This window comes from Lissotriton helveticus, chromosome 2_2, assembly GCF_964261635.1.
Source record: "Lissotriton helveticus chromosome 2_2, aLisHel1.1, whole genome shotgun sequence".
NCBI lineage: Eukaryota > Metazoa > Chordata > Amphibia > Caudata > Salamandridae > Lissotriton > Lissotriton helveticus.
In genome coordinates this window covers 38,567,255-38,639,343 of record NC_136060.1, presented here as the reverse complement: position 1 = coordinate 38,639,343, position 72,089 = coordinate 38,567,255, and positions in this window count along the sequence as shown.

Sequence of the window (72,089 nt, the reverse complement as noted above, 5' to 3'; positions counted from 1 at the left end):
ACGCATGCGAAAAAAGGCCTATATTCCTCCAGAACACTCCCAGATATTCAGTATGGGTTCATGAGGTGGTCCGGAATGGAGTACCAATGCCTTAACCTTTCTCTTCTGCTAGCCAAGTATACAATCTCTAAGCAGGGTACTTTATTCCTTGGTTTCATGGACCTGTCCAGCACCATTGATTGCGTTTTTCATAGAAAATTATGGAACATAATGGAAAATCTCGGCATGGACAGGTCCTTAATCAACCATATTAGTGAGATATACCAGGACTCCAGTGCTACAGTGAGGCTTGGTTTGAGAGCCCTTCTGTGTTCACAGGGGGGTAAGACAAGGTTGTGTCTTTGCACCTTTCCTCATCACATTATACATCACCCACCTGGAGAGGGAATTAGTTCAAAGTTGCAGGTACTTGCCCCAGATTGGACAGTGTCCTTTTCCAACTCTGCTTGTATGCTGATGACGCTGTCCTTATGGGGCGCACCCTCATAGCTCCGCGCCACCTTTTAGACTGTTTCTCAGCCTTCATGGAAGGGCTGGATATTAAAGTTAACATTTGTAAAACGTTTGTTATGTCTTGTAGTCCTAAACATTCAGTTGAATTTAACTCCAAATGTTTTCTGCATTCTAAACCCATCCAAACAGTGAACAATTTCAATTATCTGGGCCTGGTCTTTAGTAACTCTGGGTTCTTGGCAACAGCAGTTGGACACCAGAAACAGTGAGTTTGCAGCAGGTATTAGCACCCTCTTTTGATTTGCTGCCAAACTAGGAAGGAGACCAATTCATCACATGATAGCAATATACTTGGCATAATGCCTGAGCGTGGCTATCTATGGGGCCAGGGACTAGGATCTTAATAAAGTAGCCAGGTCACATCTAACCGAAAATAGGTTTGCCCGTCGTTTGCTCTCCCTCCCCCAATGCACTGCCAATTTTATTTGTCTTAATGAGTTCAGGTTAATCCACCTGGAGGACAAATAGGGATCTGCCCACTTATGTTATGTTGACACGTTTGGATAAATGAGACTCTGGTATTATTGAAAATTTCCTGACATTGGACCGGACCCTTGATATTTCTTGACGGAGGGAGATTAGGGACTAGGCTCCGGCCTTGTCTAGACCAGAGCTGTTTGAAAATCCCTCATACCTTCTCTCTCCCAGCAAATGGTCACTGAGGGATTTGTGTTACGCAAGATTTGGGATAGCAACGTGGAACAAAGTTAGAAATATGCGCTCTGTTCTATCTTTTATTGCGCTGGACCCTGCTCAAGGTGTGCAGCCATATTTGCTACTTAATGCTTAGCACTATCAGAATTTCCTCCTTTCGAGTTTTAGCCTTAATTTATTACATCGACTAGTGGCATTCCCTCTCTGTAATCATTGAGAGCGTAACCTTGGTCCTTGTCCCTGTGACTTGATCTCTCCACAATGCACTTCCATGTTATGTTTTTTTGTAGATTTTATTCTAAACGCAGACCTTGTTCTGTTAAAGTTCTTTTAAACACATTTTCCTTAAGACATTGCACACATGCACTTTATTTCCTGCAACGCTTAGCTTCTGATGAATTAATAACTACTGTTTCTACCTATCTGAGTCAGGTAACAAAGATTAGGGGGTCCCTGGGGATTAGTGAGGAAGTTATCCCCGGGCCCCTCAATGATCAAAGATTCATGATAATTTGATGTTGCAGTTCAGTGTTGGTGGATGTGGATGTGGATTTTTTCTTCTTCCCGTTATGTTTTATATTATCGTGCCTGTGGGTAGGGCTCACACTCAAGGGGCACTTGAATTCGCATCTGCACTTTATAACATTTTTTTTTTTTTTTTTAGTTTTGTGCTTTGCCAAGTGATTGTTTTTAGCATTATTAATTTTGTATTGCACCTTATTTAGTTGATCCCTCATTGCCCTTGGAGCCCTTCTTACATATTAGAGCTGCAGCTACTAGTTTTTTGTTTTCTTGTACCGTGGTGCAGGAATACGGTTCTGGACTCTGGAAATGTGGCTCCCATTTTAAGCCTGCTAATGCTGGTTGTAACTCGGACTAAGCCTGGTCTCCATTCTTCCCTGAAGCTAAGATCTGCGGCGAGTTGGTGTACAGGCACTCATGTTAGCGCATCTTAGATATATTTTTTTATTTTTAATTTTTAACGTAGTTTTATATAGAGCAAACTTGACCCGGTAACGGGTATCGGAGCGCTTTACATAGCACCAGTTGCGTTACATGAGACACATTCATTTTTGTTAGGCATGGGGAGATTAAGTGATTTGCCTAGAATCCCAGGATGTTCAGTGTCGTTGCCGAGACTCGAACCCGGTTCACAAGATTCGGGGTCGACCACCCCAGCCGTTAGGCTAACTTCTCTCCCCAAATATAACATATTCGTAAATGTGTTGATTATGTTGGTAGGACCGCTTAGTGGACCGTCATTTGAGGTTTTTGTACTCCACCCTTACCATCTGAATTGAATTTTTAATGTTGTTACTCAGATGTCAGGGATCGGGGAATGTCAAAGTATGATAGTGCCTTTTCATGAATTGTTTTTATTATGCACTGCTGTAAGACCTGTTTGAATATTAATTGTGTTTTAATGAAGTTATTACAGTTGTATGGTCTATTTAGTTAGATCGAGTACATTTTACTCTCATGCGTATTCCTGAGCATTGCCTTTGTAGCATACAAGAAACATTATCGCTTGCCTAATCTTCTAAAAAAAAACTTCTTTAAGAGTAGTTTCCTACCATTTGGGCCAATATTATGCAACCCATGGCCAATCTCTCATACCATGCTGATCTTCCTATTTAATAGTTTTGAAAAGCTGTCCTACAAAAATGTATTTTAATAAGGCTAAATAGGCAAGTTTCAAATAGTCAGAATGCCCTAAATTAGGAAGAAAAATTACTATATGGACGTGCTGCTAAACGTTGCTAAGAGCAAAGCCTGACCTCAGATCTGAAAGCCTTCATTGAGAGATTGAAAACATGTTTCATTAATACCTCTTCAACTAGAATATAAGTAGACTTTCCTATTTTCAGTGTTTACTTTTTGAGGATTTCAGTGGCGTTTTCTCAGTTTTTCCATTTTTTTAAAACTTGTGTTTATTGGTGTTTATTCAGTTACCTAACCCCTAAAACAGACAAATCTGTGTATTCCAGAGTTTGCAAAAATGTTTCTTTTTTTGCAGAGATTAATAGAATGCACATATTCAGTTTTAAGGAGAAGTATTGCAGGTGAGAAGTGTCTTCCACAGACCGTGTGTTCAATGGATTTATCGTAGACTCTTTTTTTATGCGCCTCTCTCTGATCTCATTACTTCTTAAACTCACTCTCTTTGGACTATAATTTACTGGGTGATTATTAGATTTAGAAAGTATGAAAGTGGTATGTTCAAATGCTTTATTAAACAAATTCCTGAACACAGTTAGGGGTTCATTCACTTACGCCTTAATAAATATAACAATATTGTAGTGGTGGTGAACACTGCGAACAGTATAGTATCTTTGAAGCCCTTTAAAATTTTGAATTACACCAGACTACTGTGCAGTCCTGAATTCTAAAAACCTGAAACCTGATCCTTTCAGCCTTCTCACCACTGTTTTTCTGCACTCTTTGTCTGACTGTGTGAGAGTGGTGGTGCTGTTGTTGCATGGAGATTAATAGCCACCATGTGTCCCTATGTCAAATGTCACACTTTAAGTCAATCCTTAAACTTTAACTGTCACCACATTTGATTCTGGGACTTGACATTTTGCTGCTAAACTTGTAAGTATGGGTTCAAAAACTTTAGCAATTACCTATAAAAGGCCAGTATTAGCTGAGCATGTCACACATGACAATGGGACACCTTGCAACTAGGAATTGTTTGTTGTTATGCTATTTTAATAAGTGGAAAGTCTTGTGTCATATCTTCACCACTGTCCCATGCACACGGTGACAACCTACTTTTCATAGGCACTTGTCACTACACTAGCCCTGAATGTTTAAAGCATGGGTCAATTGGCAGTTAACCTTTCAATATTCACTTGAGAGCAAAGGGGCCTGATATATCATGGGTATGACCCTTTCGTTGTCCATGAGAAAATGTGATAAGAGATACTGGTCAAGATACCTGAGTCAGCCATTTCATCAATTAGTGACAGATTTAAACACTGCCAAAAGATCTAATAATATTATAATTAGATCAAACCTGAAAACGTGCTTCCAAGCCTGGCACTTTTAGCTCAAGCACACACATCCGAAAGAAACTAATGGAAAAAGAAACAACATTTATATATGTCTCTAAACAACAAACTACAAGCAGACTAATCTTGGACCAGCCTTTGTTGCTGCTGCCTTGTGTAACATAATCACACTGTGTTGGCCCCTTCAGGAAGAAATAACACATTTCACTTCTCTTTCACTTTACTTTCTTTAAATTTAATTTTAGTTTGTGGATGCGCATGTACTTATTAATGTTTATGTTTACATAGATAATGGTTATTTCACTTTTGCTAGTTTTAGCAGGTATTATATGCGTTTGAATATGAATATAGAACAGGAAAGCCTAAGTAGAACGAATTAGATTATCTAAGAAAAAAAATCTAAGCTTCATATAACACAATAGGGATTGTTTTACAGATTATGATGACCCAAATTAGAGACTTGATTTAGCATATCAACATAGCAAGCATTGCTTTCATAAAGACCAGACAAAACTAACAGTGGTTTGATTTTTTTCATTTGCATTATGGCCATTCCACACTAATAATTTAGTAAATAGCATTGCCATGTAGACATCAATGTCATAGAGAAACTATTGAAGCTGCCAGTGTCTTTTTGGAAACACCAAGATCCTAGTTTTAGTTAAATGAATAATCAATTGAATGGCAGTACATTATTTCTGAAGGGCAAGAGAAGTAAAACTACTAAACCATCTATGAAGGGTGTGAAAACACCTATTTTAGGGAAAACACATTAGTATAATTAATTGTACCTCAGTGGCCTGAAATAAATTAATTGCATAATAAAGGTTGTGTGATCTAACAAGGATTCAAGGTCATTTTGGCAGCTAGTCAGCTTAGCGATACTATCAATGTGCCCAATTTTAAATTGGGGTCACATATCCCTGCTGGTCCTTGGGTAACTTACTATCAAGACATATATAGTCTATAAAGTAAGCATAATAACATCGATGGTAGCCTGAGACCCAGATTTAAACATGATGGAATTACCTTGTTTGACCATCAAAAGGTAGTATATGTCCTGACATTAAGTTCTTCTGGTAAGCCCCCGGGCCAGATGGAGTGCCAATCGTTCTTTATAAGGCTAACATGGACCTCGCACTCCTACTTACCAATGTGCTTTATAAGTGCTTGTAAAATAGGATTACCCAGCTCGTGAGCCAATTAGAATATTTGTACCAGTCCATAAGAAAGGCAATTGTTTCAACACCTGTTGTTACAGACATGTGGTCCATAGCTTTGAGCAGTTGTGGTCACAGAGGGGATTCATGACATCACCTGCATCACCTACAAAACGGAGAATATGAGATGAAACTATTGGAGGCTTTACAGTTGCCACAAGAAATTGCTGTAGTTAAATTTGCAGCCCAGAGAAGGGGCAATGACTACGTCATAGTTGGAAATAAATATTCCGATAAAGTTGCACGGTATTGTGAAATTGAGGCATACATATTTAATGGAGAATATGTAAATGAATATGATGAGGATACCACCTTATCTATGCTGTTGTCAGTAGTTGATACATGGGAAGAAATCAAAAGATTACAGGGAGAAGTTTTAGAGGTAGAACAAAAAGGATGGGTCAGATCAGGATGCATTAATAATGCAAATGATATTTGGGTTTCAACCAATAGATGACCAGTGTTGCCAGATTAAGTTAAAACTTCAACACCCCGGTATATGTCTATACTAGCAGTACTCCACCTTCAGTGTACACAACTGGAATGAAGATGGTGAAGAACATACAGCACAGAGGAACTGAAACTATTTCGATTAAGTAGAAAAAAATATCACTCACAAATCAAGATAGCAAAAATGGAGTATTTCTCTAATAAAATCTTAGAAGCTGTGGTTCTGAAATTCTGGACCCTGCTGTTGTCCCGGTATCGAGGTCCGATACCCGTGTCCCGAAACATCAACGTACCATGACGAATTTGGTGTAACAGACCGATAATGATTAGGACATCATCCCTATGCATTTGCGTCATGATTGGGGGAGGCCAACACCCTTAAATCATAGTTTCCGTTCCGAACCCTTAGACTCCATTTTGTGAACGGCATCCATCTTGTGTCTTGCCCTCATGATAAGTCAATTAAGTAAGGCCGAGTCTGATCTAAAAGGACACGTCCACCTTTCCTTGACTTCCCCCTGACCTGTCCCAAACTGACTCCATTGCCTCCAGCCAAACCTGTTTGGGCAGCTCCTCGCCCAGTGGCCGAATACGATAGCATCGATGCACAACATACCACAAACCATTCACTACATCCAGATCATGTTTTTACACACACACACACACCTGTCCACGCACCCTGTTTATGGCCAGTTTTATGACTAGGAGGTGCCTTTCTTTATTGGGGTTTCGTCGATATCTGATGGGAGTTCCGGGCCTGGCCGGGTAATCTATCACGAATTGGACGTCTAAAATAGGGGCTTGCCTACATGACTTCGCTCTTTTGTATTATTGTAGAAATATGTGTATAGCCATATCATAAACTCAGGAATTCTTGCTTGCAGCTATTATTTTTGTATATAAGGAGACGGCTAGTTCTGTAAAAACGAACAGTCTCCTGAGAACACATGACCCGTGCTGTCGTGTTTTTAGGACACCTGTTACTTGGTAGCTACCAATAAAACTTGATCTCTGACGGTAACTAGAAGACTCCGTGTTTCTGTGGTCCGGAACAAGGGAGAACTCAGAGGTCTTCGGGTGTTATCCCCTGGCACCAGCGGGTTCCTAAAAACCCGTTACCTCAGTTGGCGCCCAACTCGGGGCGGTATTAAGCGGCGACGTTCCAAGCCAGATGTTCGTGAGGAGCTTCGTGTGAAAATTCCAGAGGACGGCCAGCCACTTCAGCGACCCCTGTATGTCGACGTGGTTCCGAAGGTCTTTGCTGCGAGGTTCCCCGCGTCCCGACGGCTACGAAGGACTGCTGCCCTGACTATCGCCTTGTTTTGGACCCAGTGATCCTTGGTAGAGCGAAACGATAGACGAGTCTTCTAGCGACGTCACAGATCTTCAAATACTTCAGTTAAGTATAAGTGGAGCGTCTCCCAGTCCTTAGTTTGTCCTTAGTTTTTGGTATCCTTGAGATACGCTTTGATTTGGTACTTGCAAGCCCCAAAGCCGAAGGACTCGTGTATTCACGAGAAATATCGTAATAGATAATCCTTTGAAGTTTGAAGCTAGACTAGTGAGCAAAGATGCCTGGTTTTAGCAGACTTGGAAACTTGTTTTGTCTTGGTTGTAGTAAGGACTCCCGATTAGAGGATTCTTGTCCGGTTCCTCCAATTGGAACTCCAACATATGAGCTCTATGTAAAGCACGGCGCAGGTCCTATCACATATAATGAAGTATGGATAAAATACACCCGCAAAGATGGTGTTTTAAAATGGCCCCAATATGGTAGTTTTGATTCAGAAATATTAGATAACCTAGAGGTCAAATTGTTCAAGAAAAAAGCCCGGCCGGCGATGTTTGACTCTTTTCGCTTATGGCGCAAAGAAGCCAAACAGAAAGAAATAAAATTAGCAAAAAAGAATAAAAGAGGAATGTCAATGGTGCAAGCTGCCATTTCATACAGGGATAACGAGGACGAGCAAGAAAACGAACAAATGCTTAGAAGCAAGAAACTAGCAGTAGATAAATGCTACCCGATGTTACCACATAAGGGACAAGGTCAAGAGGAGAGATCCGAGAAAGATCCATTAATGTCCCACTTATTAAGCTCACCTCCACCGTATGCGTTAGACGCTACGGCACCCCCAAAGCATTTTACTATACCGCGCCCCGGCGCACGTAACACAGCTCTTGCACAAACGCCAGCTACTGTTCAGCTGGTTCCTACTTCGCCGGCGCAGCCTTCTCAAAGGCCGCCGTCTCTGCTACCTACTCCATCTACTTCTACGACTTTGCCTACAGCTCCAACTATTCTCTATGACACTACGTCTGCTACCGCTCCAACTTCCTCTGCTATTGACTCTACTTCTTCTTTGCCTCAGCATGTCTTTTCTGATGCACTTGCCCTTCCGCAAGGTTCTCCTTCTACTAGACAAAGAGTGACAGGTACCGTCACTAGTCTGTTTTCACCTTTCTTTGGGTCGCCTAAAACGACCCCTAAAACAGAACATAGACAGTCACGTAGTCAACTGCCTGATTACGAGGAAAGAAAAGTGCTGAATGAACTAGCCCGCCAATGGATTACGGATACTGTTAGATATGATGTTCAGCATGTTATGGAAGTTTTTCGTCAATGGAATGCACCCACTCAGAGACACGTATTCGAAGAAATGTGTGTATATCTGTGCGAAGATGTGAAGACAAATGATCCCAAATGCACAATGGACGAACTATGGCGTACACGCTTTAAGTTCCATGAAGGTATGATTGTAGGTGCAGATGTTGAGAAAGCGATAGAGTTATTGCTCTCTTATAGGAGTAAGGGAAACGTCTCTAGATCATTGTACCAAGACGACGTATCAGGTAGGAAAAGAGCGAGACAGTACCCCATGAGAGAGGTTCCTCCGGTTTGGAGGGAAGGTGATGCGAATGCAAATCCACCAATTCTGCCTCATTTCCAGCGTGTATGGGTACATGTCCCCTGGAAAAGATCCGAAGTTTTAGCACTCAAGCAGACACTGCCTGATCCTCGTAAAAACCCGAGTGGGTATTATAAGGAGTTATCGCAAACTGCAAGCTCATGTATAATGAATTTAGCGGATGTAGACATGTTGTTTGGGAACGTTGTTCCACATCCTTTATGGAGCAAAATCCGTCATACGGATCATGACCAGGAACTAGGTGACTCATGGGCAAACATTACCGCTACAGATGCTAGACAAATTGGTGGTTTTAAACCTGAGCCGTTAATAGCTGAACTTCCCGGTAGGATTATCGCGTACATGAAAACAATAATGCCTGAAGTACGCGTAAACTGGGACAAGCTCTCTGCGTGCAAGCAGAAGAAAGATGAGAATGTGTCTGACTTTTTCACGAGATTTGAGGAGACTTTCACCGATCATAGTGGTCAGGATATGGCTACCGAGGGTGGTCAAAGATTGTTTGTAGACAAATTCGTACATAATTTACTTCCTGAACTGTGTAATAAAGTGAAAGATTCAGAGAGTGCTTGGGCTGTCTCTACGTCAGCACAAATTTTAGCAACAGCCCAGTACTATGAAAATAGGCGCAAAGACGAGCTAGATAAGGCAGACAAAAAGACGAAAGATTTAAAAACTAAAGTTCTTCTCCAGCAGGCCTATCCGCCTCGTATGGCTAGTCAGCCCAATTATCAACAACAACAGCAGTATTCGAGAAACGCGCAAGGAAACGAGTTTTCCCATCAGCGTCTTCCGTATGGCCCGAATCAATGTGCGTATTGCAAGGAAGAGGGTCACTTCAAAAGTAATTGTCCGGCTCTTGCGCGATGCTTAAACGGCGTTTCAGGTGTAAGGGGAAGAGGTGTTCAACATGCCCCTAGAGGTAGGGGCCGTGGAAATTTCTCCCAGAACACAGCTTCTTTTCCGCCTCAGAATTCCATGAACAGCTTTGACCAACAGAATAATGCATCGTCTAGGTCAGCTCAGTACTATGCTGACGACTATTACACCGAACACGAAAATGAGGGTAACGATTGCTAGGACAGCCATGGACAAAGAGAGGGAGTCGTTTCAGTTCCAGTAGATCAGAATGGACCTTATGTCGAGGTAATTATCTCAGGAGTGTCAGAGCCATTTCTGCTGGATACTGGTGCTACAAAAAGTTCTATTATGCACTCGAAACTTCCTGGCGCACCTTTGTCTGGCGAAATGAATGTCTCAGTAGGTTTCTCTGGCGCCCCTGTTAGAAACCCGATCTCTAGTCCTATATCACTTTCTGTTGGCCCATGCGAGTTAGAAGCACCCCTCATTCTTACAACAGGTTGCGGTGAAAATTTGTTAGGTTTGGATTTGCTAAAAAGGTTATATGCGACTTTATACTGTTCCCCCTTGGGAGTACAACTTACTTTAGGTAAGAAAGTCATTTCTCCAATGTATTTGTCAAAGGAAAATATTCCAACTGAATTGTCATCACTTCCTGATATACTTTGGGCTAATGGTTCTAATGATGTCGGTCGTTTGGAGATAGCACCGTATGTCATAACTTTGAAAGCCAACGTTAGGTTGCCACGTATTCCCCAATACAAAATATCTAGCGAATGCGAAAAGGCGTTGTTGACGATCGTTTATGATCTGATCGATAAAAATGTAATCGAAGAGACAACAGGTAATGTTTGTAACAGTCCAGTTTTGCCCGTCTTAAAACGTACTGATCCTTCACAACCGCCTGTGTACAGGTTCGTGATTGATCTCAGAGAAGTGAATAAGGTAGTTATCCCGCAGTTTCCAGTTGTCCCCGACATTACTGCTGTTGTATAGCTCCTATATATCCTTATATCGTGTTAAGTTAGCATAGGTACATTTGAGATTTAAACGCCATTTTTTCCTTTCTTGCAACTTCTGCACACGACCCTTATTGTTGACTTAGCTTTCAACCTAGTGGTTTGCCGTGGTGTATGTGAGAATAATATGTTATTGCTCTGATATCAGTTTTGTTTAATAAACCATGTCTGCACGGAGAGTGCTGAAGTTTCAGGAGCAACACGATATGGAATTGTTATGAGGTCTGATCTCCACGCCTTCATAGTCATAACACAAGTGCAGCCTTTGCCAACTTGGGCTTGAGGCGGGATTGATATTGCTTTGCACGAGAATTGTTAACACACTTGATGCGGTGCACATGCAGAGAGAGCTGGTGTATGCTGATGTGATTCCTTCATGCTAGGACACTAAGGTATGGGCCCGCCCTAAAACAACCCAAAGAGACCTTCTTAGCTAATAATATAATATATGTGTTAGGGAGGGTGAGATATAAGTGTTGTTAACTCTTATTCATTACAGCATATTAACATGCTGTCACCATTCGCTTTTTATGTCTTAGTAACTATGCTGATAATTTTGCTACTGATAATAAGTATACTTGTATTATCTAAGATACTGCGCCTGAGAAGACGGCATTAGTAAATAAACATTTCAAATGCACATGTGTCTTCTTTACTCCATGTTCTGGTTTGTAATGATAATATAACGAAAGAGTGTTCATGAGTCCCACGTACCCTGAGGTACTGTAAGTTCATGTTCTGGTTTGTCTAAACATTGGGAGTTTGATATGTCCAATGAGACACTGTAGCTAGCTCGGTAAGGGGTGAGTTGGTTGCTAAGGTAAGTTTTGGGACATCCTAATTTGCCGAGGTTCCACTCCTCTGTGCACAGTTCTGTGTGAGTACAGAAACCCTGCAACATGGCGCCCAACGGTTTCGGTGGTCTTATATCATGACACTCGAGTAGTTTATCGTTCATGCCTTAACCCCTTCACGTCCGTTTCCGGAAAACGGGGTGTTGGTGAAACCTACCTATTTTTTAAAATAGGTCTTTATTCAAGCTTGATTCTCACTTAAACGGTTTCTTTGAATTACTACCCAGTTGTGCTACAAAGTATTCTTTGTGTTTTCTTGTTTCCAATTCTGTGATGGCGGCAGCGGTGGCTATTGCACAGCATAGTCGCGTAGCGGTACGCAACCATCTTCAGGCGTACCAGGTCCCAGTAGATGGGATGGCTGTGATTTTCGTGGTAAGTGCAGATCCGGCGTTTCCTTACGAGTTGTTTTACTCTTGGGTTACGTTTCCGGCTGTGGACGCTAATTCTGGTTTGTTCCACTCCTACACCGCCTCGGATGTCCCGGCTGAATATACGCCATACAGGGCATTGGAAATACCTATTGATCATTGGCAGCATCGAGTTTGGTTTGATGGCGCCCTCCCCCACTCTTTGTCCCGTGCGAGGTTAGGTCCACTCTCAATTCCAGGTACTAATTGGCCTGCGTTGGGTGGCTTTACCCCGCACCCGAATCACGGGGCTTGTACCCAGGCAGAAATTCGTAGGCTACATGTAGTCTCCATTTCCGTGATCCGTGCTTTAGTGCAATACATCGGTCGACATCTTCCTGGTGGTCCCCAGGGGGGCGCGGCCGCTCCCATGGAACGAGGCGGAATGCGTCTCAATCCAGTGATGGTAAATTCGGTTTTTGGTGCGCGTCCGGTTGACAACGATGACTTCCCATTCTGGCTAGCAGAGAAGTTTGATCAACTGGAGGCGGTTTTTCCGAATTCTACTCCTGCTGATAAACATAGAATGTTGACGATTACTCTACCGAAGGATATTACTCCTGAACTTGCTGACTGTGACAGCTGGGGAAAAACATTTGCGGCAGTTTATACAAGGTGCTTCGGCACCCCGTCTATGACTGCCCTGCCTGAAATCGTTAGACGTGTTCAGAATGATCACGGTCCAGAGGCAGCGGTTGAATTGGGCATGCGCCTGTGTGGTTCTTTTGAGATTGTAAGTGATCTCATTCTCTCCAATGTTAAAGGAGATGCAGTTAACTTTCAGGTGTCGAATGCTTTGGCTGCTCTGCCCGATGCCGACAAACCCCGCCAGTTAGCAAAGATTGTGGTGGCCGCTTATAAAACGATTGGCCGCACAAGTAGAGGTCTGAAATATTTTCCAGTGAAGGAGAAAAAACAACCACAGGGACAATCTGCAGTGACAGATGCCCAGCCCAAGTCCAAGAAACAAAATTGGCCTAAAAAACAGACACAGGGGAAGCAGACAACGCAGACTCAGGGGACTTTTCCTGCAATACAAGCTCCTGCGCCACCCGAAAAAGTTTATGATTTGCGCGACCGCGCGATGATTAAATCGCCTGATCGTTTTCAGGGTTCTGATCAACGCTCTCCTCGTTCCTTTCAGGACACATCGGCCCAGAAGACCGGTGGAGGAGGAGGGGGTGGACGTGGACGTGGTGGCCAACAAGGACGTGGCCAGTCCCGCCAGACGGACGGCGCAGTGAAGCAGGAGGATTCTACGCCTAGGCATCCGCAGTTTGCGAAAAAGAAAGTCGCAGCCTTAACAGCGCATCGATATGCCACAGATAGTGAGAACGCGGCTTCGGAATCTGACGTGGGCTCTGACCTTGCTGGACAGCGCGGCGGAGATAACCATAGTCAGAGAGGCGCTGCGTCCACTACTGAGGGTGACAGCGACTGATGTCTACGTTGTGATAGAAACAGCGGATACGAGACTTGCTCCCCCTGAAAGACTATATGAAATTGTCCTGTTAATTGAAGGTGACATACAGCGTACCGTTAAAGGTGTATTTTGGGAGAATCTGTCTTCTACATATGATATTTTACTTTCGGAGGCTGACTGGCCCCCACCTTTTGTGCTCGCGGCGCCGCGAGGGGAGGAGGTGATCCTGCCCAGTTTCGCGAACACTGTCTCGAAAGAGCATGCGCAGCATTTTGCAGAAGAGTGGGCTCGGGCTCTCGCGCCGGCTCTGTACCGTACCCAATGTGGTTGGGATAGATTGTCGCCTTGCCACGAAATTCCGTTGCGGTCTCAGCCGCAGCCTCAACCGCAATATCCCATTCGGCGTGAAGCAAAATCTTCCGTCGCGGAAATCCTTGAACAATTGGAATATCAGGGAGTTATTGAAACGTGTGTGTCACCGATGAATAATCCCCTTTTTACTGTGAACAAACCTGACGGATCATATCGTTTGGTTTTGGATTACCGGCATTTAAACTCGCATTGCCGTAACTGTGCTGTACAGAATACCCACGGCTCTGCCCTAGTGGATAGTCTCGTGCGTAAGCGTTTCAAGACAACGCTTGACATATCCAATGGTTTTTATGCCCACAGATTGGACAGCTTTAGCTCCCAATGGACCAGTTTTACGAGCGCTGGAGTCCAAAAGCAATTCCGGCGTCTTCTAATGGGCTACAAGAATAGTCCTGGTATATTTACCGCTCGCATTGTCTCTATTCTGGAGGCACTCGACCCTGATGCTTTTTCGTATGTGGATGACATATATCTCACAGACGATGATATTTGGGAGCATCTGTGTGGTGTAAATTCTGTTGTTTGCAACTTCGCAGACATGGGTTACAAATTTAACTTTGCAAAATCGCACATTGCTGAACACACAGTGTTGTTTTTGGGCTATGAGCTCAACAATGAAGGTAGAGGTTTGGCTCCTCACTTCTTAGAGAAGTGCGCACAATTGCGCGCACCAACGACACTGAAAAAATTACAGTCTTTACTGGGCTTTTTGAATTTCGGCAGGACTTACATTCCGGAATATGCCCAGCGTATCAAGCCTTTGTATGCTTTGATACAACCAACTTTCTCTAAATCATGCTGGCTGCCTGAGCATTCAGCCATTTTGCAATCCTTGCAGGCTGATCTGCTCGCTTCTAAATATTTACTGACTCGTGATAACCACACCAACCTGGTAATAAGAATAATTCCTGGGACGGTGGGTTTCACATACCTCACTTTTAATGAAGGTGACACAGTACCTATTGCTTACAAGTCACACTTGTACACCTCGGCTGAGATGCGGTTTCCCACCGTAGAAAAGGTTTTAACTGCTGTACAGATGGCTATTCTAAAGGAACGAGCCCTGTCACAGGGGAAACGCATGCTAGTGGTAACACCCTGTCCTCATTTGGAGGCAGTCACGAAAGCCAGTGTACCAAATTCAAAGGCTTTGCACCCTCGGTGGATTCAGTGGGCTGCGTCATTGTCATCCACGGATGTCATGTTTATTTTTGACGCTTCCTTACGGTCGCAGGAGTACTTGCAGTATGAATTCGTTCATCCTGCTCCTCTGGCGATGCGACCTTTGGAGGACTTCCATTGCATCATTTACACTGATGGGTCGGCGCAGGTTGCGCATGGCTCTAAACATGCCTACGTTTCCGCATGCGCCATTGTGGTCGGTGCTATGTTGAATGATGAGTTCGTTTCCAGGGAGGTACACACGTTGCCCCTGGGCGATTGCACCGCACAATTGGCAGAGCTTCGTGCTCTCTTACTAGCTTTGGAGTACGCAGATCCAAGTGTTACTACTCTAATTGTAAGTGATTCTTACTACTGTGTCCAGTCTTACAATGAAAACTTGTTCTTTTGGATTCAAAATGATTTTCATGATTCCAAGGGTAGCACAATAAAACATAAAATGATCTGGGTTCGAGTGGCAGAGCTTAAGGCTATGTTGCCACTCGTTTATGTGATTCATACTCTCGGTCATCAGCGCGTAGGAGTACACGCTGTTGGCAACTCGCTTGCTGATGAAGCGGCGAAATCAGCAGTATCTACATACTTAGTTGCAGCAGTTACTAGGTCTAAAACCAAGATTGATAGCGACATCTTGGCAGCTATTGCTGCCTCTGAGAAGGGAAGTAAACATCCTGCTGGATTCCCTTCGAAGTATAAATACCACTTAAGTCCCGAAAAGGTTCCTTTTGTGACAATTCCTGATGTTGGGGAACGGCTGATTCCCAACTCGGATCGCAGAGCAGACTTGATTACAGCGGCTCATGAAGGTGTGGCGTCTGCGCATGCGGGCGTCTCGGCCACTGTAACTCAATTACAATTACGTTTCTGGTGGCGGGGACTGTACAAACAGACGCGTGATTATGTCCTTCTTTGTGACATATGCCAGCAGATTAAACCTTCAACTGCTACGCGTCCGCCTCAGACTCAGTTGTACATTTCTAATAAACCGCTAGGCTGTGTTTATTTAGATCACTGCGGTCCATTTTCATCTGATACTGCGTATAAATACATCTTAGTAGCAGTTGACTCATGCACACGCTTTGTGTGGGTATGGCCACATCGCAGCGCTGATTCACGGACTGTCATTAGAGATTTGCGTATCTTTATAGGGATTTTTGCCTGTGGTACCTTCCATTCGGATCAGGGTCCGGCTTTCGCCTCTAAGGCGTATAAGGATGCCATGACTTCGATGGGGGTCCAAGTCAAGTTTTCGTCACCCTACAGACCTGAGGGTAATAGTGTAGTTGAACGAATGAACCGTGATTTAAAGCAATCTTTGACAGCCCGAGTTATAGGCACTGGCAGAAACTGGCTGGCTCACCTCTATGGCGTGCAGCGTGCTCTTAATAATCTCCCTAGAAGGTCTCTGGGTGGGCGGACCCCATACGAAATGCTCTTTGGCATCAAGATGTACGTCCCTGACCTTGACGGTCTAGACTCAGTGGTTCGCGCCACTTCCTTTGACGCAGATGAACATTGCAATGTTTTACAGAATCTACAAAAGACCAGAGACACTCTTGCAAAGGAACATTTGCCCTCCACATCGGATGATGCGTTGCAGATCCCGGTAGTTGGCTGGCTACCCCAAGTTGGAGAGCTGGTTCGGGAGAAGATCGACAACAAGAAAGAGTTTGGTCCCTCCTATCGAGCTCCAGTCCCAGTGCTTGGAGTGAAGGGCACAAGAACAGTCATTTTACCACCACTTCCAGGTCGTAAGGAAAACAGGTTTATTTCTATTGACAATGTCAAGATACACAGAGTGGCCGATTCTTCTTAGCATGACACCGGCTGTTTCCTGTCCTTCCATTGTGAGAAATTCAATTATGCCCACTGCTTCTAATAATGAACCTGAGGTGGCCATCGAATTACCTGCTGTTTCCAGTCCATTATTGAATAATTTACCAGGAACTAACCTTGATGAGACAGACTACACATACCCCACTGATTTGTCCATGCCTGACCTGCAAACTCGTTTAGCCACGGAATCCAGATTTTCATTTGACTCTGCTTCCCTTGCCTCGAAAAAACCCTCTAAAATTGCAGTATATGCTAGCCTGTTTAAAAAACATTTTTTGATACCTCCTTGGATATACATTTGGCTGGTCCTTTTTTCGGTTTACCTTTTTATGTCAATTGGTTTTGTGTTTTATTTTTTTCGGATTATGAATGGACACTATGTCGAGGAGAGAACTTGCATTACTCATTTAAACGGAACATTGGCCCCACTTTCCTCTTCACATTCTACACACAGATTAAAAAGAGACTTGACTTTGGTTAACATCACAGCATGGCCTGTTCTGGATGGAATCGCGTGGGATGCAGTTCGTTTTCAGATTCATGGTCCAACGGAAGTCGTTAATGTTCCTAATGTACTGAGAGTTAATATGGGGGATGTGGTGAAACAAAACATTCGTTCTGATGATTGGGATGTTAATGCTGTGGAAAGTTTGTTTTCTGATTTGAAATACTATGCTGCTTTTGATGCTGAGGATTTATATTTAGAATCTGCTAATTATGGTGAATTGTTCTGTTACCAACATTATGGCAATCACTTCTTACACAAAACATCTTCCCGAAGGGTGGCTGTTAATTTTACTCAGTGGGAACATTGCCCAGCTCCTACACAAGGGAGTTCTGAAACGTTTCTTAAAAAGTATACTTATTTCACTGACTTTAACCAGTCCAATCCCGAGTCCTTTTATTTTAAATTTCACAAACAGCAACTGTCCAAGGTTAGACTTACCGATACAAAATTGTTGTATTCGAGGGCCTTCCTAGATCAATTAGTTACTGGGGGCTATGAGTTATGGAAGGAAACAATAGACCTTAAATCAGTTTGGGGCTCAACGGCCTGGCAGGTACGAGGCACTGAGGCTTTGCACCGTGCATGTCTCATCCCAAATCATATGTTGTTTTTAAATGAAACCATTTCCCAGACCACATGCTTTGGATTGGCTACATCTAAAAGGTTAAACACCCCGTCTTTCCCGGAGTTGGAGGAATATGAGAATTGGAGTAATTTTACTAAATTGTCCATTAAAGATATACAGGCTCTGCTTCTGAATTCCTCCTTTAACATTTCCAGTATGAATCCCAAGGGTTGGCTGCTTTGGCACCGTAGTGCTGATTCTTGCCAAAAAAGATTTTTAAATATAACTGACGGTTTTAAGACTGTTAGATCTGATCCCCGTTTTGACTTGAGTCATACTGTCACCTCTTACTCTGTGGGCAAGTTGTGTCAAGCTTGGCTGAAACATTCAACTTTACCTGCGGTTAAGTATCACCTTTCCAAACTGAATGCAGACGTGGATTTGAATGATTTCATTAAAGGCCCGGCTAGTGGCAGGTCGAAAAGGTGGTTATATGGTGTTTACAATGAAATTTGGAAACTCTCACAGATTGAGGCTGCTTCACGCCTTAGGGCTATTGATCAGGCAAATCTTGAGAAAGTGCTTGCAGTGGTTGACAATAGCATTAACGTGCTTTCCTCTAGAATTTACACATTAGATAATATTGTGTCGTCTGTTGTTGATATTGTGCATGATGAAGTGTCTGTATTATACCATGGTCAAAATCAATTACGTTCAATCATGCAGTTTGCATGGACACTTCAGACTCTGAAAATGGGTAAAGTTCCCTGGGGATACATGAACGTTTCTTCTTTATTTGCACCGTTTAATTTGACAGACAAACAACGCTTGCTTTCAATGCGTGATGCTTCCTTTTCTATGCTTCATATTGAAAGGTTGGAATCTTTACCTTTTTCTGTGGCAGAAGCCACTGCTGCTACGTGGCTTATCCACGGTTTAATAACGCTGCCTTTTGCTTTATATAAGTTTTCAAATTGTATGAAATATGTGCCAATAGGTCGTTTTGAACCCTTAGGTAGCGGTTTTCTTCATGAGGTCTGGTCACTCCCATACACATACAGATGTTTCAAGGATGAACAAGAAGTTTATCTAACAGGGGATGAGTGTACTGAGACGCCAGATCATTCTTTAATGTGTAGACACATACAGTTACACGGTTCATGTAACAAGGACAGACCGAATATGGCTTGCGTTTTACAGGGCACGCCAGTTCCTGCTATCATCCCCACGTTTAAATTGTTAGAGAACGGTAGTTATTTAATGCTCAATAATGAAAACTGTTGTGGTTTAATTAAAGGTATAGCTTTCATAGTAACGGTTAGTGAGCGAGTTATTTGCTGCAGAAATGTTCTTTATCCTCCCACACGTGAACATAGGGAGTCTTCCATTTGGCCACAGATACCGACCTTGGGAGCAGAATTCAGCGGCATGGCTAGAATAAGAGCTCTATTGTCCCAGAAAGAGGTGGCCTTGAGCTCGGCCCGTGAAACTTTCGTGCTTCACATTGCTAACACCCGTACGGAGGTTCAGGCTCTTTTAAACACTGATTTGCCTTTGCATTTCGGAGCCATGGTCCGTTCTATCTTTAACGCATCCTCCACAACGGGCCTAGCACATTTTTTTAAAGTTGTTAGCGGTGGTCTCGTGACTTCCTTTGAGAAGATTTTTGGAGTCATCCCTGCCTTCTTCCATTCTATTTTTTCATCCTTGTTTGGAGGGTTCCCGTTTTTACTTGCATTAGCGGCTGGCGCATTGGTGGTTTTCTGCCTTTTTAAATATGGATGCCCTTCCTGTGCAAGACCACGCACAGCTGCTACTGACGCAGTTTCGCAACCGCATGCTTGATTATTATGGCACACTGCCGTTAGCGACTCTAAGCACGGCGTTTGGATTATCTTTTCGGTTCTCCTATTTCACCTGTGTCCAGCCTGTATTTCGCTGCCTGACCTGTGATTTCCTTTGGGCCATTGATTTGTGTCTCTGCGGACCAGTATCTTCTGACGTCGATTTTGATCAACTGATGAGTCCTATCATTGCTCACGAGTTGGTTTGTTCTGACGAAAGGATTATGGCCTTGGCGGTGGCACATGGACTAATGGGTCCCTGGGATGTGTTGTCGGCAGCGCAAAATTTCTTGGAACTAAGTTTTCTTGAAAACCCACCGAGCTGTCCTCTGATGGTTATAGAGGATCCGGTGCTGGAAGATCACGTATGTTCCTTTCATCTTTTAAATTGGATGGCTGAACTGTTTTCGGATGAGGACAGTGACTTCCTCCTGGAGGCTGTTGCAGCTTACTTTTCATATACAGTCTTATCATAGACACTGCCTCAGATTGACATGCTGATTGATAGCATTTCCTTGATTTTATTGACTTTTGGTCAAGACATTTTATTTTTGCTTGCCTATTGGCTTGAGCCACATTATATTTGTGGGCTATTTTTTAGCATTAGTTTTTATAATTGAATTTTTATTCATGCTCGTTTATAATTGGATTCTGCTCTCATGTGTTGGCACTTCTGTTATCTTATTTAGTCCGTTCTCGGATCATGGGGGGGTGTTGTATAGCTCCTATATATCCTTATATCGTGTTAAGTTAGCATAGGTACATTTGAGATTTAAACGCCATTTTTTCCTTTCTTGCAACTTCTGCACACGACCCTTATTGTTGACTTAGCTTTCAACCTAGTGGTTTGCCGTGGTGTATGTGAGAATAATATGTTATTGCTCTGATATCAGTTTTGTTTAATAAACCATGTCTGCACGGAGAGTGCTGAAGTTTCAGGAGCAACACGATATGGAATTGTTATGAGGTCGGATCTCCACGCCTTCATAGTCATAACACAAGTGCAGCCTTTGCCAACTTGGGCTTGAGGCGGGATTGATATTGCTTTGCACGAGAATTGTTAACACACTTGATGCGGTGCACATGCAGAGAGAGCTGGTGTATGCTGATGTGATTCCTTCATGCTAGGACACTAAGGTATGGGCCCGCCCTAAAACAACCCAAAGAGACCTTCTTAGCTAATAATATAATATATGTGTTAGGGAGGGTGAGATGTAAGTGTTGTTAACTCTTATTCATTACAGCATGTTAACATGCTGTCACCATTCGCTTTTTATGTCTTAGTAACTATGCTGATAATTTTGCTACTGATAATAAGTATACTTGTATTATCTAAGATACTGCGCCTGAGAAGACGGCATTAGTAAATAAACATTTCAAATGCACATGTGTCTTCTTTACTCCATGTTCTGGTTTGTAATGATAATATAACGAAAGAGTGTTCATGAGTCCCACGTACCCTGAGGTACTGTAAGTTCATGTTCTGGTTTGTCTAAACATTGGGAGTTTGATATGTCCAATGAGACACTGTAGCTAGCTCGGTAAGGGGTGAGTTGGTTGCTAAGGTAAGTTTTGGGACATCCTAATTTGCCGAGGTTCCACTCCTCTGTGCACAGTTCTGTGTGAGTACAGAAACCCTGCAACACTGCTTTATTGACAATGGTTCCAGCTTCAGCAGCTTGGTTCTCGGTGATTGACCTGAAGAACGCTTTCTTCAGCATCCCGATTGCTGAGGAGAGTAGAGACATTTTTGGCTTCAATTTAGGAGGACGAAGCTTCTGCTTCAAGTGCGCTCCTCAAGGCTACTGCGAAAGCCCATCAATATTCAGTCAGGCTCTGAAAACACAACTGGACACGATTATTCTACCAGATGGTTCAACTTTGATTCAGTATGTAGACGATCTGCTGATCGCTGCAGACACTGAAGAAATTTGCAAGAAAGCTACGGTATCATTATTGCGTCACTTATGTGACATGAAGCACAAAGTCTCTCTTTCCAAACTACAATTTTGTCGACAAGAAGTAACCTACTTAGGTCACATCTTATCGAAGGAGGGAAGGAGACTGACACCAGAAAGAATACAGGCAATTGCAGAACTGAGTGCCCCAAGGACACAGAGAGAGGTTCGAGCCTTCTTGGGCATTACATCGTACTGTAGACAATGGATACCGAATTTCTCACTACTAGCTAAACCCTTGCTGGCACTACTCTGCAAAGACACGCCCAATCCTATGCCCTGGTCTGAAGATTGCCAAACGAGTTTCCACGAGTTGCGTGATGCATTATGTTCGGCTCCTGTGTTGGGAAACCCCAACTACAGTAAGCCTTTTACATTATATGTCCATGAGAAGGAAGGTTGTGCATTATCAGTCTTAACACAACACTTTGGGAACAAACAGCGCCCATGCGCGTATTTTTCGGCAACTCTAGACCTTGTGGCTAAAGCCCTACCAAGTTGTCTGAGGGCTACCGCCGCAGCAGCTGTCTGCATTCGACAGTCTGCTGGATTAGTCATGAATAATACTCTGATCGTTATGGTTCCGCATGCAGTAGACGTCTTGCTAAACAGGACGAAGACACAACATCTTACTAGCGCTCGACTATCCAGTTACGAACTTACACCGTTAGCAAGTCACATCCACATAAAGAGGTGTGATACACTCAACCCCGCTACGCTACTACCCATCCCGACAGAAACAGACGAGATTGATAAACATGACTGCTGCTTTAGGACAGAAGAAGTGACAAAAGGGAGAGTAGACTTACAGGACACTCCCCTTCCTGAATGCAACGATACTTTATGGGTTGATGGTTCATGTTTCAAATTGCCGAATGGTGATACGACTGCAGCATATGCCGTAACGACATTACACACCATTATAGAGACCGCGCGCATTTCCCACAATTCTGCAGAAGCTGCAGAGCTAATTGCACTTACAAGAGCATGTGTGTTGGCGAAAGGAAAGCGAGTGAATGTGTACACTGACAGCCAATACGCCTTTGGTGTGGCTCACAGTTTTGGGAGATTGTGGCGTGAACGTGGGTTCCTTACGTCACATGGTGCAAAGATACAACATGGTCAGCTAGTTAATGAACTCCTTGAGTCATTGACCTTGCCACTACAAGTTGCAATTATGAAATGCAGTGCACACAAAAAGATTCAGGATGATGTTGGCCGCAGGAATGCATTTGCAGACGAGGTTGCGAAAGAGACTACAAGGAACACGATGAGTCGGATGTATGTTGTAGGTCCCGCTAGATGGATTACTGATGTAGGAATGTGTGAGGACACCATTGAAAGCGTGAAATCTATACAAGCCGAGGCGACTGAGAAAGAGGTGAATGAATGGAGAGAAAGTACAGGTAGATTAGATGCGAATGGTTGTTGGGTCGAACTGTCGGAACACCAGCGATGGCTATTACCTAACGCATATGTACTTGCAGTAGTAACAATGGCTCATGGAATGGCACACATCAGTTCGAGAGGAATATGTAAACTATTGGCCCCAGTATGGCAGAATAGTAATATCCCAAAATATGCAGAGAATGTGGTCAGAAACTGTATGGTGTGTTTGAAGTACAATCCCGGTAGGGGAACCCCAACTCCAGCTGGTCATTTTGCACCTCCTACGTATCCGTTTGAGGTTTTGCAGCTAGATTTCATACACATGGAGAGGTGCAACAACTTAAAATACGTGCTTGTGGTTGTTTGTGCTTTTTCCAGGTGGATAGAAGCGTACCCCCTTAAGGACAATACCGCCTTGTCAACTGCCAAAGCCCTTGTCAAAGAGTTCTTCCCTAGATTTGGTATGCCTAGAATTGTCTGGAGTGATAACGGAAGTGAATTCGTAGGACGCGTGATGAAGAGAGTGTGTGAGTGTCTAGGCATACACCAAAAGTTCCACTCTGCAAACCACCCCCAATCAGCTGGATTAGTAGAGTGCTACAATGGCACGTTAAAGCTCAAATTAGCCAAGATCCAAGCCTGTACAGGTCTTAAATGGCCTGACGCCTTGCCTCTAGCACTCTTGTCAACCAGAACGACCGTTCATTCCAGATTAGGACTTAGCCCCCATGAGATAGTGTTTGGCCGCCCAGCCAACGTCTGGGGCGTGCCAAGGCCAAAGAAACTCAGCGAAATAGAACACCCCGTACTGCTTGACTATTTGTGCGAATTAACAACTAAATTGCGTGTCTTACACCAACAGGTTCACAGTTCCTCTCCGCCAGCCTCTGACGATCCAGGTCACTCCATCGAACCCGGCACGTGGGTCTTGGTGTGGAATTTCCAGCGCACAAACAACGGACAACCGAGGTGGACCGGACCGCACCTGGTACTTCTTTCCACGAGATCAGGTGTTCGGGTGGAAGGCAAAAAGAACTGGGTGCACGGGACCCATTGTAAACGGGTCCCTCTACCCCTCCCATACGACCGGTGGGTCAATGAAGGACTTGCCGACTCTGAGACAGAATCCGTACCTCGCTTCATCCCTTTCAGCAATGCACGTTTGAAAGAGACTGGTTCCGAAAAGGAGAGTGATCATATTTTACAAGGACTTGTGCCACCGTCTATGCAGTTGGACACTACCGAACCTGAAACATTGTTTGAAGACCACACCGTACCTAGGAAACGACGATACAATCTAAGGTCTAGACAAAGAGACTAATAAAAAGCAAACCAATGTGATTTCCCTTTTCCCCTAAGAACTATTTTTGATTTTTTCAGCTCTCTCGCCCAGGGAACTTGCTCATTTTTGATTTTCGAACCGCCATCCGGTTCTGCTGCTAGGGTCGCGGTTGAAGTCTGGGGAGTGCAACTGGGGACGTTTAGGTCAACGGTTCTGGTTGGTCCACGGGAGTTACCCCGGACTGAACAGAGCGCACTCCCTGGCAGAATCAATCTACCACCGCGGGCAGCAACTAGAGGATGGAGTTTCCTAGGGTAAAGAGACCTATCAGATTCACGAACTTTGAAAGACAATTATGCACGATACTGTCCAAAAGAAGATTCCTGATAGATATGTGTTTTAATGCTGTGTAGCATAGCGATGTTCTTGACTGGTTATGCTCTATTCGTATTTCAAGTTTCCTTGTTTTCAAATGACACTCGGCCAACGCCTCCTCCCACTCTCTCTCCGCACTCCTTTCACCCTCTACCTGAACACGAGTCTGCCAGAAGACTCGAATTTGTAAATAACTCATTCATTCAACTTCTACACCAACACCAGTCCATAATGAACACATCGAACTGTTGGATATGCGGACTCATGCCACACACAACTGATAAGGGTATCCCATACTTTATTCTGCCATTCAGTTATTATGGTTCTCTGTGGGCTTTCCAGACCATGTTCCTATTCGCCCTAGAACCATACCCGACCCGTTCCACTGAGAGCGATTCCAGTAACAAGGCACTAGTGGCAGGGATAAGAAATATGAGTAGGGAGTTCGACACTTATCTTGCGATCCCAAAAGATGAACTCAGTCCCTACACTCGTTGGAACGTAACTAAATATGGGGTTTACCTGAGTAAGAGCCAGGCAGCAAAGAAATCCCGCCCAGTTTGGATAGTACCCCACCGAGGTCACTTATGTTTACAAGGTATCGGTAGGGATCCCAAAGCACAATTAGGAAAAAGCATATGCACGGAAACATATGTGTTCGCTTCCCGAACTTCCCCTATACTCTTAGCAGCCAAAGGCACGTATTTCGTCTGCCACGACCAAGCCTACACATGGTTGCCCCCTGACTTCTCAGGTACATGTTTTATCTCATTTCTGCTGCCTCCCACCTACACGGCCAGAGCAGATTACCATCGGACAAGGACAGCTAGGGGTGTCGTGAGTAAAGACGACACCGCGGGTCAGGAATTTGCTGACTTTGCAAAGGGTTTTCTGCCATTTTGGGGGCCTATGGTGAACAGCAGGAATATTCGTCAATTAGCAAGGATAGTTGAATCCGCCGTGATTGAAACGGCCGGAGCCCTTGGCAATTTAACAACCGAGCTTCAGTCGGATCGACTTATGACCCTTCAGAACCGAGTTGCCCTAGATATCATACTCGCCGATCGTGGTGGTGTGTGTAGAGTGATCCAATCCAGTTGTTGCATTTTCATCCCTGATAATGCGCCGACAGTGTACCAGGCCATCTCTAAGCTACATGAAATATCTGGTTCCCTTCACGTAGAAAAAGGGGACTGGTCCTTGCTAGGGTGGTTCTGGGAACTGATTACTGCCTGGGGATGGAAAACACTGATCTTCATTGGGATGATCTTAGCGCTTCTGTTTATGTTCTGCCTGTGTGTACAGTGCGCTCCTGCACTATGTGGCCTCTGTGCTACCCCATGTGTACGGAAGCCTGTGTCAAGGGACGAACTGAGCAACAGAATGATGCTACAGCAGCATCTCCACGAATTTCTTCATACAGATTTAGACTCAGACTAACATGAGTTATTGCCTTTTATGAGGGCAAAAGGAGGGTCTGTGGTTCTGAAATTCTGGACCCTGCTGTTGTCCCGGTATCGAGGTCCGATACCCGTGTCTCGAAACATCAACGTACCATGACGAATTTGGTGTCAACAGACCGATAATGATTAGGACATCATCCCTATGCATTTGCGTCATGATTGGGGGATGCCAACACCCTTAAATCATAGTTTCCGTTCCGAACCCTTAGACTCCATTTTGTGAACGGCATCCATCTTGTGTCTTGCCCTCATGATAAGTCAATTAAGTAAGGCCGAGTCTGATCTAAAAGGACACGTCCACCTTTCCTTGACTTCCCCCTGACCTGTCCCAAACTGACTCCATTGCCTCCAGCCAAACCTGTTTGGGCAGCTCCTCGCCCAGTGGCCGAATACGATAGCATCGATGCACAACATACCACAAACCATTCACTACATCCAGATCATGTTTTTACACACACACACACACCTGTCCACGCACCCTGTTTATGGCCAGTTTTATGACTAGGAGGTGCCTTTCTTTATTGGGGTTTCGTCGATATCTGATGGGAGTTCCGGGCCTGGCCGGGTAATCTATCACGAATCGGACGTCTAAAATAGGGGCTTGCCTACATGACTTCGCTCTTTTGTATTATTGTAGAAATATGTGTATAGCCATATCATAAACTCAGGAATTCTATCTTGCAGCTAATATTTTTGTATATAAGGAGACGGCTGGTTCTGTAAAAACGAACAGTCTCCTGAGAACACATGACCCGTGCTGTCGTGTTTTTAGGACACCTGTTACTTGGTAGCTACCAATAAAACTTGATCTCTGACGGTAACTAGAAGACTCCGTGTTTCTGTGGTCCGGAACAAGGGAGAACTCAGAGGTCTTCGGGTGTTATCCCCTGGCACCAGCGGGTTCCTAAAAACCCGTTACCCCAAGGCTCACATTGATCAAAAAATTATCTCTCAGTGGTAAAATCCTTTATTGCCCCAAAAGTGCTAGTCAAGGAAATTCCACCATCACAGATACTATGTGATCCGATCTCGGTCTTCTTCGATGAGAAAATCCATAATATTGAAAAAGAATTGAAAACTCCACGCACACAGTCAATAGATTTAAAACCCGACCCCACCTTTACTGGACTGTCCTTCCAGGCCTTTGAGGACATCTCACTGAGACAGTCAAGTCAAGCTATCATGGCATGCAAATCCGGATCCCCTTTTGACACTTGTCCCCCTGCGGTTTTTCATAAGATAATAGACATTGTTAATCCAGTCGTTAACAATATAGTCAATTCATCCCTAAATACAGCTACTATCCCAGAGGAATAGAAACTAGCAGCAGTCAACCATTGCAAAAAAAACAGTACTTAGACCCTTCCCCACTTTCTGATAAATCTTCACCCCATATCACTACTACCCATTCTTGGCAAAATTACCGAAAGACTGCTTAACAGACAGCTCACTGACTTCTTTGAGAAAGCCATGATACTACACCCCAGCCAATCTAGCTTTCGCCCCAAACACTCAACTGAGTCTGCACTGTTGGAAGTCCTAGACACACTGAAATTAACTCTAGACAAAGAAAAAATGCGGTTCTGATCCTATTGGATCTGTCAGCCGCATTTGATACCATCTCGCATGACATCCTTCTATTCAGAATCAAACATAGCGGTATATCTTCAACCGTTTTGGCCTGGCTAAAATCCTTCCTTACCAACCGCAGACAAACAGTGACACTAGGACATTTCCTCTCAACCGAACGCCCGATTACCTCAAACACCCAATTACCTCAAGCGTCCCACAAGGCTCCTCTCTCAGCCTGCTCTTATTTAATATCGAAATGGCTCCACTTATCTCGTTAATGTCCTCCTTCAATATCAATACAACCTCATACGCAGACGCCACACAACTGATCCTGGCCCTGGATAAAGATACTACTAAAACAGAGCCTAATTTTAAGCAATGTATGACAGAGGTCATCCACTGGATGAGACTAAACAATCTTAAATGCAACACGATTAAAACCGAGATACTATTGATAGGGAAAGACAATCCCTTTACCCCGATCCCATGGTGGCCAGAAGTCGCACCTGCCCCATCTAACAAAGTTTAAATTGCCAAGAATCTAGGAGTAAAATTGGTTGCTTCTCTATTATTCCGGCCACAGCTCTGACAGTGACTGGAACGTGCTTCAACCTTAAAAAGTTATTTGACTATATTCCCTACTCTGCAAAGATGACAGGGGATGTAGCAGTGATCCTTTCTAGATTAGATTACTGCAATAGCCTTTTTGCAGGCGCAAACAAACAAGTTGTAAAAAAGCTACAAATTGTACAGAATGCAATGGCCTGCTTGGTGCCGAAAATGTCTTGTCGATCATTGACCACCTCAGCTCTTAATACTCTGCATTGGATGCCCATACAGAAAATAATTTTATTTAAGATCCTGACAATCACCTTTCGAGCCTTTAGAGATTCTGGACCCAAATACCTGGCAGCTAAGTTCACTCATTACATTGCGGCTAGTACTCTCAGATCCTCCACAGCGAACCTTCTTAAGCCTCCCACTTTTAGATACAAAATCAAAGGAGGGAAGTCCCTTTGGTTCTTACATGTGCGGGCATGAAATTCCATGCTTTTGTTCCTAAGGGTGATAGAATAATAGCCGCTATTCAGAAAATCACTGAAACCCTGGATATTTGGAGTCACAGATGCATTCTGCTCCTCACTTGTATAACGGGATCCTCCACCATACCTACTCATTCACCTTTGCCTCTTCCACATAGCGACAGGATGCTCCCTCTAGAGTGACAGCTGTGCTTTACAAATATTTCAATCAAATTAAATAAAATCAGATAGCTTGCTGCTTCAATGGCACGACCTTTCAATAGCCCTGCACAAATTAGGAGGGATGTGATTGTTAGATTGTTTAGGCAGAACTGGTTTAATCCCTGATTCATAGTTCTAGCTGAGGAAGTATGCCATACGTGTGTGACTTGTCACAGATGAATGTAGGGAGGAGAATCCCTGTAATGTTAAGCCACATAGGAAGATCAGGAGGACCCTTTAACAGGATGCAGTTAGATTTTATTGAGATGCCTGTTTGTAACAGGCTGAGATATATCCTGGTAATAGTGTGCATTCTCTCCCTATGGGTGATAGCCTCTCCAACACGGAGAAATGACAGTTTCACTGTAGCCAAACTGCTGTTACAAGAACTCATTCTATGGTTTGGATTTCTGGTTTCTCAGAACTGTCAAAGTTCTGAAACAATGGGAAGAACTGATCTCCGTGTGCTGATACCGATCCATTTTTAAAATTCTGCCACGTTCCCTCAGATTATATCCACCCCTGCTGTATTCCTGTGCTGAAGGAGATCCAGTCCTTGTTTTCTGTTTTGCCTTTTGTTTCTTTTAAAACCAATTTTGAACAATGAGGTCCTCAGAATGCTGTGAGTGGCCCTTCAACTGAAACAGAGATTGCATTGTAGCTATCGTCCAGAAGCTTTGGGTATAGTTGAACAGCTAAATGGGACGCTGAAATCACGTCTAGCCAAAGTCTGTGGATCTACCTTATTGAAATGGCCAGATGCTTTCCCATTGGTGTTGACAAGTCTATGAAGCACTCCTGACAGGAGGACTGGATTATCGCCCCACAAGACCCTCATGGAATGTGCTATTCAACTGTCTTCTGTGCCTGTGAATGCACTTGTGAACATAACATCACTGATGATATGATACTTGACTACTGCAAAGGGTTAGTGGATGTGGTGCATTCTGTTTCCCACCAGGTTCGAGTTGCTACTGCTAATCCGAATTAGGAGCAGTGCCACGATCTTAACCCTGGAGATTGGACTTTCTAATAGCACATTAAAAAATCACACCTGGAATCTAGTGGAAAGGTCCCTACCAGGTGATCAACCGTGGAGTGAAATGTGCTAGAACACCTAATTGGGTGCATGCTTCCCACATCCAGAGAGTGAGGTGTCCATTTAAAGAATTGTTGTTCTTTGAGCCAAGTCTGAGACCTTTTGTGTCCATACCTCCTGAATGACCAAAGAGGAGTGAAGTACAGCAGAACCTCTCACCTGTACAAGTTCTTCAAATCTCACTAAGTAATGTGTAAATACCCACAGACAATGGAGAATCGAGAGCTGAATTGAGAGGAGTTGTTGAATTATCAGAGCAACCAAATGATCCTGGTGAAGGAACAAGTGTGAGAAGAGAAAGTCCCCTATGGATATGGGAATGGCCCTGTAGACAGAGAGAATTGAGATCTAGTGTGTCAGTTGAATGCATATCACAAACCATCATGGAAGAAACCAATTCCAGTGGTATAAGCGATTTCGAAGAAGATCAACAGACACCAAGGAAATACAAGACGGCAAGAGTACCTTCTTGTAGGTATTCCGCACCTGTGTGGACTTACTATGCAGAGAACATGCCTAATGCGGCAGATCAAAATCCCAATGAACTGAGGTAAGAATCATTTGAACTTCCATGATATGTCACTCAAAGACAGTATTTGAGTTTTTGATTCCAGAAACAATATGACAAATAAGATTTGATAAGCGCTATTCAGTGAACTCAAAACAAGAAGATCTGATTCAACCAATGATTAACTGTGTTTAAATCGAAGACTGTGAAAATGGTGAATACAATTATTTACTAACAAGCAGATAAAAAAGAATTGAGAAGAAATCCCTAGTGTCAAGGCTGCAGTAGAAGAGTAGGGTTATCACACAGAAGAAAGTAGAGTTAGGGATGCCTCACAAAGACTATTGTACATAAGCGGAATGAAATAATTGCAAATTAATCATTGAAGATTTTGCTCATTTTGCACAAGTAGAAATTCATGCAGATTACTGAGTGGCCTGCTGCTATTCTACTAAAAGTCTGACCGTAGCAAACATGTCTGTCCTTACCAAGGTTAAGTATGGAATAGTGATTTATTATCACATTAACCTCTTCAATGCTCATGACGGCTCCCGGCTGTCATGAAGCACGGTGGGCGTGTGCTGATGACGGCCGGTAGCCGTCATGACCACGCCCACGATTGGAATGTCAGCACTGCGGCGGAATTCGCGCCGCAGTGATGAGGTTAAGAGTTGTTGTGCTAGCATTTATAGTTCTTCTAATTGGACTGAGTTTTACCCCAAAGACAGAAACACCAAAATCTACATTTGCACGTACCTCCAGTACACATCCACCAAATGAGGAAAAATAAAACATAATTTATAAATACTCCAAATGGAGGTTTTACAACAAATGTTTATTCTAGATTAGTTCAGGAATATACTCAAGCATTAGGCACTAAAGATGGATACTTTTGCACACATTTACCTTCTTCAGCTGCTGAAGATATGACATATCACCATTTTCCACTTTCATATGCAGTTACTTGTAGTATATTGCTTAATTTATTTTATAGATTGGAACAATTCAAATATTAGTTTTCCAATTAATATATGGTTCTTTCTAAAGTTTCCCTTCAGAAAAGAATGAATCCTCATCAACAAGCTAAAGATTTGGAATTTGCATGGTATTTCTTTAGGTTCCCTACAATTATAAACACTGTCAAGTAATGCAAAAGGAAGGCTGGGGCATGAATGAGAGATTGTAGTGTGAATCTATGGTAAACATCACTTACAACGAAACTTTTACAACGCACTACCATTACAATGCGGTCATTACAACGCAAACCATTACAACGCATTGCGCTGGGGGGCGCTCTAGGATAGGGAATATATTTAATTTACTATCCAACACCTTCCCTACTATCCACGGGGACTGGAGTTGGAATAGTAAATTAAATAAATCACTATCCAGCGCCTAAAAGCACTATGCGTTGTAATGGTATGCGATGTAAAAACCTTGTTGTAAAGGCAGGCGTTGTAATAGCCTGTGTTGTAACGTCATACATCCGAATCTGTTTGTGTGTGGTTTTGAGTAGTGAGTGAGTGTAGATTTGGGGAGATGTACAGTTTGACGTGATGTACAAATTGTATTTTTCAGTGTATAATAACTTGCACTCTTGTTATTTATATGTGTATATATATATATATATTACATATATATATATATATATTACATACTGTTACAGAAAAAGTAACCCCATTGTCATTAAAGCTGCCTGGTCCGATTTGAATGCCAAACTTGTAGCCTGGAAGAGCGCAGGATTAATTTCTAATGATGAATTTAAATTCCTCAAAAAAGATTGTCCAGTTATACCCACTCTATATTTGCTGCCGAAAGTTCATAAGAATCTATGTGTACCACCTGGCAGACCTATACTTTCGGCAATTAACAGCGCAACTGAGAACATTTCCAAGTACATAGACTTCTTTTTAAAGGAATGGGTTTTAACATTACCATCATATGTCAAAGACACTACCGATTTCATTTGCAAGCTGAACAACCTGGTTTGGGAAGATGACTACATTTTAATGACTCTAGATGTCACTGCCCTATATACTTCCATTAAACATCGGGATGGAATTAAGGCAGCTGAGTATTACTTGTGTGGTATATAAATAAATAATACCGGATCTATTTTTGACTGGATATAGTAATAACAGATAGCTCAATAAATAAGAGTCAAGATTCGAGGTAGTAGGAGTTTGCAGGTTTAATACAGCATAAGGACAGGAACAGGACAACCTGCACAGGACTAGGATGGCAGCGCTGCCGGGGGCAGGATCGGAATCGGCGTAACATTTAATAACAGTGCACAAGTATATATACTAAAACAATTGCATTACAGTACATACAATAGGCGGAGCAGTGGGTGTGGTCAATAGCAGTCGCGAAAGATAAGGGTGAAAGTAGGTGTAACAAGAGGCGTGAACATAGACATGTGATGTAAACGTAACAGAATATGTCATAAAATGGGGCGGAAACATGGAGGGGGCTACCTAAGGAGCTGGAACCTCTAACCTAGTGGTGCGCGCAAACTGACAATGACGTGTTACTAGGAGAAGCTGGGGGCTATGACTTCTGCGCTAGGAGCAGAGACTGAAGTCTGGAGAGTCAGGGCGACATGTACCTAAACACTGTCTAGTATCTAATGTTTAGAGAACATGTTGATAGAATCCAAAAGTTATCGGGGTAAAGGCTAACAGACACTAAGACTGGTGCATGCATTATTCTACATGTAGTGCGTGTTGAGGAATATTAAATGACCATAAATACAGTATTTCTCTTACATGGAGACGTAAAGGCTAGACCATGACGGAAACTATTGATGCGATTCAGTAGCTTAGGAATGCAGAGAAGGAGGGCTGGACTGATAACTAGAATCATAACATACTTTTAGCAGACTAGCAGGCAGAGAGCCAGGCCGAGCCGGGCACTGTGAGGCAGGAAGTAAGTGAAGGGTCAGGAATACAGGTGGGGGCTGTATCGCTCCTCAGCGAGGGCTCAGGAGACAGGAGCTGAATCTGGTGTCCGGGCCCTTTTGAGGCCTAGAAACGGGGACTTTACAACGAAATAACGTGCACACTGAGAAACGTGGCAACGTAACTTTACATAGGCCTAATACTCGTAGCTTTCACGAGAACTGGAAACTGGCATACTAGAGATGGACACAACTGTAATTGCGTCTTTAATCGATCACGGAGAATACATATGCATATTAATCATGCACATACAACATAGGATGGGGAACACGTAGGGACACAGAACATGGCAAAATTTACTTTTCCACATTCCCTCCTTGTCACTACGTTTCCATCAGGAAACATCAATATTCATGATACCATCTATCATCTCATAAAGTATCATTTGCTCGTCTCTAATTGTCTTGGAACGGGATTTAGGACGGGACTTGGGACTAGGAATACAAGAGGTAGCACAAATGCCGCAAATCGCAGGGCCACATTGTATACAGAGGCAGCAACTGAATGTGATCGCTACTGCAATACCTAGAAAGGACAACACTTTCCATCCCCAGGCAGAAATTATACTCCGGAACCAACCGGACCATGTCCAGGTGCCTGGATTTTGGTGTAACAGATGGGCAATTTTATGCAGTCTGGTTATAGCTGAATAAACGGACGGCGCGTTATTAGGAATGAAAATGCAGCAACTAGATCCGATGACTCTACATGCCCCGCCCCTATCGGCCAGTATGACGTCAAGGACGAGACGATTCTGGAGCACGACAATTCTCATAAAAGATTGCTCTTCGGTTAAGTTACCTAGAGCAGAAGTAGTTTCAGTCACTACTACTTCAAGGGTTCTGGTCAATCTACGTATCAATTTACTATTCACGACAGTACCTAAGTAGGGAAAGACACCTTTATTGATATCTATGTATTGTTCTAGAGCAGTTTCAGTATAATCGACAATCGGGAGGTCTCTCTTGTGTCTAGTATGTACTAGGTGGGAGTTCCTATGATAGTCAGGTGGGGCTAGGAAAACTGGTGGCAGTAGGAAGGCAATGTAACAAGTTCCCTCCCAATCGAGGGGCAGACGAACATATGCGGTCTGACCACAAACAAAATAAGAATGACGTGAAGCTTTGAAAATAGATTTCCCACTGTCACTATACTTGACAATAGTAGTACAATCACTATGTCCTACATGTACGGAACCATTATTTCTGACACATAATTTGCCTTTGACTGGTAGTACTGACATAGCAGGTAAGTCTGGAGTAGAATCAGACTGAACATTCAGGACCATAAAATTTGAAGAATAATTACCCAAATTATAAACTTCATTTTCTAGATCTAACCCTGTTCTGTGGGGAAGACCTTGCTTGTCTGGAAAACATGTACTGTTCAGGAAGGACATATCAGTTGAGGATGACGTTAACGTGGACCATGCTCCACACGAACCAGTATGTGAAAATGGATAAGGAAAGAGTGGCAGAACTCCCTTCGGTGTCTGGAAAGGGGGGAGTCGACCACACACCCAACAATTAGTGGCATTGCTGGTCTGGTGTGAATAATGTAACATGCGGATAAAGGAATTATTTCGCATAGCAAGACGATAAGATAGTTCATGAGGAGGCAGATCACTAAACGTATGCTCTACTGTAGTATTAGAAGACTTATTTACATGAGAAATTGGAAAACATAAATGCAATGCATAACTCGTGCAGGTAATCATAAGGCTGAGATATAGCAGGAAACATAAAATAATAATGCAACTTTTAGAGTTCTCACTAACTCTCTCTCTATGGGGGTCTATTTTATACATGTCAGAAACCGGTCTAACCGTTTCACCTAGGGGAGGACTTAGACAATCAAACTGGCTGACTTATTTTACTAGACCTTAATTTCAACTTATACTCCTGCTGCGGAGTTTTCTCTAACAGGGAGGGCTTTGAATCAGTGTCTTTTGCGGGACAGTCCTTGAGAATAGTACTTTGGCAGTCTTTAAAATCCTCGGAAATGTTCTTGGAAACAGTCTTTAGTCCATAAAACTTCTTTACATGCGACAAATGCACCCAGCCCTTCCTGCCTTCCAGCTTGACGGCAGTACGGGTGGCCAGGAGGACTTGCTTGGGCTCCTTCCAGCGGGGCTCCAGCGGACTTGAACGGTCAAAGTTCCTTACGAGAACCAGACTTCCGGGAACGATTTCATGCGGTGCCACCTCGGTATTGTCTGGAAATGCGGCGGCAACCTGTGAACGACAAGAGTGTAGGGCAGACATCAAGGAAGCTAGGTAATCTGTCAGCATATTACTTGAAACATCTGTAATACTTCGGGGTCTAGGTGTACCCCACATATTCGGGGGGCGGCCAAAAACGACCTCGTACGGGGACAGACCTGATCTGGAATGTGCGACCATGCGCATATAAAACAGAGCGACTGGCAGAGCTACTAGCCAGTCCACACCTTTCTCTTTACAAACTTTAGCAATGCGGATTTTCAGGGTCTGGTTATGTCTCTCTACTAGACCGGCTGCTTCAGGATGGCGTACACAATGGAACTTCCACTGGTATCCTAACAACAGGGAAACGTGTTTCATCAGTTCAGATGAGAATGGCTGGCCGTTATCAGAATATACGACCATAGGGAGTCCATAGCGGGGGAAGAATTCACAAACCAACTGCTTGGCAGTGGTCGCGGCTGTGTAATCTGGGACTGGATATGCTTCTGTCCACCTGGACAAAGCGCATACAACTACAAGGACATACTTGAAACCTCGACATCGCTCCATCTGAATATAATCCATCTGGAGGGCTTCAAAAGGGTGGTCAGGGGGCTGGAATCCACCTTGTTCCACCGGGACACTATTACCTGGATTAAACTGGCAACATATCATACAGGTACGGACTTTCTGCTTGGCTGCAGCTCGTAAATGCTTGTTAAACCAAATGTTCTGGATACTGTCTAACATGGCTTTTTCTCCTAAGTGTGCTGGACTATGTGCGGTATTGATAATGACTTGAACCATAGAGTCGGGGAGAAACCATGTGGCTTTCCCCTTCGTTACCCATCCCTGATCTGTCTGGACCCCTCCTTGTTCGGACCATTTCTTGATTTCATCGGGAGTAGCATGTAACTGGATATCTATGACATCTTGAGTGGGGTCCTTAACTGTCATACTAGTAGTCGGATCTGGAGTATGTTTCTGTGTCGGATTAACTGACATGTCTGGAGTCTGTGCTGTAAGCTTGGCTGTTCGATCTGCTAGATCATTACCTTGGGAAATAATGTCTGTAACTTTCGTGTGTGCTTTGCATTTCATGATGGCAATGGATGTCGGTAAATGTATGGCATCTAACAGAGCTTGAATAAGGAGACCATGCTGAATCTTGGTTCCATGAGAAGTCATGAAACCTCTCTCCTGCCAGAGCACTCCAAAGTCGTGTACGACTCCAAATGCGTAGCGTGAATCTGTGTAAACATTGACTTTCAGGTTCTTGGCGTGTATGCAGGCTTATGTCAGAGCAACTAGCTCTGCTGCTTGAGCAGACAGGGTGTCAATACGGTGTGTTTCTATAACTTCAGTGTCAGTAGTCACTGCATACGCGGCTACTAGTTCTCCTGTACTTGTTCTCATACATGAACCATCCACATAAAGTGTCAGATCTGGATCTGGTAATGGAATATCTGTCAGATCTTGTCTTGGCTTAGTCATAGTGTTGACTACTTCCACACAGTCGTGTGTGGCAGGATTCGAATTAACTGACGGTAACAGTGTAGCGGGATTTAGAACGTTGCAGCGTCTGATTCCTATGTGTGGCTGGAACAGTGTCAGTTCATAACCTGTTAAACGTGCAACTGTCAAGTGCTGAGTCTGTGTTCGGTTTAAAAGAACTTCCACGGAATGTGGAACTTGTACTGTCAAGGAGTGTCCTAATACTATGGAATCACTTTGTCCGATAGCTAGTGCTGTGGCTGCAACTGACTTGAGGCACGCAGGCAGAGCCTGGGCTACTGGATCTAATGTGCTCGAAAAATAAGCACAAGGCTTGTATTGTCCTGCTTGATCTTGTGTGAGAACAGATAATGCTGTACCATCACGTTCTGTAACAAAAAGTGTAAAAGGCTTACTGTAGTTTGGTGTAGCTAGAACAGGAGCTTGACATAGAGCTTTCTTTAACTCATTGAAGCTAAGTGTATGTTCAGATGTCCAAGGGAGGACAGTCGATACGGCTGCCTCCTGTGTCGTTAACTGTATCAGTGGCTTGGCTAGAAATGCATACTGAGGAATCCATTGTCTGCAATAAGAAGTAAGGCCGATAAAAGCACGTACCTCCTTCTGTGTCTTGGGCTGAGGAAGACTCGCTATTAACTGGATACGATCGGGTGTCAACTGTCTACCCCACTTGGACAGTAAGTGGCCTAAGTAGATCACTTGCTGGACACAGAATTGAAGCTTTGAAGGGGACACCTTGTGCCCCATCTCGGCAAGGAAATACAAGACTGTAAGTGATGCTCGCTCGCAAGCACGTTCAGAACGGGCTGTGATCAGTAGATCATCGACATACTGGAGCAGGGCAGTGTCAGTTGGCATGTGAATGTTGTCTAGTTGTCTCTTAAGTGCTTGACTGTAAATGCTAGGACTTTCTGTGAAACCTTGAGGAGCTTGTGTGAATTTATAGCTCCTTCCATTTAAACAAAAACCAAAAAGGTACTGGCTGTCCGGATGAATGGGGACACTGAAAAACGCGTTCTTGAGGTCAATTACGGTAAAGAATATTGCCTCAGAATCAATGGCTGTCAACAGGGATGAAATATCTGGAACAACTGGGTACTGGGGAATAATACATTTATTGAGTTCTCGAAGGTCAATCACTAATTGATATACTGGGGGAGCATTTGGATCAGTACGTTTCATGACTGGAATGATCGGAGAATTACATACATTGGAGTCAGTTTCTACAACTACTCCTTGAGCCTTGAGCTCGTCAATTATTTTAGATAAGGCTGCTACAGCCTCAGGTGGTAATCTGTACTGTCTGATTCGTGGTAACACTACACCGTGTTTGAGAGTCACACGATGGGGTGTGATTTGCATGTAACCTACATCAGTTGGACCTTGCGCCCATAGATGCTGCGGGACATTAGACAATCTCGGATCAAAATCTCGTAATACATAGTGACCCTTGAAGTCATGTAAAAACAAACGTATTCCCTCTGGGGAACAGCAAATAACTGCACCTAGTTCTTTCAGTGTCTTAATGCCTAACAGATTTTCTGGACATGATTTTGTAAGTAATAGATCAGTAGTGCGGGACAATGGACCTACTTCTAGAATAACTGGCTTTGAAATCTCGTTTACAATAGGCTTTCCTGAAAATCCAAGGGAAACATTTCTAGAGCCTGAGAGCGGAGCCCCTGGAACCTCGTCGTGACTTATGGTAGTCCTACTTGCCCCTGTATCAATCAGAAACTTTCTGTCTTTTCCTAATATTTGACTATGAATATAGGGACCTTCTTGATCTACTGGAATCTCGATGAGAGGCAAGCCTACCTCCCTCTCTAGGCTGTTTCATGAGTATTGTTGGTACTCTGGATACTCTGTCTGAGCATACTGGTACATCTGCTGTGTAACATGCTGTGTTGCAGCGATAGGCTGCGGTGCTGGAACTGTCTGTTGTGCATTCTGTGGCTGAGAAGTCTGTGAAACTTGTTCTTGTCTAGGCGGACGTGGTCTTTCTTTAGTCTTACCAGTGGCTATATTATGTTTCAGAACTGCACACTCGTTTATAAAATGACCTGGCTGTTTACAATAATTGCATGTCCCTTTAACGGGAGCTGCAGGATGACTGACTTGATTCGGACCCCTCTTCTGACTGTCTTGAGGAACAGATTGTGCAACTAGTACTTTCATTTTCGTGTCTTTCATACGTCTTCTCTCGTGTTCTTGCTCTTCTCTGATTCTATTCTGGTGATACTGGAGCATCTGTAACATCTGGGACGGGGTACTAGCTTGCCATGTACTTTCGACTTTCAAAACTCGATTCTTAACTTGTGGACTTGAATTCTCGACTAGTTTAGTAACAAAAAGATGAGGGTATGACTCGCTACTCGTCTTCAATCCACTATTTATAATGAAACATTTTTCAAATCTAGAATAAAAATCACTAGTGTCTTCATCTTGTTTCTGTTTACAGGCTGAGATTGCATCCCAGTCTTCCTTTTTAGTGGCTAACAATCTGGGCAAAACTTGTATTAACAGTTCTGGTAATTCTTTACATTTCTCTCCAAGACCGGTACCTGGTACTCGTATCTTATCTTCAGCTTCTAGAACTGCCCAATCGATCTTTTTCTCTCCCACCTCCCATTCTTTTTCCTTGAGTTTTTCGTATACCCCTGCGGGCAACAGGACCTTTAGCATTTTAATAATATCTGGATACGTATATTCTCCCATACGGAGCATGTCCTTTAACTCTCGGTGGAACCCTGCTGGATCTTTGTCGTGACAGGGGATTAATTTCTTCATCTCTAAGAGTTCCATCTTTGTAATCGGGGTGTAAACAAATACTCGTTGCATTTCACCATCTGCTGTCCTGACTGGGTGTACTTCTCGTAACGGATTCTGTCTATCTATGTAAAACGGTTTACTTTCTGGAGGTGAGACGTGAACAAAATGCGGGTTCAAAAACATACTATATTTATGACGCTGTTCTAGAATGACACTAATTAAATCGGTACCTAAACCTTTCCATCTATACTGGAGTAACTCGTTCAGGACATCATGTAACGGACCTGGATCAGAATGTTGACCCTCATACAATGTAATGAGGTGCTGAATCATATACATACCCACCAGTCGCTGCTCGGCTGGGGGCAGTTTCAGAAACATTTGTGCCACTATTTCGTCTGGAAAAGTGGTAGAATCAGTAACCCATCGGACTGCTGATCGGGCTAGTTCTTGTTTATGCATAGTACTTAACTCACTATAACCGATTCGTGATTTCAGAATGTGATCGGTAGCTTGAAACACTTGTTCTAGAGAGCCTTGTTCTGGTGCTGGATGATGAAAGACTTTCTTGTGTTCTAGGCGTAAATGTCGGCCTGGAAATCTAGATTTACCTACATACGCTATTCTGGCGGGATTCTCGTCCTCTACCTCTTCGGTAGGAGAGTCATTCTCTTTCTCACTTACTTGTGCTGTTTTACGTTGTTCGTGTAACCTTATTATTTCCTTACGAATTTTCTTGTACATACTCTCTATACTACTGATGGTTCTGTGCTTACCCTCGGCTATATTATCACTCCACCTGGTCAGGGTTCTCATTTCGGCCGGATCTTTGGTCGGATAATCTTGTTCCCTTATTAAACAATTAATCAGAAATTTTAATATCATGAGCTGGATCTCAGCTTTCCTTTGAGACATGGCTTCGCCAATACTTTCTGGATCATCCCCTGTACGGATGAAACGATATATTCTGTCTAGATCTTCTTTCATATCCGGTAGGGTGTCCAAATACCCGGTCACCCGTCTTACACGTATGGAATATATAACCGTACTATCATCGCCTGTGACTGGATCATAGCGGCATTCAGTAAGAGCTCGTTGGATTTCTGCAACGGACTTATATTTGGGCGTACGCTGTAACGCACGTTCATGTAACTCGACTAACGTTACACGTTGGTGTGGCGGCGGGGTACCAGGAGGACCTCCTCCTGCGGCCCCTACACTGGAATCGTCGACTGATACTCTTCGTGCTGGCAGAGTGACTGATGTGGCAGGAAGTTGTACTACGGGCTGGACCGGGGGTACCGTAGCAGGTACTGCAACAGGTGCCCTGGTGACTGGAGGAGCAGGAATTTCATCATTTACAGGAACTGACGGAACAGGATTTGCATATTCTGGGACTGTGTCGTCCAAATAGGACGAGATAAAAATATCAGCTGCGGTCGGTTTGTGACGTAGCTTGGTCGGAACTAATGGTGGCGGAAAATTACTGGATGCCTCCGGGGTCGCTTTTGGCAAGCCCTCGGCAAGAAGAGGATACATACCCTTAATGAGGGCATTCCTCTGTCTGTCTGACTGTTCGGTTTTAACTCGTTCACCTATTTCGATTAATTCCCTTTCTTGGGCTCTTTCTATGGATTCTCTACTTAATTCTGACTTTCTGATTTCTTTTTCGGTTCTTTTATGAGATTCTTTGCGCCATAACTCGATGGCATCTTTCTGTGACTGTCTGGCTTTCTTTTTCCATAATGCTTCTTCTACTCGCATGATGCACTCGGCATCCCACGTACCTGATACGGGCCATCTATACTTTTCCTCTAACTCTTTGGTGTACTCCACCCATAAATCTAGATACAATATGGCACTTATGCCATGCTTTTGATACATAAAATGACCTGGACTGTCCCTAGGCGGGACAGGAACTGCTTCTTCTAACAGACCTTTTCTAGTTTTTAACTGACGTAGTTTGGAAAACAAAGGCATGACTGGACTGTAATCTAGACACAATACAATACACAATGGACACGATAATTACACCACTTTCATTCCACGACATTAAAATACATGAATGACATTTTAAAATAACAGTCTTGACAAAATACTACCTGGAATACTGAAAACAGAATACATGAATTTTCTCGAGAACGGAACTGACTAGAACAGAAACTAGATGCACTGCTGAAACAGTACGAAACTTACCGGTCTCATAAAGAGACGCGTCAGGACCCGCATCCACCTAAGTGGACACTTCGTGTTGGATCTGTGTACCACCAAACCCACGGACCAGAGTCAATTAGATTGACCCTGTCTAGATACTACCCCAGCAACGGTACTCACCGGGCAGCAAGAACGGAAGGCCTCGGACTGGACTGGACTGCTACGACGCCGGACGGACACACTTCGGACTTCTGTTACGGGTGGGCCTCCGGATACCTCGGACCTTGGACTCTCGGCTTGGGCTCTGGTCGGGACTCGCCGCGTTTCTCCACCGCCTCGTCTGGATGCTGGACCGCAACCTCCGTCTCCTCCGTGGGCCTGAGGGATACTTGAAGCAGAAATATCTGCACGTGGCCGGTATGGTTCCGTCATGGCTGCAGAGGATCAGGGGGCTTGCGTGGCTTCACCGGCGCGTGGGGAAAGGGCAAGTCCCTATTCGGGCGCCATTATGTGGTATATAAATAAATAATACCGGATCTATTTTTGACTGGATATAGTAATAACAGATAGCTCAATAAATAAGAGTCAAGATTCGAGGTAGTAGGAGTTTGCAGGTTTAATACAGCATAAGGACAGGAACAGGACAACCTGCACAGGACTAGGATGGCAGCGCTGCCGGGGGCAGGATCGGAATCGGCGTAACATTTAATAACAGTGCACAAGTATATATACTAAAACAATTGCATTACAGTACATACAATAGGCGGAGCAGTGGGTGTGGTCAATAGCAGTCGCGAAAGATAAGGGTGAAAGTAGGTGTAACAAGAGGCGTGAACATAGACATGTGATGTAAACGTAACAGAATATGTCATAAAATGGGGCGGAAACATGGAGGGGGCTACCTAAGGAGCTGGAACCTCTAACCTAGTGGTGCGCGCAAACTGACAATGACGTGTTACTAGGAGAAGCTGGGGGCTATGACTTCTGCGCTAGGAGCAGAGACTGAAGTCTGGAGAGTCAGGGCGACATGTACCTAAACACTGTCTAGTATCTAATGTTTAGAGAACATGTTGATAGAATCCAAAAGTTATCGGGGTAAAGGCTAACAGACACTAAGACTGGTGCATGCATTATTCTACATGTAGTGCGTGTTGAGGAATATTAAATGACCATAAATACAGTATTTCTCTTACATGGAGACGTAAAGGCTAGACCATGACGGAAACTATTGATGCGATTCAGTAGCTTAGGAATGCAGAGAAGGAGGGCTGGACTGATAACTAGAATCATAACATACTTTTAGCAGACTAGCAGGCAGAGAGCCAGGCCGAGCCGGGCACTGTGAGGCAGGAAGTAAGTGAAGGGTCAGGAATACAGGTGGGGGCTGTATCGCTCCTCAGCGAGGGCTCAGGAGACAGGAGCTGAATCTGGTGTCCGGGCCCTTTGGGGCCTAGAAACGGGGACTTTACAATGAAATAACGTGCACACTGAGAAACGTGGCAACGTAACTTTACATAGGCCTAATACTCGTAGCTTTCACGAGAACTGGAAACTGGCATACTAGAGATGGACACAACTGTAATTGCGTCTTTAATCGATCACGGAGAATACATATGCATATTAATCATGCACATACAACATAGGATGGGGAACACGTAGGGACACAGAACATGGCAAAATTTACTTTTCCACATTTGTCTAAACGATCAGAGAATTGCTCCAACCACAATCGCATGCTTTTGGACATGCTGAAACTCTGCCTAGAACAGAACTTTTTTCTTTTCAATGGGCAGGCATACCAACAGATGAGAGGGGTCGCAATGGGGGCCTGCTTCTCCCCGAGTTTTGCATGCCTCCATATGGGGCTTTGGGAGGAGCGGGTGCTGATGGGCACATTTGGCAACATTATGACATCACATGTACCACTGTATCTCCGTTACATCGACGACCTCTTTGTGGTTTGGAAGGGCGAAAAATCAGATGCTGAGCGATTTGTGGAACAACTAAATGTTAATTCATACAACTTGCATTTTACCTATCATGCTGATGAAATAACTGTGAATTTTCTTGATGTCCAGGTATATGTGGAAAATCATAAAATACAAACCAGGTTACATAGGAAGGACACAGCTGGTAACACAGTGCTCCACGCCACTAGTCAGCATCCCCGTCATTTAATTAATAGCATCCCCTACGGGGAGATGCTAAGAATGAAAAGAATTTGCAGTACGGAATCTGACTTTCAAGTAGCACAACAGGAGTGCAGGAAACGTTTTCTTGAAAGGGGCTACAGCGATAGGGTTCTCGAGACGGCCATAAGAAAAACCAACTCCGTCACTAGAGAGCAAGCACTAACACCCAGGAGCAAAGTCCCCATTGATAATCTAGCTGACACCCATGTTAATTCTAGGGCCATAGTTCCATACTGCCAACAGCACTCCGCCATCAAAAAGATCTTTTCAAGAAATTGGAACTTAATAAGAGGGGACCCTGTAATTGGAAGTGATGTTTCGCTCAGACCGGAGATCACCTTCCGAAAATCCCCCTCTATGGCAAATGCTCTTACTAGCAGCCTTCTGGAGCCTGTTACCTCGGGAACATGGGAAGCATTAAGCACGGGCTTCAAAAAATGTGCTTTCTGTAAAGCCTGCAAAATCGGAATTAACAAAACCCATTACACCAGCCCGTTCAGGGACAATCCAATTCCCATCACGAAAAGACTCACATGTAAAATGGAGTTCGTTGTCTATGTGCTACAATGCCCATGTGGCTTGAGTTATGTGGGCAGCACTCGCCCAGCAGCACATAAGCGGATTCTCCAACACATTAGGGCCATAGGGAGCAAGGATCAGGCATACCCGGTGGCACGCCACTTTGAGGCTGTGCATAACAGTGACCCGAGTGATCTACAATATTATCTGGTAGACACAGTGATGCCGCTAAAACGGGGGGGTGACAGGGAGGGAAGATTGCGTTTACTTGAGACGAGATATATTCTCGAAATGAATACAAAGAGCCCGAATGGACTAAATGATCGAGAAGATCTTTACACCTGTCTCAGGGTTTCGTAAATGCCTTTCAGAAACATCTTTAACAATCCCTATGTCTGCGTGATTTAGTAAATCCGATGCACCCCTGACCTGATCCCCCTCCTTACATTTGATGGTGGCCCCCTTCGCCATTCCCAGTTGCAGCAGGCTTCATAATATACTAATTAGATATTACTGCATATATTGGTACTGGAGTACACATGATTAATATGCACAACTATGTGAATCTTCCCTCTGGGTTTCCTGCATATATCCCCACTCTTTACTGTGAAATACCTTTTCTTACTTGTTTTGATTTTATCCTTATTGTTCATGCAAACACGAGCATTTTATTTATGTTTTTACATACTTTTGGAGTTCACAGCTGCACGCAAGGGTCGTACACATTACTTAAAAGGATGGTGCTTTGAAAAGTTTTTGATTGAAATTTGTTCAGCTGTAACGTCATATGTTTCTCGATGGAAATTAGCAACTTCAATCCAATATCAATTGCAATATTTTCAATGATATCATATCTCAAACATGAATACGCATGCTTTTATAGATCCTATATGTAATGGGAAATCTGTTCAATGTGTAGATATGTAAATATTTAATGAATGTAGATATATGAATTACAGAATATAGTGACATATATATATTTTGGGATATTTTTTTCTAAGAAGTATTATTATAGAGATAGATTGTATATAATCAGTGTAAAATAGTTGCTTGTACATAGTGATATTTTTGATAAACCCATTACCTTTATTCCCATAATTAATTGTGGTTTGAGATGAAATGCTTCTCTGTATGTATACATTATGCCGTTACATAGAAATGACTGAAATATGACGATATTGGGCACTTGCCCTCAATTTTGTGTAAAACGGAACTTTGAAAGTCCAATTATGCACCTACCACTTTAAGCGCGAAGCCGCTCCCATGTATGGATGTATTTAAGACCCTTGTTTATTTCAATCCACGTCATGTGATCAAGCCTCGTTGGAGGTGAAACGCGTTATGGCGGATGGCTGGTGGAATATTTAAATAAATCACCGAAAAATATCAGCACTAAATCTGGGCTCACTCTCGTTATTCTGTTCGATTGTGGAAAAGAATGGCGTTTCGTTCATATATATATATATCTATATATATATATATATATATATTACCTACTGGCGGTCGAAAGTAGGTAGTTATAGTTAGGATTGTTTTCCATAGGAAATCCCAACATTCTATTGGGAATAACTTTGGCGCAGATTGAGGGATCTGCCTGTAATTTTCCTCAAATTTGCCTCGCTGCGCTCCGCTCCTTTCCTGACAGTTTGGGGGGGATTTGTCAAGAGGGGGCCGAGATAAAAGGGGGGTCCCAAAACGTGTTTTCCCCATGTTAATTTCCATAGGGCGGTTGGACTCACTTTTAGCTCGAACGGCTGAATGGATTTTCACCAAAATTGGCAAAATTGTAAGGACTGGTAGCCCGATGTGCCTTTGCTATGTCTCAAGATATGTGCTCCAGAGGATTTTGAGTAATTTAAGTTCAAAAAAATATATATATCTATAAGCGCACCCCGGTACGCGCACCGGGGAGCGTACCAGCGCGTAACGCGAGTTCACGCGCGGAAAGCTGATTGGCTCTCGGGTGTCTGTCAACATTCCAAACAGTCCGGAGCGGCCGCCATCTTGTGTCTCGGTAGGATCGAAACACAAGAGGTGGCAAAAACAAAGGGGGATATGACCAAAAGGGGGCAGGGTAGAGCCCCCCTGACCCCCTAGGTTTGATGTGAGTGCCATAAAAGGGCCCCGCAGAGCAAAAAAATTAATTAAAAAAAATTCGATTTTCGCGGGGGGAGCGCTCGGTACGCGCACCGGGGAGCGTACCAGGGACCGTACTTTGGTGAAAAATAGTGAAAAAAGTTAGTGTAAATAAATCAATTTCAGTGATCAGAGGTAGGGTAGCTCTGAAAAGAGCTTTTGAGTTCTGTGGCTGATTTAGGTACCTACAAGTACATCCCACACACACCCACATGCACACACCCCACACACACACCCACACAAACACTCCTCACACACACACACCCACACATCCCACACACACACACACAGCCCACACACATAACCCTCACACCCCCACACACCCCCCACACACACCTCACACACCCACACCTCCACTCACACCCAAACACCCCACACACCCACACATACACCTTACACCCCCACACCCCCACCCACACCCACACATCCCACACATCCCACACACACACCTCACACCCCCCACACACACACACCTCTGACACACACCACACACACACACACACACACCACACACACACCTCTCTCACACACACACCCCACACCCCCACACCCACACACACCCACCCCACACACACCCACCCACACACACCCCCTCACAGCCACACATCCCACCCACACCCACACACCCCACATACACACCATACACACACCCCCACACCGCCAAACACACTCCCACACACACCCACACACCCCACACACACCCACATATCCTACGCACACAAACACACCCCACAGACACCTCCCCCCACACACACACACCCACACATCCCACACACCCACACACACCCACACACACACTCCTCACACACACACACACACACATCCCACACATACACACACATCCCACATGCATACCCCCCACACCCACACACCCCCAACACATACCTCACACACCCAGACCTCCACCCACACCCAAACACCCCACACACCCACACACACACCTTACACACCCACACCCATACACCCCACACACCCACACACACACCTCATACCCCACACACACACACACACCTCACAGACACACCCCACACATCCCCCACACATACCTCACCCCCCCCCACACACACGTACCGGGGAGAGTACCATGGTGAAAACCCAGTGAAATAGTAATATAATAATTTAAAGTGCTTAGAGGTAGGGTAGCTCTGAATAGAGTTGTTGTGTTGTTTGGGTGTTTTAAGTACCAACATGTAGGTACCAATGCAGAGTCTTAAATTCAATGTACACCTTTTTTTCTGTAGATATCTTGCATGTTGTTACAGAAGTTATTGTGGTATATGGAATCCATATTATAGTCTGTCAGGAAAGCAGAAATAGATACTTTAAGCACTCCCTGAGAAGGCCTAGGGGATCATGTGTAGTCTATCCTGCTCCCTTATGATGATGAAAATGAGTAAGCTTACTATGTAAGACAAAAAAGTTGCACAGAATACTATGTCTCACTTTATATTATAATCATTTTGGTAGTACTTCATGAATTACATATAAAAACGAATAATGTCTCAAACAATTTTTGAATAATAAATATAAATTTATTCTTCTGATTCTTTTTCAAAATTTAATAAAACTTCTAACATTATATTGTCTGGAATTTCCTCATAATTATCATTGCATGATTCAATTTGTTCCAAACAGTCAATTAATTGTTGGTCTATACAGTCATCCATGAAATCCAATACATCTTTTTTTTCATCTGGATTGTTTTCAATCTTTACTTCGAAAGAAATAACATTGGATTGTTGTTTTTCTTCCATTTTCTTTCTGTAAATTGCATAAAAAATAACTTTATCAGTTGAGTTAGGGTACTTTTGGGTTTAATTTCAGACAGGTATTTCTGAGTTTTTAACAGTGAAGTAAATTTTCGGCAGTGTATGGTTTCAGGCAGGAAGTAGAACTAGTGCATGTGATGAAGCCTAAGTAAATTCATAATTATACCAGAGAAGCCTAACTCAATCCATAACTATTACAGAGAAGCCTATCTCAATCTATAACTATTACAGAGGGATAGTATATAACTATCAGAAAATATTTTCCCAAATTAACTTAAAGTGCACAACATACTTCCCTTTCCAAATTAACAACTTACCTTTGTGAAAGCAGTTGAAGTTTTCAGTGAAAATCCTTTTCAAATGTACTTCAGGAAGTACTAGTCAAAATGGCTGTTTCCCTCTCTTTTTTTTTATATATATTCATGTACATAACCAATCAAATGTTAGCACATAAAAGTACAAAATGTAAGTAACATTGTAATTGGTTGTAATTTCTAACACTTTCATATGTGTTTTTGTCATGTAATTTACCTCAGGATATTTAGACAGTGCTACAGCTCAAATGGCTCAATGGAATTCCACCAAATGTGGGAAAATGGTAGGGACTGGTATGTAGTAGGGCCTATTCTATATTTGGTGAAAGTCTCTCCAGTGGTTTTTATGTAAATTAAATTTCAAAATTTTTGGGGAGCGCTCACCGGTGCGCGCCCCGGTACGCGTACCGGCAGCGCTACGGGAGTCCTCCATCTTCTGTTTCGGTAGATTTGAGAGACAAGATGGAGGACAAACAACGTTGGGAATGGGTAAAAGGGGGCACGGTAGACACTCCCTGACCCCCTAGGTTTTCTGAGGGGGGCTTAGGAGGCCCATATAGGCCCCAAAAAACATTTTTTTTTAAATTTTCGCGGGGGGAGCGCCCGGTACGCGCACCGGGGAGCGTACTGGGGAGCGTACTTTAGTGAAAAAAGTTAGAGAAAAATAATCATTTTGAGTGATCAGAGGTAGGGTAGCCCTGAAAAGAGCTTTTGGGTTCTGTGGCTGATTTAGGTACCTACAAGTAGGTTCCAATGCCCAGTCTTATATTCAGGAGGAATATTCTATTCCCCTCATCTGAGAAGTGCACATCATCTCCTCTGTAGATATCTTGCATGTTGTAACGCAAGTTATTGTTGTATATTGAACCCATTCCATAGTCTCTCATGTAAGCAGAAACAGATTTATTCACATGTTTCCGTGCTTTCTCAAATTGTGGACAAAATTGGTTGGACCACTTCCATTTCTGTCTTTGGCATATATTGGAAAATACCAAGGCAGTTTGAGGAAAAAGTGTCATCAATTGCTCAAAGGTGTCCTTTAAAAGCATTTCCAGACCTACCCAAGTCAAAGTGCCTAAGTCATTTCCACCACAGTGCAGAATTATGAGGTGAGGGTGTGGCAGATGCAAAAAGGTTTTCACCAATGGTATCAATTGATGACATCTCAATCCTCTCTGGCCAATCCATTTGATGTTCACATTTGGTAAATCAAGGTTGTGAAAATTTCTGGTAGCTGCATACCTTTGAGCCCAGTGGATGTAGCTATGTTCAATAATCCAGACAGAATACATGGTAAGAGGAGGTTCTGGTGCAGTCAGATGAAGTGTGGGAATGAAATGGCAGTTGGAACAGTAGGAGTTTGCAAAAAAAAACTGTGGACTTTCAGTGCTCTTGAATCACAAGCAATGATTGGTGGATTCAGATAGTTGAAAACTGAAAGTTAGGGTGCATGGTTCTGTTTTGTGAAAGAAGCAATTTGAATGGTTAAGAAAAAGTCATTTAAAGAAACATTGCACTGGATAAGCTGGGGTATTGAGAGGTCAAACATCCTTGCTAAGTTCAATTGCAACATTGCAGAATAAACTTTTAAACCTGAGAGCTCAGTGAGGAGGGAGTTGCTATGGTAACAGGTAGAAAGGGCTGAGGGGGGGGGGGAAGGGTGTTGATTTGAAAATAGAGAGGGAAGAGTTTTGATTGGTTACCATGAGGAATATGTGTGTAGAATTAGAGGTTCTCTGTGCCATTCATGGTTGCAGTGCCTGGAGTACATACCTTTTGCTCTGCTAAAGAAATATTGGTGTGTGTGTCTGACACTGTTCTCAGTCTCCTAAAGCATTTGTAAAGGTGAGTAATGATTCATTTAATATAGATAGAGACTTGTATACTCTATGGAGAAGATTTGGAAGCAAATTGTGGTTTTTTTAATGTTGCTTTGTGTCATGCTTTTTGATAATGCTTGGTAAAAAGTTTTTACTGCATAGAGGAATTGTATTTTGTAAAATTGTGAAGTTTCAGTAGTTACATGGAATGCTTGTACATAGGACCTGTGCTGTGTTTCTTAAATGTGATGTCAAAAACGATTTTGGGGGAAATGAATGGCTTTTACATTTTTTAGAAGGAATAAATAATGTCTGCATGCTTAAAGAAATAAATGTGACCCTTTCACAATGATGCTACCTGTGTTAACTCAGTGTAGGAAGCACATTGAGTTTCTTTGCATAGAGGAATTGTATTTTGTAAAATTGTGAAGTTTCAGTAGTGACATGGAATGCTTGTACATAGGACCTGTGCTGTGTTTCTTAAATGTGATGTCAAAAACGATTTTGGGGAAAATGAATGGCTTTTACATTTTTGAGAAGGAATAAATAGTGTCTGCATGCTTAAAGAAATAAATTTGACCCTTTCACAATGATGTTACCTGTGTTAACTCCGAGTAGGAAGCACATTGAGTTTCTTTGCTGTTGGTTTGTGTCATGTTTTTTGATAATGGTTGAATTTCAGTAGTGAAATTGAATGCTTGTACATAGGACCTGTGCTGTGTTTCTTAAATGTGATGTGAAAAACGATTTTGGGGGAAATGAATGGCTTTTACATTTTTTAGAAGGAATAGTGTCTGCATAATTAAAGAAATACATTTGAACCTTTTACAATGATGTCACCTGTGTTACCTCATACTAGGAAGCACATTGAGCTTCTTTGCTGCTGGTTTGTGTCATGTTTTTTGATAATGCTTGGTATCAACATTTGCAAGATAGAGGATTTGTATTTTGTGAAATAGTGAGGTTTTAGTAGTGAAATTGAATGCTTGTACATAGGACCTGTGCTGTATTTCTTAAATGTGATGTGAAAAACGATTTTGGGGAAAATGAATGGCTTTTACATTTTTGAGAAGGAATAAATAGTGTCTGCATGATTAAAGAAATAAATTTGAACCTTTTACAATGATGTCACCTGTGTTACCTCATACTGGGAAGCACATTGAGCTTCTTTGCTGTTGGTTTGTGTCATGTTTTTTGATAATGCTTGGTATCAACATTTGCAAGATAGAGGATTTGTATTTTGTGAAATAGTGAGGTTTCAGTAGTGAAATTGAATGCTTGTACATAGGACCCGTGCTGTGTTTCTTAAATGTGATTTGAAAAACGATTTTGAGGAAAATCAATGGCTTTTAGATTTTTGAGAAGGAATAAATAGTGTCTGCATGATTAAATAAATATATTTGAACCTTTCACAATGCTGTCACCTGTGTTACCTCAGATTAGGAAGTAGATTGTGCAGATGAGGTGAGGCATGTCCAGAGGTACAGAGGAGGTGAGGCCTGTGTTCAAGACTGTAGTGGGAGAGAGGCCTTTCCTGGGGAGCATAGGTGGTGAGGCCTGTGTCTAAGAGTGTAGTGGACTAGACTTCATGAAGCCTATCCCCCACTGCAGTCTCACCTCCTTTGTACCCCTGGACAGACCTCTCTTCCACTACACTCTTCAATACAGGCCTCACCTCCTCTGCACCCCTGGACAATCCTCACCTCATCTGCAACCCTGAATAGACCTCAACTCATCTGCATCCTTAGACAGGCCTCAGCTTATTTACACCCCTGGACACGCGTCACCTCATCTGCAGCCAGTTACCATTAATTATACCCAATACATTGAGGCTTGTCCAGAGGACACAGATGAGGTAAGGCCTGTCCAAGGGTCAGAGGAGGTCAGTCCTCTCCACTGCACTCATGGATACTGAATGCTTGAACATAGGACCTGCGCTCTGTGTCTAAAATGTTATTTAAAAAACAATTTTGAGGAAAATCAATGGCTTTTAGATTTTTGAGAAGGAATAAATAATGTCGGCATGATTAAATAAATATATTTGAACCTTTCACAATGATGTCACCTGTGTTACCTCAGATTAGGAAGTAGATTGTGCAGATGAGGTGAGGCATGTCCAGAGGTACAGAGGAGGTGAGGCCTTTGTTCAAGACTGTAGTGGGAGAGAGGCCTTTCCTGGGGAGCATAGGTGGTGAGGCCTGTGTCTAAGAGTGCAGTGGACTAGACTTCATGAAGCCTATCCCCCACTGCACTCTTAGACACAGGCCTTGCCTCCTCTGCACCCCTGGACAATCCTCACCTCATCTGCAACCCTGAATAGACCTCAACTGATCTGCATCCTTAGACAGGCCTCAGCTTATTTACACTCCTGGACATGCGTGACCTCATCTGCACCCAGTTACCATCAATTATACCCAATTCATTGAGGCCTGTCCAGAGGACACAGATGAGGTAAGGCTTGTCCAAGGGTCAGAGGAGGTCAGTCCTCTCCACTGTACTCATGGAGACTAAATGCTTGTTCATAGGACCTGCGCTCTGTGTCTAAAATGTTATTTAAAAAACTATTTTGGTGCAAATCAATGACTTTTAGATTTTTGGAAGGAATAAATAGTGTCTGCACGATTAAATAAATATATTTCAACCTTTCACAATAATGTCACCTGTGTTACCTCAGATTAGGAAGTAGATTGTGCAGATGAGGTGAGGCATGTCCAGAGGGACAGAGGAGGTGAGGCCTGTGTTCAAGACTGTAGTGGGAGAGAGGCCTTTCCTGGGGAGCATAGGTGGTGAGGCCTGTGTCTAAGAGTGCAGTGGACTAGACTTCATGAAGCCTATCCTCCACTGCACTCTTAGACACAGGCCTCACCTTCTTTGTACCCCTGGACAGACCTCTCTTCCACTACACTCTTCAATACAGGCCTCACCTCCTCTGCACCCCTGGACAATCCTCACCTCATCTTCAACCCAGAATAGACTTCAACTAATCTGCATCCTTAGGCAGGCCTTAGCTTATTTACACCCCTGGACATGCGTCACCTCATCTGCACCCAGTTACCATCAATTATACTCAATACATTGAGGCCTGTACAGAGGACACAGATGAGGTAAGGCTTGTCCAAGGGTCAGAGGAGGTCAGTCCTCTCCACTGTACTCATGGACACTGAATGCTTGTACATAGGACCTGCGCTCTGTGTCTAAAATGTTATTTAAAAAACGATTTTGGGGCAAATCAATGACTTTTAGATTTTTGAGAAGGAATAAATAGTGTCTGCATGATTAAATAAATATATTTCAACCTTTCACAATGATGTCACCTGTGTTATGTCAGATTAGGAAGTAGATTGTGCAGATGAGGTGAGGCATGTCCAGAGGTACAGAGGAGGTGAGGCTTGTGTTCAAGACTGTAGTGGGAGAGAGGCCTTTCCTGGGGAGCATAGGTGGTGAAGCCTGTGTCTAAGAGTGGAGTGGACTAGACTTCATGAAGCCTATCCCCCACTGCACTCTTAGACACAGGCCTCACCTTCCTTGTACCCCTGGACAGACCTCTCTTCCACTACACTCTTCAATACAGGCCTCACCTCCTCTGCACCCCTGGACAATCCTCACCTCATCTGTAACTCTGAATAGACCGTTTGCTTATTGTCATTGCTTTGTTGTTTGGTAATAGTAGTCTATAATGTGTTATTTTTTTCTTTACCACAGATTGAAATCAAGATTTCAATAGTAAGGAAATATGCCCTCAAGGCAGAGGAGAAGGAAAGATGCCAAGCGGAAAAAATCAAAAACAGCAACGGAATTACAGCACTCCTCTACCACAAATACTTCAAAAAACAGGAAAAAAGCTCCTGGTAAGACAACTAAGTCTTTCTTACAGAACATATGTAGATAAAAAAAAATGTTGGTGAAAATGTGGATAAAGAGAAGGAGAGAGTAAATTTGAAAAGGAAGGAGAGGCCCCCGAAAAAAGTTACTACTGGAGCAGGAGAGGATAATATGTATAGGAATAGAAGGCAGAATCAGTTTAGAGACATTCGTAAACGAATGTTTCGCAATAAGGTGGTTTTAAATTTGTTAAAAAACATTAGGAAAGGTAAACAGAGAGCTGCTTTTTATAAGAAAAAGAAAAGTGTAGAGAAGATTGTTGATCAGGCTTTTGAAGTTAAGAAAAAATTATTTATTTTAATAATCAATAGAATTAGGACACTTAACAAGACAATTGATGTTTTCAAATCAAACAGTAGACGGAAAAGAGTAATTAATCGGACTAATTTTTGTAAAGTTTTTTCAGGAGAATGGATGCACAGTTCAAGTTGTGAGCCATTTTTTAATGAGGAGAGTTACTTCCAGGAGAATGATTTAGTGCATGCAGTTGACACCAGTGGTCGAGCATATGAGGTGAAAGACGGTTGTCCGATTGAAAAAGAGAAACTTGTGCCTAGAGAACCAGAAGAGGTGTTAACTGATGAAGTTTTAGGGAGACGTACTAAGGGTCCAGTGTACACTTGGAAGTGTAGTAGTATTTGTAGTGTGCGACAGGAATCAATCGATTTGTTTTGTAATTTCTTACGTACATATAGTAAGAAAAGTCTAAAACAAAAAATGAAGATGTTGCAAGACTTAGATCCTTGCAGAGTGAGAGAAAACACAGGTTTACAAGGGTATTCACTGGCTTGTCTTTCTAGAAAAGTCTGTCAGAGTGTTTTTCATCATTTTAGGATGTTAGCAGTGCATCATAACAAAATGAGGAAATTAGTGAGAAGGTTGTATTATGCAAAAAGTCCAGCACTTAAGCTTAAACAATTAAACAGTGCTCTTTTACATGGAACTGAATTAGATGTGAAGAAGATTTGTGAAGAAATTGAGATTTGTTATTTTGGTGAAAAAGAGGACAGTGTAGAAATTGACACAGAAATTCAAGGTAATGCGGAAGACAATGTACAGATTTCAAGTACAGAAACGTTTGAGCAGGAAATTACCAGGTTTAAGGTGAAATCAAGTGAAAGGCCTAATTTTACTTGTGTGTGTTGTCGACGAACTCATTATAAGCATCAAACTAGATTAGTTGATTTATACGTAAAAAGTGAAAAGATAAATAATTATGAGTGGAAGGATTTTGCAACTTATTTGTGGGTGGAGAATTCTTTTGATTTGAGTTCTGATCGGCGTATTTGTAAATATTGTTATAATAAATTAAATCAAAACAGAATGCCTGCTAGAGCTGTTCATAATAATCTTGAGTTGGTAGACATTCCTCCTGAATTGATGGATTTAAATACATATGAGTCTATTTTGATTCAATGTGTCCATCCTTTTCAGGCAATTGTTCGCATGGAGCCTAAGATAGGGAAATTGCCTCCTTCAGATTTACAGAGAGGATTAAAGCGAAGAGTTGTTTATTTGCCTCTAGATTTGAAGAAAAATATTGATACAATTGGTGTAGAGAAAGTGGAAGAGGAACCTCTGGTTATTCTAGTTAATGGGGTTCCGACAAAGAGTAAGAAAATCTGGCAAGATTTAGTGGATGTTAGGAAAGTCAAAAAGGCAACGTTGTATTTGGTCAAAAACAATGAGTACTACAAACATGTATGTGTTGGAGCAGAGGAAACAGCTGCAGATGAAGACAGTGATTGTTCAGCTGGCCAAATTGAAAAAGTTGACGTGTCTAGAAGTGAAGAAATATATGAACATTATACTGTTCATCCTTTGCATTCCAAAGAAGTGATGGGGAATGCCATTGACTTGTTTCAAATGAAAGCAGCAAAAGTAAGGCCCACTAGTGTATGGGAAGAAAGTTTGGAAGCTCGTTGTTTTCCACATTTATTTCCAACAGGTCGAGGTGGACGATATGACGATCGACCACTTCAAATTCCTGCATCTGAATATCGAACTTTAAGATTATATGCTGAAGATCCAAGGTTTCCCCAAAACAATCCATATTTGTTTCATCTACTGTATGAAAGTGACTTGTCTGGGCTTTCTTATGCAGTAAACCATATACTGAAAAGTGGAGCACATCTGCAAAATGTTTCGGCAAGGGACTTTATGGAGAAAGTCAATCTGCAAGATAATATTTTGGAATCTCATCTAATCAATCTCATGGCATGTCAGCGTGGTACAAATGAGTATTGGTACCGTCGTCATGGAGAATTGAAATGTATGCTAAGAAACTTAGGAACTCCTACATGGTACCTCACTCTTAGCTGTGCTGAGTATGCATGGGACGACTTACTTCAATTTCTACGAGAGGCAAATGCAAATATACAAAATATAGAATTCAAAACTGCTGGAGAACTGTGTTCTTTGGATCCAGTGAATGTATGCAGATATTTTAATCATAGATTTGAAGCTATGATGTCTTTTATTACCAACAAAAAAAATCCTCCCCTTGGAGAGGTTTTGGATTTCTTTTGGAGAAAGGAGTATCAAGCGAGAGGTGCTCCTCATATACATATGTTGTTGTGGATTAAAGATGCACCCAAATTTGGAACAGATTCGGATGAGACAGTGATGAGCTGAGTATTCAACATGTGCTGTTCCGAAAACTACCAAAGAAAACAGTTTAAGGCAACAAGTTTTACGCTTTCAATCCCATCGTTGTGGAAAGTACTGTCGTCGAAAATTCAGAAACAAGGACGAGTTCTACACAAAATGTCGTTTCGGGTTTCCACGACCAGTGATTTCTAAAGGAAGAGTAAATAATTTGATGTCTTCTCTGCGACATACTGTGACGAGGAAATCACCAAAAAATACATACAATTTAAAAAGAAACGAAGAGTCCAAGTACATCAACGACTGCAACCCAGTGATTTTGTCCATGTGGAATGCTAACATGGATATTCAGTTCGTTGCTGACAACTCTATTGCTGTGGCTCGATATGTGACGTCTTACATCACAAAAAAAGAAAAGACAGAACTGAAGGAAATGTGGGAGGATATTTCACATGAAAAGAGTCTAAGCAAGAAATTATACTGTTACAGTCTGAAGATGTTGTCACATTGAGAAATTGGAGCATATGAATGTTCTGATCGATTGTCATCAGCAAGTCTATATGCCAAATCTAGAACTATCATTTGGGTGAGTCTAGGTCTTGCTGCAACACGAAACCGAGTTTTGAAATCTGTACAAGAGTATTTGGCGGAGAAAGAACCAGAAAGTACAGATATTTTGAAGACAAACATGTTGGATACATACTATCCAAATAGAAGTCCTTACCTTGAGAACGCTTGTCTCTATGAAGTTCTGCAAAGATATATTTATAAGACGAACATCAGAGAAGATATCAATAATGGAATATATGCTGTCATTGGGTGTGAAGGATGTCTAGTGAAGCAGAGAAAAGGCCATTTGATTAATCATCGAAAATTGAGTTGCGAAAATCCAGAAAAAAGGGAATTTTACTATTTAGCTCTTTTGCAACTCTTTAAGCCATGGCGTACAGAAGAGGAACTACTTGGAGATTTTCTCTTTTACGAAGATTCTTTTAATGCAACCAAGGATACCATAGCATGTCCTGTTTTTCCAAATTATCTGCAAATGTTGAACGAAGAGATAGAGCAAGAAGCCACAATTGCTGTAGAGATTGCTAGAGACAGTTCTCAAGACAGTCAGAGTTCTACTTCATTGAGTCAGGATCCACTAGGAGGACCAATTATCCAAAATGAAGCTGCCACTGCCATGGATGAGGTGGAAAGAGCTATGGAACAAGCTCAAGATGATGTAGTTAACTTAGAAGATTTGGTGAAACAACTAAACCTTGAGCAGAAGCAGATATATGACGAAGTCACAGAACAGATTGAACATGGATTCAGTCATGAGAAAAAAGAGTGCTCATGTACATCATTTAAGCCTGTCCAACTGTACGTGAGTGGAGGAGCGGGAACTGGAAAAAGTTTTCTGATTAAAGCAATTGCAACTTATCCGCAGAAAAGGACTGAATCACCGCTATCTTGTGTTGTTACTGCTCCAACTGGGCTGGCAGCACATAATATTAAAGGGATTACTTTACATCGTTTACTGATGCTGCCAGTGGAGCATGATAACAAATTGCAATACCACAAGCTATCTGGAGATGCGTGTTCCGAAGTTTTTTAGAGTCCTGAAGAAAATGAAACTTCTTATCATTGATGAAGTAAGCATGGTCTCAAATCTAATGCTTGCTTTTGTGCATTTGAGAATGCAAGAAATACTTAGAACAGAGTATGATGTGTTATTTGGAGGGAAACACATTATTGTTTTTGGAGATCTACTGCAGTTGACTCCATTGAAAGGACAACCAGTGTTTAAAATGGTCACGCATGAAGATACCAGGAAGTGCCTAGGAAGCATTGGAAACGTTGATATATGGTTAAATTTCAAATATGCAGAACTACTCCAAAATATGCGGCAGGCAAAGGATGAAGATTATAAAAATATTCTACAAGATGTAAGAATCGGAAAAGTAAGTCAGCATGGGAAAGAAGCTTGACATGGACGATTAATTTCAAATTTGTACCCCAATGAAAACATTCTTCCAGAGAATATTTTTAAGAAAATTAACGAGAAGAAATCTGGGATATGTTTGATGCCAACTCTGAAAGAATGTTCCATGTTCAACAACAAAATGTTAAAGTTAGAAAATGAAGAGATAGTGAAACTGGAAGCTATAGATAAAATAGAGCATATGGGAGCAACAATTATTTTGTCTGAAAATTTGAAATCAAAATTGGATTCATTAGAGAAGACTATATCTAAAACTGCTGGTTTTGAAAAGACTCTGAATGTGTGCCTAAATTGTCGTATCATTTTGAGAAGGAATTTAAATGTTGAAAGAGGTCTGGTAAACGGAGCAATGGGTCATGTTGTTGATTTTGTGAATTACAAAAATAGAGATGGAATTGAAATTTTAAAAATTAAATTTGATGGCATTGACGAAATAGAACAAATTTGTCGTTGTTCAGCTAGATTTTTGCTTGTGAAAGACTTATATGTTCGCAGAAAACAGTTTCCTGTTTGTTTGGCATATGCGGTGACAATCCATAAATCTCAAGGTTTAAGTGTAGATAGTGCTTTGGTGAACATTGGAAGTTCTGTGTTTAAAGAGGGTATGGCATATGTGGCATTATCACGAGTCGAACTTTATCAGGATTGTACTTGATTGAGTGTGATGAAACAAAAATTTGTGCAGATCTAGATTGTGTTAAAGAATACAATAGGTTAAGAAGAGAGTATGCTCCACATTTGCCTCAATATCCTCTGTTTGAAAAACGTGTGGTAGGCCGAAAAAGAAGAAATGAGAATAATTGCAGTGAGGTAGTAGCAAAAAGACAAAAAGTAGATGAAACTGTAATTGTAAGCAGAAGGAAAAAGGATTCTGTTGAAGATGTTGGATTTCAGTTTGAAAACTGTTCTGGTGTCAACTGCTATGATAATGTAGTGGTTAATGTTGTTTTTTTTCTTCAAAATTTACAAGAACAGATTGTTGAAAATCGGGATCAAACATTCTGCTGTTTATTGAATTCTGTGTTTGAGAAATGTAGCAGTGATAGAGCAAAAATAGAAAGTGTTTCAGAAATTCGAAATCTTCTAGACATATGTTCTGGTCAAAATCAATTTTCACAGAATATTCAGCAGGATTGTCAGGAATTTTTAATGTATATGTTTGATGTATTGGAAGATGAAGGTGTAGATATAAAAAATCTTTTTAGCCTTTCTTATCAATGGCAGCATGACTGCGACAACTGTAGTTTATCAAGTAGTACTACAATAGACACTGAAAGATTTATATATTTGACTTTACCAGACTGTAAATCAGTGTCTCTTAATAATCTAGTTAAAGCAGCTGATCACAATATGGTGTGTACCCAATGTAAGTCTGCAATGCTGTCCACATTATTTATACAAAATTATGGTCAGTATGGTCAGTATGTCATTTTAATGTTCCAACGATGTAGACCTGATGGAAGTAAATTGACAACTTCTATTAAACATTTCGTGGCTTCTCAGTTATCAATATCAGGAAGAACTTTTGCAACTGTAGCTATTATTTATCATGACGGTCCTTCAACAACATCAGGGCATTACACATGCTATTTAAAATGTCGAAAAGGTTGGACTATGTGTAATGACACTCATTTGACTTTCAAACAACGTTTGCCTTTTGACTTAAAAAATTCATACCTAGTGTTTTTAGAACCAAAATTTAAGTAAAGGTAATTGCCCTATGAAGACGGGAGCAGTTAATAAAAGTTAGTTTGCTGTTTAAAATTATATTGTGAGTAAAAGCGATGAAGATAATATAAAAATTATAGTTCTCATAAAGGTATGGTAAGTGGATCGCATAGTAAGTGATATCAGTATTATAGGAAATGTTCAACATGAGAGAGCCAGAGATGGAATTATGAATATTTAAATATTGTGAAAATGTTGTTTGAGCCTTTCTTTCAGAACGTTGGGAAAACGGTAATTTTAGAGTGTGTTTTAAGTAATTTGAAAATATACTGATACATCTGACACTATTTGGCCTTAAGGAAAGGTGAAGGAATGAGCAAAGAGTCATGACTGAACAGAAGGAGTATATGAAAACATTGAAACATATTTCAGATGTTCTTGGAGATTTTTTTCTAGAGAGTCGATGAAATGGAATTTTTAGAGAACAGCAGAGTACCTTCCAACGTAAAGGACCTTCATGATGTACTATTTGGCCTGAAGGAAAAGTAAGTGAATCAAAGATTAGTGTACATATGTGATTTGTAAGTTTATATGTTTTTTTTAAACACAATCTTTTTTATTGTGTTTTTTTCCCGCTGTCATATGATGAATAGTTTTAACTCACTGTTTTTAGTGAAATTCAATATGTTCTGAGAACAGCAAAAATAAACTATCTAACCTGTTGTATAAATTATTCTATAGTTTGTATTGTGTAATTTATATTGTATTGCCATTGTCTCACACTCACTTTCCTTTTTCCTCTCTCTTTCAGCTCTCTTTACTCACTCACACTGCCTGTCTGTCACTCTGTTTCACACCCATTCGTTTAGTGAACTTCTTTCACAACCCCTCATTTCCATTTCAGCTGTCTGCATCCCCTCTCTCCCTTGCAGCACTTTTCAGCTTTCAGTCTCTCTGCTTTACTTCCCTTTTCCGTCTTTTCCTCCTTTGCTCTTTTAGTAACTCCTCTTTACTCACTCACCAGTATTGTCGCACTCTGTCACTATAACTCACCCACTCTCCCTCGCTTATCTTTGTTTGCTCCTTTCTTTTGACCTCTTCTTTCTATTTTCCGTTCACTACCTCTATGTCCTCAGTCCCTCACTCTCCTTGTGTTAAGTTCACTTGTGTTTATCTACCTTCTATCATTTCTCTTATAACAACTTCACTGCTTCTCTCTCATCGTTCTTTACCCCATTTCTTTTAGTCCGGTTCCATTACTACTCCTCATTTCCTATCTTTCAATGTCCTTCTCTTTACTTTCATCACCGAATCACGTTCTCTAAGTAACACTGCTTTAGTCTTTTTCTCCTCTCTTTCCTTCTTTTGCTCCCTTACTCATTTTCCTTTCCTCACTCATTGTACTCCACTTCACTCAGTCCTTCCCTTAGTCTCTCTGTCTACTAACTTCCTCACTCCATTTCCCTCAATCCTTCTATATTATCCTCTCTCCCTTCATCCCTTCCATCTATGACTCTCCTTCACTTACTCTCAGTCATCTTCCATTCCTCATTCTTCTAAATGCATCCTTAATTAGACTCCTTTCTCTCTGTCATTATCTTTTTACTTACATCTGTTTCCTGATTTAGTTTTGCTAACTCACATTCTTTTAGTATCTTTCTTACCTTCAGTTCATTTCTCTCTTCTTCTCTTCCTCTCTGTCAGTGAATCTATATGCCTTACTCTTAGTAATTTGCTCTCCTTCTATTTTTTCCCCCTCTTTTTGTCCTTCTACATTACTTTATTTCCCTTTCTGTGTCCTTCACTCTTACTTTATTTCTTAATACACTGTTATGATTTTTAACCTCTTCATTTGTATCTTTTATTTTAAAATATATATTTTACTAATTATAACTTATTTTGTCTTCTCTCTTTCACAGATACAAAGTGTAGTAAAAAATGTAATTAAAGTTACATTAATTATATGGTAAGTGTGACTAAAAAAATGTAGTTTATCCTCACCCTTTGCTTTAACCTCACTATTATTCTCTCACCCTACCTCACTCCTGTTTCCTTACTCTGCTTCCCTCACTTATTCTTATCCTCCATGTTTACTCCTCTTTCCCTTACTCTCCTACGGCATTCAACTTGTTTCAGTCCCCCTGCCTTACTTCCCTTACCCTCTGTTCCCTTCCTTTGTTCCCTCACTCATTTCCTTTCCCTTAATCATTTACTTCACTCCTGTCACTCCTTCTCTCAGTCCGTCTGTCCTCACAGTTCCTCACTTCTGTTCCCTCACTTTGTCTCTCTTATCGTCGCTGTCTCTCTCCCCTCAATCTGTCAATACTCTTTCGTCATGCTCACTCCCTACAACTCACCCACACTCCCTCACTTACCTTTGTTTGCTGCTTCACTCACTCCCTTTCAGTCACTCCTTCCTTTACTGTCTCTCTCCTTTCTGTCTGTCACTCCCCATGTCTTACCCTTATTCACTTTTATCCACCCTCTTTTACCGCTCTTTACTTGGAGTCACTTCTCTTTTCTAATCCTCCCTCACTGTTTTAATATCTAATACACAGTCCCTTTGTGTTGTTCCCTCTAGCTCTCTTTCTCTTAACATAACTCTCTCTGTCCCTTTCCCTCATGCTCACTCCTTCATTCTTTTTTTTGGTGCGCGCCCCGGTACGCGCACCGGGGAGCGTACCGTTACGCGTACCGTTGAGAAAAAAGAATGATAGAGTTTTTTAAAAAATTTTGTTCTTTTTATTAAATTAGAGGTAGTTCTAAAAAGAACTGTTTTTTTATTCTTTTTGTTGTTTTATATTTTTTTATTGTTTTTTGAACATTTTGTACTTTTTTTGGCTTTTCTGAACAGTTTTATATTTTTTTTGTATTTTCTTTGGGGAGAAACAAAAAACAGGAAATTGAAAATGGCTCAACTGGAGCACAAAAAAAATCAGGAAAAATTATGGTTTCCTCGGGCATTTGTGGTTATCCATAGCAACATTAATTAGTGTGATGCTTTGCTGACCATAATTAATTGTTTTGTTGCAATATATACAAACAATTTTGTAATCCCCAAACTTTGTTTGTATATTTGGGACCATCTCCCTTGCCTCTGGACCCGATGGAGTGGGTTCTTTGGATGCTGAGGGTCTGGATGTTGATTGGGGTAGCTTACTGCAGAGGTCCCTTACCTCTGCTGCAGAATAGTTGTTAGGGTGCAAACGCATCATGTGCCGAATCATAGTATGATTCCCAAAGGAATATTTTTTGTTAGGGTTCCCCCTGGACAGCTCAGCATCACAGATCAGACAAGTCACCTTCGCAGCGTTGACTTTTTTGAAACCCCTTGGGATTTTGTAAAACTTCCATAAGAAGTGCTCTTTTGGTTTGTATGGGGGATTATCTTCAGGCAGGAACTGCCTTATCTGTTCCTCCTCTTCATCACCCTCCTGCTCTTCTTCTTGACCACCAATGTGATCTTCTGGTGGTCTTTTTGATGGTGGTGGTGGTGGTGGTGGGGCAGATGCTCCAGCTGCTGATATGACTGTAGCCATCTCTGTAAGGAAAAAGCAGGTCTTCCTCACTCAAATAACAAAGTGAGAATGAGGAAAAAAGGTGGGGGCTTTGATCATTTGGAAAACAAAACTGTTCTGAACCAATGAAAAGTGTTATTTTCAAGTCACATGATCCGGGCTTTCATCATTTGGAAACCAAAACTGATCTGAACCAATGAAAAGTGTTATTTTCAGATCACATGACCCAACGCGCTTACGCTACGCGCCCCGGTGCGTGCCCGGGGGCGCACCCCGGGGCGCGCCTGTAGTCGCGCCCCAGGGCGCGCCCGGCGGCGCTTACGTCGCGCGATCGTATGCGCTCGGGTGCTTCCGGGTGAGGTTACGCCGTGCATCATATGACGCATCACGCGGCTACGCGATACGTCACGATGTTGTTTTCTTTCGTGGCAATAGCGCTAACGGGACGCTCCCCGGTACGCGCCCCGGGGCGCGCCGTAACATTGTGCTCACCGGTGAGCGCATCGGTACGCGCCCCGGGAGCGCTCCGGGGCACAAAAAAATAAAATAAATAAATAAACATAAAAAAAATAGTATTACTTCATTATAAAAAATATTACATTTCATACCTATAGAGATTTACTATTAAAAAACCTATGAAATTCACTGAAAAAACCATAGGTTTCACATCAGTTATAGTTAGGAATTAGCATTTAAAAAACCTATGAAATTCATTGAAAAAACCATAGGTTTGACACCAATTATAGTTAGCTGGAAATTTTACTCGCATAAAACCATTGAAATTCCCACGGTATAGTTAGTTGGACTCACTATACCTTGCGCGTGCAATGCACTGCTGATGACGTCACATATTACATCACTCATGACATGGTCAGTGACATCACTCATGACATCACTGATGACACCATCCAGTGAATGTGTGTCTTTCTGAAAAATAAATAGGTTTTATATATGTATATGTAAAAGTTGATGGAAGAATAAATGTTTAAATAAGTGTTTACATATTGATTGGTTAACTGGCTTATTAAGTGTATCTTAGTGAATACATATATTAGTGAGTAATGTTTAAATATTTAAATATATGTATTAGTGTTTCACTTTGTGTATAAGTGGCTGCATGGGTTGGTGAGTAGCTACATGTGTATGTATATGGGTTATTACATGTTGTTCTTAGTATCAGTATGAGTGTTTGTATGGTTTGGTGGGGGTATTACCTAGCACATAGATGCATGAATGACTGACTCTCTCTTTGTATGTGTTTTTAAAGACAGCATATGTGCAGGACTGTATGGGTGGATGAGTGTGTATATGTGTGTGTTAGTGAGTGAAAGAGTGTCTCACTAGTGTCTTTATCAGTAACTACATATGTATTAATCTAGTGTATGTGAATATTAATGTATATAAGTGAGTATATGTGAGAGTAAGAGATTGTAAGAGTTCCTGTTTAAATTAGTATGTGTTTCTATAAGTGATTGTTTAAGAGAGTAAGTATGTGTAAGTTTCTTTAGAAGTAAAGTGGTAGTGTGTGTATAGCTGTATATGCAAAAAAAGGATGTTTAATAGTTTATTTGCATGTGTGAGTATGTGTCAGAGTATCTTTTAGATGACTGTTGGTGTGTAACAGGATGTATAGGTGTATCACTACATATAATGAGTGAGTATATGTATGAGTGACTATATAGAACTGTTGGTGAATAAGTGGATGTGTATATAGATGGTGGAATTATTGAATTGGTTGTTGTTACTAGTATGGGTATCTCCTTTTTTTGAAAATTTTAGTTTCTATTATTGAATATGTGCTTCAAGGGTTACATTACAGTGAAAGGAGGTTTGTCACTCTGTCACAAGGATGGTGTCATCAGTGATGTCATGAGTGATGTCACTGACCATGTCATGAGTGATGTAATATGTGACTTCATCAGCAGTGCATTGCACGCGCAGGTTATAGTGAGTCCAACTAACTATAACGTGGGAATTTCAATGGTTTTATGCGAGTAAAATTTCCAGCTAACTATAACTGGTGTCAAACCTATGGTTTTTTCAGTGAATATATATATATATATATATATATATATATATATATATGTATATGTGTATATTACCTACTGGCGGTCGCCAGTAGGTATATATAGTTAGGATTTTTTCTCTATGGGTTTTTTGAAAATTCTATGTCTAATAACTTTGGCGTTTGTGGACGGAATTGGCTGAAATTTTCAGGAAAATGGCACATTTTGTTTCTGAGCAGCCCTTGAAAATTTGGGGGGGGTTCGTCCAGTGGGGGCCGAGAAAAAAGGGGGGTCCCAAAACGTGTTTTTAACATTGAGTTTTCCATAGGGCGGTTGGCCTCACTTTTAGCCCGAACGGCTGAATGGATTTGCACGAAACTTGGCAAAATTGTAGGGACTGGTAGCCCGATGTGCCTTTTGTAGGTCTCAATATATGTGCTCCAGTGGATTTTGAGAAATTAACGTTTAAAAAAAGATATATATCTGTAACAGCGGACCGGGCAGCGGCCCAGGACGCGTACTTTTCGCGCAACGGAGCTTTGTGAAGCGAAGCTGATTGGTTCTCTGGCGTCTGTCAACATTCCAAACAGTCCGTAGCGGCCGCCATCTTGTCTCTCGGTAGGATCGAGAGACAAGAGGAGGCCAAAGCGAAGGGGCAAATGACCATAAGGGGGAATAGTAGATCCTCGCTGACCCCCTAGGTTTGATGTGGAGGTTTTAAAAGGGCCCCGCGGGGCAAAAAAAAATAATAATAATAATAATCGAACGGCTGAATGGATTTGCACGAAACTTGGTAAAATATTAGGGACTGGTAGCCCGATGTGCCTTTGCTAGGTCTCAATATATGTGCTCCAGTGGATTTTGAGAAATTAACGTTCAAAAAAAGATATATATCTGTAACAGCGCTCCGCTTCGCGTACTTTTCGCGTTACGGAGCTTTGCGAAGCTGATTGGTTCTCCGGCGTCTGTCAACATTCCAAACAGTCCGTAGCGGCCGCCATCTTGTCTCTCGGTAGGATTGAGAGACAAGAGGAGGTCAAAGCGAAGGGGGAAATGACCATAAGGGGGCATAGTAGATCCTTCCTGACCTCTTAGGTTTGATGTACCATTTTGCCAAGTTTGGTGTAATTCCGTTCAGCCATTCAGGCTGTAGACGTATGTAAATGTCCTATGGAAAATTGCATGGGGAAAACACATTTGAAAGTGTTGAAATTTAGAACCAATTAAAATGTTACTTTGGTTTTGTATTTGTGTGTGATGAAAGTTAATTGGTTATGTATATATGTCAAATGAGAGGAAACCACAGCCATTTTGTGATACTACTGTCTGAGGTACATTTGTGAGGAATTTTTGGTGGTGAATTTCTGGTGTTTGATTTACACAGTACTAACACTTTTCCTACTTTTAAAAAGGTGAGTTGTTAATTTGTAAGGGGAACTATGTTGTACACTTGAAGATAATTTGAAAAATGTTTTCTGTTATTTATTTGCAGTCCTTCTGTTATACTAAATACTTGATAAAGTTAGTTTTATATTATGTATTACTAAAAACGATAAATGAAAGTGATTATTTTTTTCTGCAATTTACAGCAAGCAATTTCAAAATAAAATGGCTCACAATGAAGAGACCGTGGCAATTTCTTTTGAATTGTCCACTACATTGATTGAAATTGAGAGCACCAATAATGAAATATTGTCACAAGGAGGACATGACTTGTATGATTCCATTAGATTGATTGAAATGGACAGCACCAAGAATGAAATATTGTCACAAGGAGATGACTTGAATGATTCCACTACGTTGATTGAAATTGAGAGCAGCAATAATGAAATATTGTCACAAGGAGGAGATGACTTGTATGATTCCATTAGATTGATTGAAATGGACAGCACCAATAATGAAATATTGTCACAAGGAGGAGATGACTTGAATGATTCCACTACATTGATTGAAATTGAGAGCACCAATAATGAAATATTGTCACGAGGAGATGACTTGAATGATTCCACTACATTGATTGAAATTGACAGCACCAATAATGAAATATTGTCAGAAGGAGGAGATGACTTGAATGATTTTTTTGATCAATCTCTTGATGGCGAATTTATCGAGTGTTTGGAGACCATAGAGTTACAAGAATCATTATTGGAGACTTTTCATGAGGACATTGCTGATGAGGACATGTTACTAGTTCTTTCAAATTTAGAAAATTCTGAAGAATAAATTTATATTTAGAAATCAAAAATTGTTTGAGACATTATTCATTTTTATTTTTAATTTATGAGGTTGTAGCGAAGTGATTGTAGTATAAAATGAGACTTATAGTATAGAGTGCAACATTTTTATGTTACATGGTAAGTTTACTCATATTTACTTCCCTTCTGCCACTATATTATCTCCAATGTGTATTTGACATCTCTTCTTCATCTCCGGCCTCCTTTCTCTCACTGTGTGTCTCCGATGCATCTTATCGCTGCTATTTTGTGTAATTACAGAAGAGAGTAAAATAAAATAGTTCGGAACGTGAAAAGGGGGCAAAGTAGAGTACTCCTCACCCCCTAGGCCTTTTTAGGCGGTCCCAAAAGGATCAGTTTCTGCTTTCCTGAGAGATTATGGTATGAGTTCCATATACCACAATAACTTGCATTACAACATGCAAGATATCTATCTCCTATTACCAACTTTTGGAGATATTCGCGCTAAGCGCGAATATCTCCAAAAAGTAACACCTGCCCTGAGCAGTTCTTAGCCATGTTATCCAATGGGAGGTGGATAACATGGCTAAGAGCATTAGCTCGGTAATGTATGAATATCGCTGAGTTTTTAGCGATATTCATGCATTGCGGCCGTTTATTATCGCATTTGTGATAAACCTTGATAATAGCAAGGTTTATCTTCGATAATTTCTGATGATGCTTAGCGGTAAAAAATTCGTTGGTAAGCATCGTTAGCGATAAATATCGCTTAACTTTGGTAATATGCCCCAACGTCTGTTAACGTTCGATTCGAAGGAAATGAGGAAGTGTTGAAAAACATTGTCTGCGCCATCTTGCCTTTTTTGAAATGCCACACTTTTGTCGTGCACGGCAGCCATTTTAGATGTCTTGACCAGACCCACTCTCTGCACGCTGTCGATTTGTAGCATGGCTCCTCACCCTCGCAAGCATCTTCCCCAGGCACTGGTCACCCCCGCTCTCTGTCTTATGCATGGGCAATAAACCTCCCCCCATCTGCGCTGCTCTTCCCTGAGAATCACACTGTGCCCGCCCGACACCTCCCTTTCGCCCTATTCACTACCGCACCCTCTGACACTCCTCTTCCTCTGTGTCCGATTGTCCAGGCTATCAGCTAGCCCTGCAGATGTAGTTTATTACCCCAGCTGTAAAGAATCACCCCTCTTCAAAGGAGTTATAGTAGATCAAGGCCCACACCCGATGAGATCCGTCACACCACACGTGTTCCTACTATCTGAAAACTATCCTGTATTGTGATTGGGGAGGGGACCGAGCCTGAAGCGGAAGATTCCAGGAATCACTCTTTGTACATCAAAGTTTTTACAATTATGTGTCACATTAAAAATATATAGCACTCCAACAAAGTAGTAGGAATATAAAACTTTAATAACATATAAATATATACAACAAAACAAAAACAGTAAAAACATTTAAACAACGAAGAGACCGTGGCAATTTCTTTTGAATTATCCAATAGATTTATTGAAATTGACAGCACCAATAATGAAATATTCTTGTCAGTAGCGGTCTGTTGTGCGAATAGTTCCAAGGCAGCAGAACGCGCTGAAATCTAGATGGCACGAAAGTGATGTCTAGCAAGTTGCCGCCCAGCAAATAACGGCGTGGGGCGCCGCGGGGGTGAGTGAGTCCAGTAGGCACCACAGCTATTCTTACCGGCATTGCAGAATTACTGCTGGGGACAATGCCTGTGCTGTAGCAGGGTCACAGCAGAAACAAAAAGGATTCTGTTGAAGATGTTGTTGGTTTTCAATTTGAAAACAGTTCTGGTGTCAACTGCTATGTTATTGTAGTGGTTAATGTTTTGTTTTCTCTAGAAAATGTAAAAGAGGGGGAGGCAGTCCAAAGTTCCGTTAAAAGGGCAAAGGAAAGGATCGGTGGTTTGAACTATCAGTCAAAAAGGGGAGGGGGTGCAACAATTTTTCCTACCGGGTCACACTGTGCTTTCACCGGAAGTGAGGTCTGCAGGATTCTAGTAATTCAAAGTGAGGCTGGCGCCGACGTCCCGCGGATACAGTTTCGTCACTCCACGGGTGATCATGGCAGTCATTCCCCATCGGGGGTCGGAGACTCCCGCGGCTCCTCTAGAATCTTCAAGGTCGTGGAGGACTACGGTGGTGGAGTCAACCAGTGACCGGGCCATTTCTTTATGCTGGGCCCGCTCTTGCCAGGTCGACCGCCATTTTGAGAGTTCGGTAGCTACTGGCGATCGCGGGGTCAAATGAGCGGACGGGCTCCACCCTGCCGGGCGAGACGTTGCAGCATGGCCACAGTGGAAGAACCCTTTTCCGGGCGCCTGGAGCGCTGAGGGTGCAGCTGGGAAGCCTCCACCTGGGGAGGCGGGAGAGGCCTGTTCGCACCGTCTCTCCCTCCCAGTGCACCCCACGGCGTCTCGCTTGAGATTTGTTATGGCCGGACCAGGCGATGAGGACGAGGGGGGGGGGGGTCGGAGGCATGTGCAAGACATCCCCCCCCAGGGTTGTTGCAGCAATTATACAAGAAAGAAGAAGTGTCCCGTCCGTCTTCGGGCCGGGCTTCCGGTAGATGTCGGCCGGACGCCCCTGGCTCTGGCCCCATGAACGGGTTTCTTGGTTTATTGGCTGCAGCGGATCCCGTCGGCCTCGGCCCCCCGACCGTTGGTGGCCGGACCGGAAGAGCATGTGGCGGGACTACCTGCAACTCTCAAGGGCCTCCGCGGCCGGACTGGGAGAGAGAGGGGAGGGTCGAGGAGACATTCCCCCCCCCCTGCAACTGTTCAGCGTTGTAAAGGCAATCCCCTGGCCGGGTCCCGCTGGTCTCGGCCTCTCCTCCGGCTACACCCTACGTTAGGATCTCCTGGCCGAGGCGTGGCAGCAGGACCTGCCTTATATGGGCTGCTCCCGGCTGGGCGTAGCCGGAACCCTGCCCCACCTTGGAAGTTTCCAGAGTGGGGGCGGATGTTCTACTGACTTGCATTTTCCCTAGTCTATCGATTTTTTTGGCGTGGCAGGCGGTGGGACAGCGAGGGGTGATTTGGTTTCTCTTACTGTTTTTCTGGTCTCTCACCACTGGCATATTTCTAACGTTTTCTTGTTTCTAGGACATTAATAGGTTTTATCATTACGTTATGTTATCGTTTCTTTGTTCGTTGTTTAATAAAAGTTCATGTTCATCAGTGGCCTACTGATTTTCGATTTCCTATTCTTTTCTTTCCAGGTTGTTTCATGCTAAAGTTTCTGTTAACAGGATACAGTGATCACTTCGTTATTATTGCATATGTCCTTTTCACT